Source organism: Fringilla coelebs (genome assembly GCF_963513975.1).
Source record: "Fringilla coelebs genome assembly, chromosome: 2".
Taxonomy (NCBI): Eukaryota; Metazoa; Chordata; class Aves; order Passeriformes; family Fringillidae; genus Fringilla; species Fringilla coelebs.
In genome coordinates this window covers 87,391,613-87,462,960 of record NC_140029.1, presented here as the reverse complement: position 1 = coordinate 87,462,960, position 71,348 = coordinate 87,391,613, and the positions used below count along the sequence as shown (strand labels likewise).

The following is a 71,348-nucleotide window of genomic DNA, read 5'->3' as shown; positions in this document are numbered from 1 at the left end:
GTGTGCAGTACTGTGCAACTAAACAACAGCCTGCAAGGGCTCTTTCAGGAGATGTGCAGCTTTTTCTCTAGCTATTCCTGCAACACTCAGCCGCACAATGATGAAAGGCACAGGATTAGGTGTTAATTAGATTTGAGGGTACTCCCTGTCAGGCTTCTCCTTCATGTGGGCGGATGCTGTTCGCAGGGAAGACCAGGTAGCCTTTAATTGAGGTGGGGTTTTGTTTGTCTAGTTTGTTTGTTTCGTGTTTTACAAAAAAGGGATGTTCCAGCCATCCTACAGATCTGGAATCTCCGAACCCATAAAATCCCAGCTACCTGGAGTAAAACCAACCTTTTCTACACAAAAGAACACAGAGAACCTGCTAATCAATTAGCCAAATAACTACAGGATGGAAAGACCCACAGGTGCCAAGGTGGCTTTCTGTAGTAAAACAGCCCAGCACAGGAGCAGCCTTGCTGCATTATATGCACAGATGCTTTGCATTCCTGAACATTAGGGCTTTTTTCTTCCCTGCAAGTAGCTCCAGGAAGAAAGTGCAGTGCTAATGCACATGCAGCCTGTCATTCTGCAAGTGCAACTGAAACCCAGCAGGGAAATGATGCTCGTAACTGAAGCCTCCAATAACCAGGGTGTCATCGACACAACACGAGGGACAGACGAGCATCAGGGCTGTGCAGTGGGTAGCGCTTCCAGCCAAAGATTTCAGTATCCAAAAATAGGGCACGATTTTCAACAGACTCTGTGTAGAGATGAACAATATGAAAAATATGCTGAGCACTTATAAACCATGTGCTGAGCTCTCCTCGTTGGTCAGGCTGACTATAGACCAGCTAAAAATGCAAACAATGTTGTTTCTTTTGACTCAGCTAAAAATCTCAACCACCAGAGCCCCAGCACTATCAAATGACTGAGACAAAATGACTTTGGTTGAAACTGTGCTGATTTCCACAAGCTGTGAAATGTGGCACCATGAAATGCTGAGGTGGTGATCTCTGCTGAGACTGTGAAGGGTTTGAAAAGACAGCAAAGCAATGTGATCCTCTGTGCCTTCCTCCACCAAGAGCTGCAGCACTAATCAGAGCCTGTGATGACAGCTCCAGGCTGTGCCATACAGTTTGCTTTTGCAAAGCACTGCACTGGACAGTGAAAGGACCATGGAGAGTCATTCTCCAGCTGCAGGGTCGCAGAGCTTTTTTAGAATCACAAAATAGTTTGAGATGGAAGGGACCTTTAAAGGTCATCTGGTCCAAACCCCTGGCCACAGGCAGAGACACCTTCCACTAGATCAGGTTGCTAAAAGCTCCATCCAACTTGACATCGAACACCTGCAGCAATGGGGCATTGATCATTTCTCTGGGCAGCCTGTTCCAGTGCCTTACCATCCTCATTGTTAGAAATTTCCCTCTTATCTTGTCTAAATAAATTCCTTCAGCTTAAAGCCATTTCCCCTTGTGCTATCACTACATCCCTTTGTCCAAAGTCCCTCTCCAGCTCTCTTGTAGCCCCTTTCATTACTGGAAAGGGCTGTAACATCTCCCAAGAACCTTCTCTTCTCCAGACTGAACAACCCCAAATCTCTCCTCTCACCCTGCCATAGAGAGGTGCTCCAGCTCTCTGAGGGTCTTCATGGACCTCTGCGGTCCCTTTGATCCTCTGCTTTGTCACTCCCAATCTCCTAACAATCTCCAAACTCTTTCATATTTCAGCTGAGGACAACACAGGCAGCTCCCCACAGAGGCTGACACCCCCTCTGTGTTTAGCTGTGTTGGGGGTGCATTCTGAGCTCTACTCTATGACTACCTCAGATGTAGCCAGGTGGGCCCTCTGCTTCTTCTCCCAGGCAAACAGCAGCAGGACAAGGGGATGAAGTCTTAAACTGTGCCAGGAAAGGTTCAGGTTGGGTATCAGGAAGAATTTCTTCACAGAAGAGGTAAATAGACATGGGAATGGGCTGCCCAAGGAGGTGGTGGAGTCACCATCCCCAGAGGTGTTTAAAGAAGGACTGGATATGGCACTCAGTGCCATGGTCTATTGACATGGTGGCATTCAGCCACAGGCTGGACTTGATCTCAGAGGTTTGTCCAGCAGAATTGATTTTGTTATTATGTGCAAGAGTGCAAATCTCCAAGGCAATACCATGTCTCAAAAGGTGATAAACTAGGTAACTCAAAAAACTAACCCCATAACACTGCAGACCTCAGGATGTGATTTTAAGCAGAACTCAAGATAGAAGCAAATTTCCTCAAAGCCAAGAGCCTGCTTTGTGCTGCATTCCCTACCTAGGGATGAGGGAAAGCAATGCCTGAACATTTCCTTGCCTCCTCCTGGCCATGCCACAGCTCAGAGGAGAGCTGGGAGCAAATACTTGTGCCTGTGTTTATCCACACAAGCCTGGGGACCACGGGGTAAGACAGAAGAATGCAAATGCTAGAATGGAAGCCCATTAGCGAATCTCTCTGTTGTGGCTTTATGCCTCACATCAGCATCCATCCTTCCCTCTCCCGTGACAGTGCTGTCTTTAGGCATCTTTGTGGTTCTCAACCTTTTCTTTTCATGCTCCAAGTCCCATCTGACAACCAAAGTGGGATTGAGCTGTTCATATACAGACACTGGGTTTGAGCAAGTCAACAAAGATTGGAAGGGTGAAGGATTTGGAGCACAAGTCTGATAAGGAGCAGCCAAGGCAGCTGGGGGTGTTTAGCCTGGAGGACAGGAGGCTCAGGGATGAACTTATCTCTCCCTACAGCTCCCTGAAGGGACATTGTAGCCAGGTAAGAGGTTGGTCACTTCTTCCTAATAACAAGCAAGAGGAAATGGCCTCAAGTTGTACCAGGGGAGGTTTAAATTGAATATTAGGAAAAAAATATTCATTGAAAGGGTCTTCAGTGAAAACCCAGGGCAGTGGTAGAATTACCATCCCTATAAGTGTCCAAAAGGCATGTGGATAGAGCATTTAGGGACATGGCTTAATGGTGGATGTGGCAGTGCTGGATTAATGGTTGGAATTGATCATCTTAGAGATCTTTTCCAACCTGAATGTTTCTAAGATTCTCTAAGATCTCCTCCATGACTATGAGGACCCACTAGTACTTCCAAGGCCCAATTCATTCCATCTGTCAGGATTATTTATCTCCACAGACTACAGAAGAAGTCTGAGGTGACTGGTTTCATTTTTGTGTCCCCTCCTTTCTCCCATCCCTGAGCAGCTGTGAATATGAAAAAAGACCACTTAGCTGACTCTGAGGGTTTGATCCCCAAACCTCTGTTTGGAGGGTTTTGGAAGCAGTGCCATGGAAAGAGACACCTCAACTGCAGGTGTCCCAGCCAAAATCAAAATGCTACATTAAAGCAAGAAAGCACAGAAAACTCCCCCCTCTGGAAAGTCAGAGAATTGATAACGGAGTAGCCTCTGTTCATCTGAGAGTGGTCAGGAAACAGGCATCAATTTTTTAAGCCTTCAGCAGGAAGTTCAATAGATTTGCCCTGCATTCAATCTCCCCGAAAAGTCCAGCAGGTAGAGGAGCTGAACAAAAGACCTGACCTTTTCTCCCTGGCTGTGCTTTCACACAGCCCAGCAGAACAATGGGCCACGGCGGCATCCGATCCCGACTCAGCGCAGAGCACTCAGCACAGCCCCCCGAGGAGGGCAATTCCCTTTTGTGCACCAGCCTCTACCGCCCACTGAGTATTCTTCAACGGCCACAATAATTAATCAAATAAAGTATCCTTTTGCAAGCAGGTCAGGTGTAATTTCAGCATAATCCAGACGCAGCAGGCTGAGCTCATCTGGGGAAAATGCTGCACTCGCAGGCTGGCTGAATGGTGTTTGCAACAGTTTTCATCTCCTCTGTACCTGTACATGAACTCCCAAGTCTTGCCCCTACACACAGGGCCCAGCACATGACAAGAACAAATCAGGAGTAAAGCCTTTGTTTGAAATGGGGGTGATTTGAGACATGAACATGCTCTCAAGATTCTCCTCCTCGGAGTAGCTCAGGGCTGGGCTGTACTGGAAGCCCTCTTGCTTGTCCTGAGCAAATTGAGATGTCTGGACAGCACTGAGCCAAGACCAGAGCTCAGAACCTGCCTCACCATGATTCAGAGAAGCCCAACTAGCCTGGACTGTGCAGACCAGCAAGTGCCAGTGGGGTCACCACGGACCTGCTCCTTCATGGGCTGGTAAATCCCTGCAGTTTATAGAGCAAATGATACACACAGATGTGGGGGTTGACTTCAGCTTGGATTTGGGAGGAGATTTATGCATGGTGCACCCTGTTTTGGGCCAGGTTCAGGAGGCTACAACCTTCTAGGCACCCAGACTGTGTGAGCCCTGCAGTGGAACCACAGACATTAGCCCTGAACTTAGATGCATGTGTAACCCTTTGGCTGTACTGCTCAGGCACCTACAAAGACTTTGCTACCTGAAAACAACTCTGTAAAGGTCATGGAATCCTAGAAAGATTTGGGTTGTCAGGGACCTTAACCATTATCTTTTCCAACCCCTTTGGTATGGGCAGGGAGCATTTCCACTAGATCAGGTTGCTCAAATAGAGCCATCCAACAGGGACAGGGCATCCACAGCTTATCTGGGCAGCCTGTTGCAAAGGCTTGGGAACCAGAAATCTAAGGAAAGGTGCTCCATTTTACAACAGTCTCTAGATGACCCTCCACCACCCAGACAATATATGGCAGAGGTAAATTACTGAACTTAGCTCAGCTCAGTAAATTAATTACTAACCCACTTCTGTTTTTTTACCTATAGAAATGTTCTCTAAAGGGAGTCTTTACTGCAGCCACTGTTTTATCAACAACTCTAGCAAGATATTATCCTGTGTTATTCCTTCTTGAATCCCAGCCTATTTATGGAGGAGGGGCTAATGCTATCCTCATTCCACACAGAGGGAAACTGAGGCATAGAGTTAGGATGTCACTTTCCCCAAGGTCATGCAGTAGAACCAGGACACCCAAGTCTGTGCCTGTGACTCCAGATCCAAATGTCTTTATTAAAGGCAGTCCTCTTCTGTATCCTTAAATTGGCATAATAGGCAGTTGTCTCACCTCTGCTCTTGTAGGTCCCTAATGATCTGGCATTGGCTCTCTCCTTTTGGTGCTACTAATGCTGGCTGGAGCAAGACTTCTGCAAGCTGTTGTAATCCTGTGAGGGCTTTTGTCTCAGCAGGAACCCCTTTGCAGGGATTTTTAGTGAAATCCTCCTTCTGCCTGCCCTAACACTATCCTCTTATTTTTCATGGTCCTGGAGAATTTCAGGGTGGCCCTTCAAGAGACTGGGGTCAGCCTCCAAATGCAAGGGTTGCTAGGATTAAGGGGGTTCAAATCATAAGATACCAACCCTGTTTTTTCTGCTGAGACTCCTGCTGACTCCTGAGATTGTTTTGCTTGAACAGGGACTATAAAATTAAGTGGAGACTCTGCTCTGCCCTTTCAGGATGCCTTTGGTGCAATCACCATCACACCCCTCAGGGCAGTATCAGGCAGTGCTGGGAGACATCAGCCCTGTAATAGTCCGGATGAGCGGGGGACAGACACTCCCTGACTCATTGGCTGCACATGCAAGAAGTCATATTAATTTTTCAGCTGGGGATTCTGAGTCACAGGGGCTGCTTGCTGCTGATCTGCTGCTCTCCTGCTGGGTGTTATTCAGTGCATGGGATGCTCTGCTCTAAAGGGCATCACCTGGCTGAGCTGAAGTCACTCACATAGGTCAGAGTTAGACTAAAGGGCACATAAAAAGGTAGGTTTAGAATTGATATTAGGAGGAAACGTTACTGTGAGGGTGGTAGGACCTGCCACAGGTTGCAAAGAGAAACTGTGGATGCTCCATCCCTGGAAGTGTTCAAGGTCAGGTTGGATGGGGCTTTGAACAACCTGGTTGAATGGAAGGTGTCCCTGCCAATGGCAGGGGGTTGAAATGAGATGATCTAAAAGGTCTCTTTCAACCCAAACCATTCTATGATTTTATATGTTAGGTGTTGCATAAAGTAGAAGTCACTGCATTCTGAAACAGCCTGGATGGACAAAAGGACTGGAGTCTCCAGGAAGTAAAGCAGTTTTGCTCTATGCCAAGTTCCCACCTAGCAAACAGCAGAGCCAGAAACAGATAGAATTTCATCTGTGAGGAGCAATGCTAATAAAAGCCTCATTTACAATGACAAAATTCCAAATAATAATATTTCTAGATGGCCAGTAGGGCATAGCCCCTCCTAAGAAGACTTTCCTGCAGGTGGGGAATCCAAAATAGCTTTGTCACCCCATCTGAGATGGCCAACAGGCAGTGGCATCATGCTGCAGGGCACCAGATTCCTCCCATGCTCACCTGTGTCACTTCAGGAAGTGTCTAGGAACTTTGTTTCCTTGTTACAGCTGAAATTTGAAGTGAACTTGATCATCAAACTACTGCGATTAGGTGACACATCTAAAGGGACAGGCAGAGTGGCCACACAAGCCTTGTTTCCTATGGAAATCAGCCTAGATGAGAAAGCCAGCCTTAATCAGGTCCTTAAATGATTCCAGCATTAACAAACTGGTCTGTTCCTACCCTTCTTTGCAGTTCTTTGAGATGCCCTCACAAAGAAAGGGGTGGCTGTTGATAGTTGTCATTAGCTCCTAGCTGCACTTGAGAAATCGGTGGTTTCTGGAGACAGGTCTCATTTCCCTGGCTGAGGTCAACATCACAGCTCCACCTGAAAAGCTTGAATTTTGTTCCTGTTTACTTAATATCCTCTCTGAGTGCTGAGTTCAGGTCTGGGAGGACAGGACCTGGTTTGCTGCTCTGAAAAGTAGTCTGCCCTGGGAGAAAAACAGATATAACAAGGCACTGGGGGAGATGTAGAGGTTTGGTTTTTTTTTTAAGAGAAATAGGGCTGCCCTAACAGCTTTCACCTTCTGTTACCCACCACCCTAACCTGTATTGGTACAATTAACCTGAATCAACTGCAGTCCTGATTTACTTCATCATTTGGCCAAGATCTCAGAAGCCTTTTCCAGCCATGGAGAACTCATGCAGACTTCCAGTAGACTTGATTTGAGGAAACACAGAAACTACAGATGAAATGACCACTCCTTTGTTTCTCCAGACCAAAACCTTGTGTGGGCTGTATGAGAGACCAGCAGTGTGTGTGGTTTCTGGAGCTCATCTCAGCCCAGGGTAAATCTGCTGGCCTTGATGGCACTGATCCAGCAAAGCTAAGGGATGAGAGGAAGCAGGACAGAAATAGCCGGGGTATCACAACATAACAGCAACCTCCACTGATGCTGGAAAACACCCAGAGGCTCAGTCGTGGGAGGCAGCACTCTGATGTGCTCCAGCTGGGCTTGCAGGGCTCCTTCCACCACCTCACCTCAGCACACAGGAGCTGGACTCCTCTGTCCCAGTGCAGGAGGTCTGCCTGCCCCCCCAGCCTCATCCCCACCTCACCTCTGGTGATGAGAGGTGGTGTGGTTTGTGGGTGCTGCCCCTTCCCTTCCCTTCCAGCCCCACAGTTATTGGGAAGCTGTTTGAGCCCACTGAGCTCAGTGGGAGCTTTGCCTGTGCTGGGAACTCGATGCCACCAAGAGGCAAAGCATTTTCTTCTCCCAGCCTCTCCTGTTGGCATGAATTCAAACTCCTGTACACCAACACACACCAGGCACATGGAAAACTGACTTACAAAGCCAGCCTCACCCCAACAAAGGCATGGATCAGCTCTGGAAATCACAGGAGCCCACACACAAACCCCAGCTTTTCTAGCAGAGATCCAGCTGATCAGTATCTTTGTGGCAATTCCCTAATGGCTTTCAGGAAATCTGATACAGAACCTGCAAGAATCCCATTAAGCTCCTCTCTGTGTCTGCTGGAATAAAAATATTTTCAATGAAAAAAGAAGAGAACAGGTTTTGCTGTATTTCCCTTGGCCCACATGACACATGGGAGTTGTACTAAAATGTTGTCCTGACACTTTATCTTCTCCAAGATAACTAAGGAGTGCAGTGAGGCACTTCTCAGAAGAATTCTTTTAAGAATTCTCAGAAGAATTCTTTGAAGGAGGATCTCTGGGCATGAACAACATTTTAGTGAGTAAATAGCCCACACTGGATCCAGCCTGTAGGCTCCCCATCCACTGTATTTCTCTGACAGAGGACGCCTAAGGAGCAGTATAAAAGCAGATGTAGTGGCATTACTCTGCAATGCTTCCCCAGAAACTAGTCATTTTCAGCTCAAGAACCTCTAGACCCAAAAGGGGTAGTTTTCTTTTTCCTTTCATATACATGCTTTATAGTTTTTAGAGGCTTTTTGTAAATGAAACTTGTTCAAATGTTATTTTAACCCAATACCTTGAGAATCCATGGGGTTCTGCCTTGAGGAACACCATAGATGCCAGATTGTGCAATCTCTTTTCATCTTTGAGCCTGGCCTCTGTAAACTTTATTTGATGCTCCCTAATTTTTGTATTTCTAAGGAAAATCTTTCTTTTGCATTCACCATGCAAACACGATCTTCCAGGATCTTCAACCTACCCTCCTCCCATCTCTTCTCCGCTTGGAGCCTTTGTCTAAACAATCATTCCTCCTGTGAAAGCTGTTCCAGACCTCTGACCATCTTTCCTTTCTCAGTCTTCTCCCCAGTGGAACCCTTTTTGTTTTAGATGACTTGAATTGAGATAAATCACCAGAGGAGTGGAATGTGCTCCCTGGACAACAGCAGATATCAGGAGGAACACAGAAGGCCTTGGTCCCACTATTCAGGTCCTGGTCCCAACCCAGCACAGCCCAGAGCACCTTCTCCCTGTGCCCTGGTGCTTTGGGCAGGTGAGTCTTGCCCAGGTGGAAGGTGTTTCCCAGCTGCAAGCTGCAAGCCTTATGAGCCTAAATCTCAGTGATCAAGGCCAGGTTGGATGGGACTTGGAGCAACCTGGTCTAGTAGAAGGTATCCCTGAAAAGGTCTTTACATGGAGACATTGACAGCTACCATGATCCCAGATTTATCTTCCATTTCCAAAGTCAGGAGCAGCTGAAGAAAGTGTCTTTGTCTGATGGGCAAAGCCCCATCCAAGCTCTCACTGTACAAGCCAGTGTCAGATGGAGAGAGAGCACAAAACCAGGATTCACAGAGTGTTCTCCCAACACTCCATGCACGGCCTTTTGCAAATTTTCCTTCCTCCACACTCATAAAGGTGGACAGCAGGCTAGTTGTGCAGCAACAACAGCAGTGCAAACCTCCCCCCCAGGCACCTGTCAGTCTACAGCCAACCTCTCAGTGCAAGTTTTAACCCCTTTCATGCATGTGAAACTGTGTTCAGGTCATCTGCACCCCGGGTAAATGTGTCATTACACCAGGTTAAATGCAGGAATGGGCATGGCAGCAGCTGAACCAACATCCTGGGACAGGCATTTGCTGGGCCTGCAGTGTAAGAAGGGCTCAATGATTTCCTGGGACTGCTCTGAGGCTGACAGTGGGACCAAGCACTCAGTTTTTAGATTCCAGCTGGGCTGAGGAAGAAGCTGCGACCTAGCTGCTCAGGTCTGGGGGGGGACTCATCTAACAATGCCAAGATATGAAGGGGTCCCCAGAGATTTATGGCTATGGGTTTCTAACTTTTCTATTGTCATTTGTACTCAATCTACTTCAAGTGCCTGTTTTTCATTGGATCTTCACATTTTGCACTCCCACTGTGCAGCTGGGCACAACTGCACTCTGCTCTCCACATGTGTCTGACTACAAGAGGTTTGTATTGGATACTAGGACAAACTTCTTTGCAGAAAGGGTGGCCAAGCACTGGAACAGGCTGCCCAGGGAAGTACTGCAGTCATCATCCCTAGAGGTATTTAAAAGGCGTGTCGATGTGGCACTTGGGGACACAGTTTAGTGCTGGATTTGGCAGTGCTGGGTTGAGGGGTGGACTTTATGATCTTAGAGGGCTTTTCCAACCATTGTGCTTCTACAGTTCAGGGCTGGGGCTCTGTGCACAGCTTCAGGCACAGCCGGGGTTGGGAGGGCTTACCTGGGGTTGGTACAGCATAACCATGGACACTGCTGGGGCAGTGCTGTCCTGATAGGCTTTCTGGCTCTACCTAGCACAGGACTGGGGGAGCAGAGTCACAAACACACAGGTTCATCCCATAACACATATGTCCTCCTCTAGCAGAGGAGGAGGGTTTCACAGTGCAAAGCTCTCACAGTCTTACGTGCTGTCTCCACATCCTGCCAAACCCTTGGTACAGTGACACTTGTCCCGCTCTGCTTTGGGAGAAAAAAAAAAAACACTGGCTCTGCTCCAAAAGAACAATTATCCCCCCTGTTTTTCCTCTCACCCTCAAAGGGACTGGCAGAGCCGATGTGACTGTGATTGGAGCCAGCATGGTCTTGATGCGGACAACCAAAAATGTGCCCAGGACTGAGTGCCTGCAGCCACCTATCCTGTCAGCCCCTTTCTGCCAGGCTTGGAAGCTGCTCTCTGCAGCTCCAGGAAAGGCTTTGAAAAAAAACTATTAGCTGACAATGCCTTCATTAATCACAGCATAATCCTTTCCATGGCAACCCAAGGATTGCGAAGTCACAAGTTAGCAAGTGCGAGACAGAAACGCTGCACAGCGGCACTTGGCCCGGGGAAACTCCACAGCTAGCGAGAGGAATCGGCTGCTCTGGGGAGGGGAATGATACAGAAATAATATTGCCTTGAAAAGAGGGTCATCCCTGGCCAGGATTCAGATCCCACAAATGCCACTGTCCGTGGGGAGATCCTGTAGCTCCGTGAAGTTACTCCAGTCTCACCCCAAAAAGCCCAAGAAGAGACTTTGGCCCTGCATCTTAGTTTTACAGAAGCTCAACAGCATTCAAACAGGTCGGGGGGAGAAGAAGGACTGTTTGTCACCAGGCCATCACCACAAAGTTAAACACAATTTACACATATTTGGAAATTGTAAGGGCTCAAAGGTTGCAAAGCCACAGGTGAAAACAATTTCGACCACCAATGAACAGGAGAGAAGTGCTGTCCTGGATTTTATTTTTTTTTTTGCCCTTTTTTGTCCCTCTTTGGTTTTCCTTGGGACAGTTTAGGCACAGGGTAGGGAGGAGACTTCACAGGTCTCACAGGTTTTGACTGAAGCTTTGGCAAAGCTCAGTCAAAGCTGCAAATCCATTCCATACCTTCACACTACCAGTGTTGGGAACTTGCATTCCCTCACCTCATGGGAAGAGCAGGACCCACAGCATCACACAGTGGAGGACGGGCGAGGAGTCAGCTTGCAACAACCACATCCTTTATGCCATCTTTATGTAATGCATAGGTTGACCCCATAGGGTTGGTTCTTGGACATTCTTTTGCCCAGACTATGGAGAGAAGCACTCACACCAACACCACAGCCTAGGGCTGTGAGAAAACCATCTCTAGCTTCTGCCACCTCCTTCTGCAGGGGAGACTTAACAGCAAGGGGAAACTAGGCAATCTTAGACCCACTGGTATGCTGCCTTTGAAACTCCCCCTTCATTTTGCTACATGGCAGGTCCTCTACCATATACCCCAGTCTTCCCAGAGATACCAAGATATGCCAATTCCACTGTTCCACTTTCCTTAGGACAATGTAATTGAAAATACCCCAGGAAATCCTGGGATTTTTCTTTGGTATTGTGCTCAGCTGGTCCAGCACAGCCCATGTACAAAACATCGTACTCCCAAACCAGGCAGCAAAATGCAAACTGCTTCGTGGGAATTGTCTGTCCCACATTAAACCTCAGTCCCTTTCCAGGGAGACTCCTCATAATGCAAATAGCCTGCAAGGTCCTGGGTGCCCCTTACCCGCACCGGTGTGACCCAGGAGACATCCTCCAAAACCAGCCTGGGCAGAAGCTGTGCCGTGCTGCAGCCAGGGAAACTTGTGCTGCTCCCTGAAGAGCAGCACCTGCCTGAGCACCGCTCGTGCTTTATCCACCTGAATGGGGCGTCTGGAGCTGCGTGAAGGCAAGGAGGGGGTGAAGTGGACTGAAAGGACACCGGGGGTCTTGTGGCACTGCCAGTGGATCCATGTAGCAGGGACACCCCCCAAAGCCCCTCCCCACGTTTAAGCACATCCAGAGGTATCCCTGGATGTGAAAGGGCTGAGGAGCAAAGGGGTGGAGGGCTGCACGCCGCAGCACACGAGGGCAATGCCCTCCACCCTTCACCCCAGCTCCCTGCTAGGTGACCCCGGCCAAATTAAGCAGCAGCTAGAAATTACCGAGCCGCTAATCCATGCTGCAGGAGCCGAGCTGGCTCGGGGCTGCTGGGCATTGCTGGCAGGTCTCGTCGTGTCTCTCCCCCTCCCATCGAGCCCGGCCTCTTGCCCAGGTTCGATCCGCCTCGCTGCCCGCAGCCCCGCCGGGGGCACCCCCGCCCATCGCGCCCACCGCACCGCACCGCGCCCACCGCATCCCGCGGCACCCCCACGGCTGCACCCCGCCCGCCCGGAGCATCCCCAGCCCCGCCGGCTCCCCCGGGTGCCGCCGGTCCCCGCTCCGCCTTACCTCAGCGGGGCATGGCCAGGGACGGCGGCGGGGACGGGGCGCTGCTGCCCGGCCCGGAGCCTCCAGCACCGAGCGAGGGCAGCGCCTGCCCGGGCTGAGCCTCTTAGCGGGGGAGGAGCCGGGCTACAGCCAGCCCCTGGAGCGGCTGTGGGTGTGGTGTGGGGTGCGGTGTGGGTGGGGGTGAGTGTGGTACCTCCATCCCGGGAGCCGCCAGCGCCGCGCTCCCGCAGCATCCCCGCTCTCCAAAGACGCGTCCTCCTGCAGCCCTGGGGTCTGCCCTGATTCATGGTATCACAAAATCATAGAATGGCCTGGGCTGGAAGGGACCTGAAAGATCACCTAGGTTCAAGCCCCCTGCCATGGGTCATTTTCCACTAGACCAGGTTGCTCTGAACCCTATCCAGCCTGGCCTTGAACGCTTCCAGGGACGGGCATCCGCAGCTTCCCTGGGCAAACGACCTGTTCCAGTGCCTCACCAGACTCACAGTAAAAAATTTATTCCTAATATCTAATCTAAATCTCTCTTCTTTAAGTTTAAAATCATACCCCCTTTTCCTATCACTACCTGCTCATGTAAAATGTTTTCATGGCACCCATGCTACGAGTTCAGCTGCAGTTTCAAGTCTTTTTGTGCAGAGTCCTGAGGGATCCCTAGGGAAAAGTGTGGCTGGAAAGGTCCTCCTGCCCTGTGCAAAGAGGTCTCTGGGCTGTGCAAGGGACAGTACTGAGGTCCTGTGGGGTGAGGCCGGGAGCTGACAGGCATCCTTGTTTGAATACACCAGCCTTGTGTACTTCTAAACGTGAAAACTGGGACAGGAAAACACTTGAGGATCAGGAAACTCAGAGCTGAGGTTTTGCCTGGAAGCTTAACTCTGTCCTGGTGACTCCCTGCCCAAATCTGGGCTAGTGTCTTTTTTCCTTCCCGCTGAGAAAGATAGGGTTGGATTTTAATTGTGCTATGAAACACTACTGAAGTTTCTTACTTAGGTGTAAAGCTTGTCATTTTAGCTAGTGGAAGGTGCAAAATACACCCTTTTATTTGCAGGGCAATCATAAAAGTTGTTTCTAAGCTCCACTTTGGAATGAGGGTGTTGGAAATCCTCCTGGGGACCTGATTAAATGTGGTTTTTTGCTGATATTGCAGAAGTAGGGAGCAATAAAAGGGAGCCTCCTTACTTCAAAGCTAACTGGGAACTCTGCTCAAAATGTAGAAGCCACAGCACAGTCAGCTGGTCCCTTCCCCAGACCTTAGAAATGCCCTGCTGATGCCCAGCCCTCAGCTGTGAACAGACTCAGCTGACTTTAAGCTCAGGACAGATGATTTGTGACCACCTGGGGCCATGCCCATGTCACTCAAGCCCTCCTCACTGTGTCAGTAGAGCTGGTGTGGGTGTGAGGGCAGGTTCTGGCTGCGTCTGGGCTTTGCTCTGGACTGCATCTGATGTGCTTGGAGTGGCTTGGCCAGCCTTGCCTTGTGCCCAGCAGGACCCATGCATGTGTGGAAAGGCAGCGAGGGAGGGCCCTGCCAGGAGCACAGGGCTGGACTTGCTTCCTGACTGCACCACTGGGTTTGGAGGTGGGATTTGGAGAGTGCAGGGAGCCTCTGGACAACTGCACAGAACAGGCTCCAGTCCCTGGGTATTAACCTGGGCTATTGGCCAAGGATGTGGCAGCACCTGAGCAGTTCTGAGGCACAGGCAATGAGCCCATCCCATTGCTGAAGGCCCTTCCATCTCTGCAGCTCTTCCTGCTGGAAATCCCTCATCCATTTGAGTGGCAGGAGGCTCATATGGCAGGGAATCCATATAGGCTTAAGGTGGGAAGATCACAGCTATAGGGGATGCAGGTGCAAGAAGAAATACTTCAGCACCAACTTCCAAGCATAGGATGGATGTCTGTTCCTCCATGAAGATGCTCTTTCAGGTCAAAGGCAGACCCTGAACTTCCAATTTAGCATAGAATCATAGAATTGTAGATCCATAGAACCATAGAATCACAGAGTCACAGAATGATTTAGGTTGGAAGGGACCTTAAAGACCATGTAGTTCCAGCCCCCAGCCATGGGCAGGGACACCTTCCACTAGACCAGGCTGATCAGAGCCCAATCCAACCTCTCCTTGAATACTTCCAGCATTACATCACATTCACAGCTTCTCTGGGCAATCTGTGCCAGTGCCTCACCAAGCTCACAGTAAAGAATTTCTTCCAGGTATCTCATCTAACCTCACCCTCTTTCACTTTAAAGCCATTCTCCATTTGCTCTATCAAAACATGCCCTTACAAAAAGCCCTTTGAAAAGTCCCCTATGAAAACTAACATGGAACTCTATGAAATAATGTTGTGATCAGAAATCCCTGGCAAATGACCATGCTGGAGGGATGAGGAGATGCTGCAGGACCCTTGGTGAGCCTGGGCTGGATTGTGCTTGGAGCTGTGCACTCCTCTATTGCTTGCTGCTGTTTCCCAAACATGCACAGTCTCTGCACCTCTCCCCACTGAGGTGCTGAGGTCCCACAGCAATTCCAGAAGCCCTATCTCCATGCTGCTGTGCACCACCAGCAGACACAGGCAGGGCTGCAAAGCAGCCTACACTTTCAATCCTACTGCCCCAGTACCAACAAAATTGAGGTGTGGATGTTGGTGGGAAAGCACAGCCTCCATGCCTACATGATGGCCTGTGGCTTACCCAGGCTTGAACAGACTTTTTTTTTTTAGAATGTGCACAAAGCCAGACTCAGTAAAGGCACCTGGTCTACACCACAGCTCCTGTGCTATGTCCACCATCAAGCATCACAGTCCCAAAGGTGCCCAGCCAGGTTTCTGCTCAGGACATCCTCCAGGAGAGTATCAGGATGTTTGGGGGACTGAGGTGTTTGTAAGGCTTTCCCCCTAAGAAAGGTCCTTGAAGGATGTTTCAGTGGTGGAGGCAGAGGAGTAGGATGCTCGTTCTCTGTGTTTTATTTGGTGACACATTTTGTCCCAGAGGATGATCCCAGAAGCTGAAGAGCCTGGGAAGATTCCTCCAGGCCACAACAGAAGGTTTGTTCCAGATGTCTGCTCCAGGCTCTAAGGGGTGGGCTGCAGAAGCACACAGCTCCTTCATGCTGCAAAGACTTTGAGCACAGGCAGCTGCTGGAGGGAAGCTGAGATGGAAGCAAGATCCCAGTGCTAAAGCTTTGGGTCTGTGTGTTACAGCAGCAAGACTGGAGACTCCCATGGGCAGGGCCAGGCTTTTCAAATGCTCCCCATGTGCATTGTGCAGGTTTGTTTTCCAAGGGAAGGCCATCCAAAATCCTTCTACTTTGCCCACAAACTCTCTCCCCCCATTTTTATTTTTTCAGCAATCTACAGAGCTCTTTTCCAAGTCAGGTGAGGCTCAAAAAAAACCAAGTTCCCTGTGCTGTCTGGGGCATAGGGTGCAAAGGTTTATAGTTAGAGGAAGTTACCCATTCCCATCATGGATTTTCTCAGCAAATGTGAGTGTAACCTTGTGTGAAAGACTCATGCAGGTCACCTTGTCTCAGTCTCAAAGTCTACTGAGAAAATAATTTGAATGGAGTTTGGTGAATCGAGCAAATTCAAAAGGCTCTGCAGAGCCACCTTGTGCCCATCAAAAGCATTCTGTAAGAACACAGCAGTTCAAAAGCAAGGGGTCTGAATAAAATATACACAATTTATTTATTTATAGGAGGTTTACAGCTGTACAATGTTGGCTTTCTGTTTGGACCACTCTGATCTTGTGCAGCACGATACATCAGTGCCTTTGGAGATGAAGACAAGTCACAGACTGTTTTAACAGGCAGATGCCAAAAAGAAATGGATTCCACAGAGTGTAATGCCAGGCTGCTTGCAACCATTGAAATGATTAACAAAAGAAATGTGAAATAAATCAGACATGTGTCCTACCCCACTAATGAGGGACTGGAAAGTGCTTTCCAGATCTGCCCTCCTCTCAAAAAAAAAAAAAAAAAAAAAAAAAAAAAAAAAAAAAAAAAATCAACCCCAAAACTCCCTGAATATTTCTGTTTACTTCATTCAAAGAGAAAAGGCATCAACAATAGGAATGGCATTTCAATATTTCCCCGCCTTCATCTGCTCTACAAATAAGAGAAAAATAAGAGAAATGTAATTTTTGTTCCTCCATTGGAAATGTAGGGGAAGAAGGCTTCTGCTCTAACTTTTCCAAAATTTTTTTCTTTAAAAAGAAAAGGACAAATATTACTGATATTAAGACAATTTGGTCCCGATATAGCGTGATTTTTTAAGAAGCTATTAAAAAGCTGCCTTTTCTCTCTTTATGGCTTGATTCTCTGTAGGGAAGAAGGAGGTTGCCCATGGGTACCAGGGCACCACAACTCCTTGGTGAGCTTTGGCACTGCTCCTTGGGGATCACGGTGCCATTTGGCACTTGGCAGGGCACTCCTGGACAAATGGCTCTCCTTGGCTGAAGCTATCCATAGCCTGATTTCCTGAGAAAACAAGGATAATGCAGGCAGGCTGGACACCTCCATCTGCTGCTGATGATGCAAAGCTCCTGTCTTATTCCTGCAATACCAAATAGCTCATCCCCCTGCCAGGTGAGGTATCTTTGGGTGTCCCTCTCACATATCACTCTGAACATAAGCCTGTGAGATCTTCTCCTAAGACCCAAATCACACCTTCTAGCCCCACAATCCTGCTTCCCTTTATTTTCAGTGATGAGTCTCATAAACAAAACCAAGATAAAATCAAAACATCTCTGAACTGGTCTTCCCAAATTCAAGGATTTGCTGTGGGATCAAAAAGTTGCTTTACCTAACTAGGAGTACTTAAGTATAAGTCTGCAAGACACTGAACCAAACTTGGTCCCAGTGGTGGCACCTGGAGTTGGAGGGTGCTCAGTGCAAGCCAGGAGTAACTGAGATCTGGAAAGAGCATCATGGGTACTGCTGCTTGCCTTTAAGTCCTGAAAAACAAGACCTAAAGAACATAAGCAAATTTGGTGAAAAAGCAAACTCTTAACTGCAGGACTGTGAAGATGAGAAGAAGGGGAAAATAGCCTGCAAAAATCAGTGCAGTTGCACCATCTGCTTCTGGTTGCATCAAGAACTGAGCTAGCAGGTACTTTGGAGAACACTTCACCATGTTTCAGACTTAGCAAACCTTTAGGGACTTCAAAAAAACTCAGACTTGCAGGACAAACACGAGTATTTAGTAGGACAAGCAGAAACCCTTTGCTATAGCAAAAGATGGCTTTCCTGTTCACTTTTTCTGCAGGAAAAGGACTCTGCCCAGGTCAAAATTAAGGAAGACTCAAAGATTTTATCATATGTATTAATTTCCACTTGCATGCAGGTGACTGCAAAATATTTGCTTAGAAAATCTGACTGAAAAATCCTTTAACTCGCACCACTTTAAAGGCACATGAATAAAACCCCCAAACAACAGGAGAAAAAAAAGGTTTGAAACTTGTCCTAGTCAGCTGCTGGAAGGTCAGACAACGAGTTGTTGTTTGGTTTATCTGGGATGGTTTATAAGAAGCCAGATTCTGCCACCCAGTGGAACAAGGAAGATTAACCCAGTTTTCATGGAAATTAGGAGCAGACTGTAGCCCCAGACACATCCCCGAGGATGCATTTGGGCTGTGCTCATGAGACTGGCTCTAGGACTGCACAACTCATCCTCCACTACAGGAGACTGAAAATTAAAGGTGAGATATGGACACTGGTATGAATTAGATATTCCCAGCATTTCAGGCTGCACTGGGAGCAGTGCTCCTCTAGTACAAGCTAAAATCCCACTATTTTTAAAAAGAATTTGAGGAAGCGAGGCACTGAGAAATGATGCACTGTTGGCAGCAGTACAGACTGGGCTCATGGAGCAAAGCTCCCCATCCTTGAACTTGATACTTTGGCCTTCGGAAGAAAGAATCTTCTCTTGCCTAAACATTGAACTGCCCCAGCAGACAACCCACCCCAGCTCCTGGGGTGAGCTCTTGGGATGGGGATGGCATGGAGACACGGAGACAGCAGGCACCATGGGAGCTCAGGAGGCACTCACAGGAGCTGGGTCCAGACTGATCCAAGTTCAGCAACTTGACCCAGAGGACAGGTATCCCACCACAGCTGTTGACATCTTTCTATGCTTCAGAGTTGCGTGGGGCCGAACAAGACTTGGGTGGAGACAGCTTGTCCCCAGAATGATGGAGCCTTTGGTCTCGCTGCCCCTGTGGATTTGGGCTGCCTTGATGCGTTTTCCTTGCAGCTGCCATACGCAAACCCACACCCCAAAATCACCCAACAGGCCCCGGTCTGTTTGCCCACGTCTCCTTTGCTGTGGTGCCTCCGCAGATAAGCGATTACATGGCAATTTCAAGGGAGACAGCTCCATGCACACTACTCCTAACCCAAGCAGACACACTGAAGATGCGCTGAAGCAGCTGGTGGGACCGTGGTGGCCACAGGTGTGCGCGGTGGCACGTGTGTGTGCCAGCCTGTGTAAACAAACAGCCCCAGGGCATCGTGCTCTGGCTGTCAGGACACACAGCGTGCTCACAGCGGTCCCACTGCCCACGTGGCAGCCAGGGGGGCTGCAGAGGACGCCAGCAGAAGGATCATTGTGGTTCCCCAAAAAAAGGCACCATTTTTTTGACATTGAAAACACAAGATTGGCTCCTTGGAGTGGAATGCATGCATGGTTCATATACACTTTGCAGATGGTAGGTAGGCTCTGTGTGTTCTCTATATATATGTATATGTACGTGTGCATGTTTATATTCACATATGTGGCACCAGAAGAGTCACCCTTGAGCACTCAGACATTAGTGAGGACGTTACTGCTGAGCAGCATCACAGCAATGGTTCCAGGGAGATCGTTGGACCTCCTGTTCCCCCTGTCCTGGAGGTGCAGCGTGTGCACCGACTGCCGGTCGCTGGGATCCCCCGTGAGCACCACCTGGCCCAAGAACTCGTCGCTTATCAAGTTGTGGTTCCAGATCTGCGGAAACAAAACAGGGATGAGGGCAGCTCCTTCAGGGATGCAGCCAACCTTCATGAACTGGAGAGAAGGGGTTACTGGGGACCCGCCCTGAGCTGAAGCCAGGGCAGTGGTGAGGTGTGGGGGCGTCACTCTGGTGCTAGTGAGAGGGGTGAAGGACATGCCTTTCCCAGATGTCACCGTGGCGGTGAGAGGTTGAGCTGCATTAACTAGTGGTGCTCAGCCTGGGGAGCAGACCTGCTGTGGACAGCGTGAGGAGAGGGCAGGAGGTCCAGGTGAGAGGTCTCCACCCCTCAGCCCACTGCTTGCCTGCCAGGTACCTGAACAATGATGGGTTGTCCTGGCTTCTTGCGGTAGAAGAGCCCTTTCACATCGAATTCTGGTGATACCGTGTTCTTCTTCACTGGAGAGCGAACCTTCTGCCCTTCACACTTGATGATCACATAAGGATCAGCTCCTGAGGGGAGAAAAGAGAATTTTTTCTTTGTTGTAGCTTCTGTAATTCCTTAGAGTCCCTTTTGCAGGGTGTCATGCAGTACTTTGCCTCCATATCCCACCAGAAGAGATGGATATCTGCCAAAGGGTTTGTCACTCCCCAGATGATGTCCATGGAGCTCAGCTGTTCGACTCAATTTAATTCTATTAGGTGACATTGTTTCTAGGCAGCAGGTGCTGATGGACTGCTATGAAGCTGGGGAAGGGTCTGGATGGAGCACAAGTCTGATAAGGAGCAGCTGAAGGAGCTGGGGGGGCTCAGCCTGGAGAAAAGGAAGCTTAGGGGGACCTTATAGCTCTCTACAACTGCCTGAGAGGATAATATAATGAGGGGGGTTGGTCTCTTCTCCCAGGAAACAAGCAACAGGATGAGAAGGAAGGGCTTTAAATTGCACCGTGGGAGGTTTAGACTGGATATTAGGAAACCCTAATTCATCAAAAGGGTTACAAGCACTGGAACAGGCTGCCCAGAGCAGTGGTACAGTCACCATCCCTGGAGGAAATTAAAAGAGGTGTGGACATGGCACTTGGGAACATGATTTAGTGCAGGAGGACTTGCAGGGCTGAGATAAAGTTGGACTCCATGATCTTAGAAGGCTTTTCCAACTGAAACAATTCTATGATTCTATAAAAGAGCTGCCTCTCTTGTCTCCATATTCTACAGGAACACTCCTTCATCACCCCAAACTCTTCTGACCACTGCAGTAAATGTTCCATGGAGGACATCATCCTACTCAAACCTCCTTTCAGCATTTGCTCTCCTAGAGGCAGGCAGAAATAAAACCATGGAGAAGAGAAAGAGGCTCACATAGGGAAATACCAGATGGAGGATAAAGTTAGAGGACCACGTTCACATACAACCAGCCCACAGCTGAGCTTCCAGGAGAAGAAAAGAGTCTCTCATTAGTGAATACTTTCACCTTGCCAAACAAGTGCTTGTTTTGGGAATTTCAGTAGAGAGAAGGAGCTATTGCAATGGAAGTTTAACTGCCAGAATGCATTTTCTTACCACGAACTTTAGTGGCTATGATGGAAACACAGACCAGTTGGATGAGTTTTCTTGTCCAGGGGAAATGTGGAAATGAGGAGGAACAAACGAGCCCCTTCTGAGGGCCAGGGGTTTTGATTGCCAGACCACCTCTTCGCTAGCTGTCTGTTTGCAAGGACCTGGCTCCCCTGGTGAGACACAGCTGCTGGATTTCACAGCTGTTTTTCCAAACTGCCTTGTCTTTTGGGATGTCCCATTAAATACTCAGATTCCATCAGCCAGAGCCAAATTCCTATCTGCAAATCACTATTTCCAAAGTAGTGTATAAGGCCTGGCCTGGGATGTGTGAGAGATGCAACTGCACTGGAAAACACCAAACACACTGTTGGTGGTGGGAGCTGAACAGCTGGAAAACAGCTGGAAGAAAGCAATTCACAAGAGGTTTTTGTGGAAAAGATGTTTCATGACTCCAGAATCCACAAGAAGGAAAGATAAACCTCCTTGTTTCTGTGACACTACAGAGACCTTTGGCTACAGATTTCCCTGTATTGCTACAGGTGCACTGACCTGTTGTAAATAACACAAGAAAAAAACACCTGGCTAGGGTTAAATTCTCTCCCCAAACACCAGATAGGGTATAAGGAGTCCCTTTGTGGAGTGTGATAAATAACCACACTTGACTAGTCCTTACTTAGAAAAGATCCTACTTGTTACTTTCAGGGATATAGTGATAGGCAGCTCTGATAATAATTATTAGGTGAAAAAAAGGTCTAATTTTAATTGGGTTTTATTTAGAGTTTTTAATTTTTCAATTCTTATATTTTAAATTCAGCTTGAAAGTGTTTGGCTGAATCTTGTCACAATTACCACATATCCTTGACTCAGGAAATGGGGTAGAAAGGCTAGGATCTGGTCTATTTCCATGGTGGAGAGGTATTTGCTTCTCTAATGGTAGCCTCTAGATCTTTTATCCCCTAGCAATCTCCTAGTACAAGCCATCACTACCACTGGGTTTCCTGGTCCAGAGGCAGACAGAACATGGGGCTCTTGCCATGAGCCTCTGTGTGGCTTCAGGGCATGGGGAGGTATGGTCATGCTGCCATCTTCCATGCAGGAAAAGTGATGGATGTCAGAATTGATCTAGATCCACACCATCCCAACGTGAGCTAAATCTGGCATACCCTCTGCTGATGAGACATTTATCCAGCCCCCAGTGATGAATACCACACATCAGGCTCGTTCTCTGTCCTCCTTACTAAGAAGCCTTTAAATACAATTCCTGACTTTTACAGCTGCTCATACCTGGGAGGAAAGCTTGGGTTGTTACAGGACCTCTGCTAAGGGCTTTGGGGAAGTTTTGGGAGGGTCCCAGGTAACAGCCTAAATATAACAGCTCCCAGATCATGTCCACTGCAAGAAGTGAGTTTAGCTCTCCATGGACTTTCTTCTCCTCTGGTGTATGAATCAAGCATGTTCACAGAAAAAAAAAAATAAATCTGAGGATATAAATTCCAGCAATTTCCCACTTCATTAACCACTTCCCAACTCCTCCAGGGCCAGACAACAGGCAGGGAAAGACCAGTACCTCCTTGGGAGTCCTGATTCTTGAGCCCAGCTGCAGCAAGGACATGGATCTGGGATACTACTTGTGGGTAGCCACACATCCCACTCCAACAGGTGTGAGGTGGCTCATCCAGTGTCAGCTCTCTGCAAGGAAAAACATGTGGCCTTTGAGAGGTGCCCAGTGTTATCCCAAAGAATTTGCTCTGGCACAATAAAGGACTGTACCGGCCATTCATTTAAGTGCTGGATTCAATGATCTTTGGCTGATCCTTTTGGGTCTCTTCCAACTCAGAATATTCTGTGATTCTGTGATTTTGTGACTATGCCACAAAGTCTGTCCACTGTCAGACTCTGTTCCCCACTCCAATCTCCTCAACCTGGGCTTGGGATGCTCTCCCATATCATGCTTAGAAGCAGAGTGGGAGCTTCTCTGCATGTCTGTGGAGATATCTGTAAAGATGTCTTGTTTCTCGACCAACCTTAACAAAAAGCCAAAGTGCAGCTGCAGGCAAGGCTATGACCATTCAGGAAAACCCCAAACCAAAAGCACAGGGCTGTCTCCAAAGAGCCAATTCCTCCCCATCCCTGCTCGTGCTCCTTACCGGCAATCTGAAGGCACGTCTGTGAAAATCCTGAGAAGGAACTCGCCTTCGTGACCAGGGTCAAAAGTGGTGGGGATGATGACGTAGCGGCCTTCCTTCAGGTCTGTCCTCAGGAAGACGCTGCGGGAGTTGATGTAGATGGAGCTGGCCACCTTCTGCTGCAGCGTGTGCATCCGGTAGTTCCTGTTCAGCTCCACCTGGGCAGAGACCACAGTGGATTGTCACTGGCTGAAAAGGTACTGGCATCCACCATGGGGGGAAAAATTGCGAGGACTGAGTCCACAGTGCCAGGAGAGCTGTATTTGGGAGAACCAGGAAAACGGTCCCAACTGTGCTGGGTGGAAAAGAAGTGTGGATATGGCTTTCTGAATTCTTTTGACTCAGGGACTCATCTCCTTCATCCCAGCTTAACACTGCAGGCCCAGCAAACAACACATACAGATTAGTCTAACAGATTTCAACATCTGGAGAGAAAAGACTAATTGTTGCTTTTAGCAAGAACTGCACAGAATCACAAAATGGTTCCAGTTGGAAGGGACCTGCAAGATCATCTGATTTCAATCCCCTGTCATGGGCAGGGACACCTCCCACTAGAACAGGTTACTCAAAGCCACATCCAGCCTGGCCTTTAAAAATTTCCAAGGATGGGGCATCCACAGCCTTTCTGGGCAACCTGTTGTCCATGCTGTTCCCTTTGATATCCCTCTTCCTCTCTAGAGAAGGGCAGGCTGTGCTGATGGCACCCCACAAACACCCTGATAATGCTTAAATGAACGATCTGGTCATGCAGGGGGCTGCTGTACCACTCCACAACCAGCAAATTTACAGTGGCATTCAGGCCAACATGCAGGAACCCCAGCCTACCTTATGGATATCAAAGCCTATGGCCAAGTTTTCTCCTTTGCCCTCTTTGCGACTGGTCCTTTTGGGCTTCTGCTGGATGGAGATCAGCACTTCATCTTCTGCCTTCTTCACATCAAACACATACTAGAAACAAAGAGAGGAAAGTAAGGGAAATACTTACTAATACAGGATCCCTGGGCATGGGTGGGGGTGCATTTAATAGATCAGATTGGGAGCTTTTCCCAATCCACCTCCATGCAGGGACATGCATGGCTTCCAAAGGCTACAGAGCTGGAAGCTGGAAACAACCCTCGCACATCCTTGATGAGAACTCCTGGAACAGAACTGACCATCCCTCAACTGCTTGTTAGATGAAGGATTCAAAAGGACCTGGCTCGTGATTGTGAGAATCCCAGTTCAGAGAGGACAAGACAGTAGCAGAATCATTTATGCTGGAAAAGACCTCTAAGATCACCCAGTCTAACCCTTAACCTAGCACTGCCAAGTCCACCACTAAACCATGTCCCCAAGTGCCACATCCACATGCCTTTTGAATGCTTCCAGGAATGGTGAATGTACCACTGCTCTTGGCAGCCTCTCCTACTATCTTCACCCTTCCCTAAGAAAGAAGTTTTCCCTAATATTTTCTAATACCTCCCCTGGCACAACTTGAGGCTGTTTTCTTTTGTCCTACCACTTCTTACCACTTTCAGAAAGTTGTAGAGAGCCATAAGGCCCCCTTGAGCCTCCTTTTCTCCAGAAAAGTTTGTTCCAGGACATGAACTTCAAGCTAGAAGGAAATGGCTCTATGGGCAACACCTGTCCTGGTAAATTTAACAGGGTAAAAGTTTGGGCACAAAAACTGGAATCTGGTCATTCAGATGTCCAGATTGTTGGAGGTGACTCCTGGCCCTGTTAGACTGGGGCCAGCCAACACTGCTACCCTGTGGCACAGTTGGTTTTTCCCTTGTGCCAAGATGCTCTACACTAAGCACTTGGATGCAGTCTCCTTGATAAGAGGGATAATGTTAATAGAGTTGGCCTCAATGCTGGTCATGTTCTGCCAGAGAATTGCCATAAGCACAAATAATATATTACAGGTCTGGCAGCATTTTGGCCTTCTAGGTCCCTGTAGGAGAGTTAAACGCTGGGAAGCACATGTGAAGGTTCCAGAAGGCCCCATTACTCACTTGGGGGTTCTGCAGAAAAGTGTCCTTGTGGTTGATGCAGCCTCCGGAGCGGTTTTTCAAGGGGTCGCTGCTTCTGGTCCATGCCCCGTGTAGCACTGCCTCCTCCCAGGTCTTGTGGATGCTCAGGTAGGAGGTGTTGATCAGACGGCACTTGATGATGTCCGTGAAGTATTTGCAGAAATCTTCAAAGGTCATCCTGAGTCAGGAAAGGGCAGAACTGGGTTATGCTGCTTCATTCCCTGGAAATGTACACTGCAGGGATTTTCTTCATCACCTATTAGTGTTGTCTCTGATGGGCGATGAGTATCAAAAGTTATTCATCAGATATTTCCAAAAGAGATGGAGATACCTTTCTCTATGTCTGCAGTAAATACTTCTTGAGTTCAAACAACACATCTCTGTGTTTTGGAGTGGGAGAAGTAGCACAGTGGCCCTTTTGCCACAGAAGAGTAAATGTGCTGAAATATTCCTGGTGAGGCTGTGAAGTTCAGCTCATTTATGACAGGTTCTCATTACCCTGGTGAAATGGTTTGGCCCCTGAGTGGTGCCCTAGAAGAGCACTTCGCAATTCCAGGGCCATGGCCATCAAAAGCTAACACCCATGGGCTCAAGGAGGGAGCTTCACTAGAGATCCTGTGGCTTGGAAGCCTGTTTTCTCTGGCTAGCTGTATGCATGGAAAAGATGTACATGCTCCATGAGGTGGGAGGATGCTGTGGGCATGGCCTGTAGTGACAAACCCAGGAGGGGGACTCACCAGAACTCTCCATCATCTTCCACTGTCATTCCCATCTTCTCTCTCTCACTTTTACTCACTTTCTGCCACTCCTCAGAGCTGTGGGAAGAGACCAGGATCATTACTCAGAGGTAAGGGACACACAAGAATTTGAGGCACAAGGACTGTACAAAGGCAGTCCCCACGCTGCTCTGGTTAGGTCAGCCGCCAAACACAGGGGAAGTGCAGCATGGCTTGGAACTTCAGCTTCCTTCCTGACCAGTGGAGTTGAATCCAGTCTGGCAAGGTTTTATTTGGCCAGTACAATCACAGCCCTATCCATAAGGATAACAAAATTGACTGTGGCCAAAGGCTCTGGTTGCACCAGCCCTTGGTTCCTCATCTCATCCCCAGCCATCACAGCAGTTGGTGGTGGCAGAGGCTGATGCTGTTGGGTGCTCGTTTTGCTGGAATACGACTGGGAGCACAAAGGTGACCTATGAACATCCTTCACTAGTATGAACGAACGTGGAATCATAGAATCACAGAATGGTTTGTGCTGGAAAGGACCTTAAACATGATCTCATTCTAACCCCCCTGCTGTGAGTAGGGGAACCTAACACTAGATCAGGTCTCTCAAAGCCCCATCCAACCTTCACCTTGAACACTTCCAGGGATGGAGCATCCACAGCTTCTCTGAGGAACTGTACCAGTTCCTCACCACCCTCACAGGGGAGAATTTCCCACTGAAACCAGCTGTCCGTCCCAACTCACGTGTCGCTCCAAGGGCCGTTCCACTCCCGCTCGCCCCATGGGTTGCGCATGCGGATCATGTCCAGCTTCTCCGACTTGAAGAAGGACAGAAGGCCATGGCCCAGACGGACCTTCCGCACGTCCGTCACCGCGTACGCGTGGCCCTTCACCAGTCCGCAGGCCAGGCGAGCCTCCATGTCAGCTGCTGACGTGGCCTGGCAGGGAACACAGACAGTGCTCAGACCAGGGGGACATGACCACCCCTGCGGGGGCTGGGAAAGAAAGCAGCTCAGATTTCCCTGCGGGTGTCATTAAGCCAAAAAGAAGAGCACCAATAATCAGGGAGAAATCCAGTTGGCAAGTCTCAGATGCCATTTTATGTGCTGGATCCCCCCTTTTCTTCATTTGCTTCATGAGGTCTCTGAGCTACCATACTGGTGACTGATAAAGCTTATACACTGATAATACTGTGAGGTCTGGAAACCAGCATTTGTAGAGATGCCCAGATGCAGACACCAAAATGCCTTTCTCTGGAGTGGATCCCCTCCTAGCCTTCAAAGACTGCTGGGATGAACGTGGGCTCTTGGACATAGCAATGAAGAATAAATAGGGTTGACATTCAGGATTCGCTCCTTTTGCCAGCACCCAGAACTGGGAACCCACAGTTTATCTGACCTAATTTAGAAGTTTATGACTGTGTAAGACAACTGCATCCTAAACCACCTCTTCCCATGGCACTGTGACCATACTGGTGATGTTGCTTACTTTGATGGAGCAGCTGATGAGGCCTCCCCTGTTGTGCACCTTCAGCACGCGCTCAAAGAGGAGGTTTCGCTTGGCTTCATCAGCGATGTAGTCCCCTTCGGTCAGGTCGATAGGTTCAGAGACCCCACCAGTGAAATCCACCAGGGCATCAGCTGTGTTGCCTCCATCCAGGGCTTCGTAACAGCCTGACAACCTGAAAGAGGGTGGCAGGGATGGCACAACACTGGCCTGACATTTTAAGGGGTCGGGGATGATTCCTGGGGCAACCTCAAGAATGGAGATTTGCAGTTGAACTTCAAGTGGGAGAGGACAGCAAACTAGTGTGAAAAAATAGGACCCACATTCCTTGCCGCACTCTTGCTGTCATAGGACCATGGTGAAAGGAACTTGAAATCTCTAGAATAGGTGTTACTTAAAGAAACATTGAGGGGTGTTTTGCTTTGAGGATAAATTAGGGCTAGAGAAAGGGTTTTTTCCTCAGTGTTTGTCTGTTTGAGTTATGTACTACTTCTCCACAGGAAATTGTTGTTTCCACTGCTGCAAACTGGCTGGTGAATGAACAGAGAGGAAAATCAGAGTGCCCAGATCCCACTGTATCCTACAACTGCCTGGGTACCTACTTGGCATAAGCTTTCTCCACCAAGGCACACCAGAACTCGTTCCTGGAGTTGGAGTGGCAGTAGATGAGCTGATTGTGGAGCGTGGGCAGGCGGTCGTCGATCACCACATCCAGCCACTGACCGAAACGCCAGAACTGGAAATGGAAGATCCCCACGTAGCTCTCGGGTTTCTCAGGGTTCCACTCCTGCTCCTTCCAGTCTGGGATGACCTGCAAAAGAAGAGGCACATATACCCAAATTATTCCTTTTTTTTTGCTGGGATTGACTCTTATCCTGGAAATAATGCAGACAATATCAAAGACAAGGAAGAATATGAGGGGGATGGACTTGCTTACAGTCTGCTGGGGCCAGCTTTTGGACCTGGCTCTGCCAATGCAGACTAGATTAACATGTACTGGAATAGCTTAGACTTCACTGTCCCTTGGAAGGTAGAGTTAAAGACCTCTGTCCTCTTTCTTATAACCCTACCCTGGAATCTGCTGCCATCTATTTCTGTAGACAGGCTATTGGAGCAGATGAGTTCTTTGCCTAACCAGGGATGGTTATTTTTATGACCATGTATTTTGGTTTTTTTGGTGTCAGTAGGCTACCACTAACAAAGAGCACCATCTTTGGTTCCCCTACTTGATTCTGCTGTGACTGGACTGGCCTAAGAACAAGTGTGGTATTCATCTGCCTGGTGCCAAAGAAGATACAGGCAGTGGATATGCTGCATGAACCTGCTCTGTTAAGTAAAAGTGGGAAAAACAGAACCCCCATTCCCTCAAGGTCTCCATTCTTCCCTGTCAAGGGCTACCATGCTCACCCAGGCAAGCACAGGGAGTTGATTTGATGAAAGATGGAAAAGAAGGCCTGAGTTGAAAGAAGCCCTAGAGCAGCTGAGGGGTCAGAGGAAGCACAGGTTGGTGTCACTGCCAGCAGGACAGGCACAAGCAAAGGGGAACTGCCCAAGTCCATAGCCCGTCGTGGCTGCAGGCACCCCCAGCTCTGCTTTGGATGAACAATTCACCCAACAGCCGGGACAGAAATGAGCACAGGCAGGCACAGAGGGTACACGCAGCGGGATCTGCGTCTTGTTTGGAACCAGGACACAGAGGCACACGGCAAGGAACTACCCTACCACAGTTTGGCTTTTGCTGAGGCTGGAGGCCATGTGGTTTTACTGCATGGCCAGGGCAGGCTGTGAGGACACCTGTGGTTACTGCAGCTGATGGCTGACAAGGACTGACTTACACAGCAGCAGCAAACTGACTGACTGTCCACACCCCTGCTACTCCACTCGCCTGCTCCCAAAGGATCCTGAGCTCAGTGATAAAAAAACCCAAGTTGTCCATGCAAGCAGGCATTATGTTATGATGTTCCAATACACCAAATAATCACTTTCCTGTGGAGAGCCGAGCATGTTGGGATGGGATAGGAGAGGACACAACTATATTGCATGGAAAGAGCCTCTTCCAGAAGTCACAGGACATGGTGAAACCACCTTTACTGTCTACCCTTGTCCAGCTGACAGAACTGCTTTTTGTTGTTGTTGTTTGTTGGGGGGGGTTGGGTTTTTTTTGTAGTTTATTTTTGTTTTTTGTCTGCTGTCACAAAGCAGGAATTGTGCAGAGAGAATTCCCTCTGAAGAGCCCCCCGACTCCTTAGCTACCAGCAATGATCCAGCCCAGGGCTCTTATTGCTCCTACACTGAAATATTAATGATGCCATCAGCCCTGCAAGCTCACAGGCACTCTTGAGTCGACTGGATCAATAGAAGCAGAGCAGACAGAGCCATGAAAAAGAGACACTTGGAGGGTTTGGTGCTAACAACTGAGGTCCCAGAGTCCTCTCTGGAGACTGCCAGGAGAGGTCAGCCAGCCCTCCATCAGTGCCCATGGATTCCCTCCTGACTGGAGCTCATCCTAATGAATTGTCACAGGGGGCCGTTGTGATAATCAACTCGCTATTAATGTGGGCTTAGAAATGATCCCAGCATTGATTAGAGGCAGCTCGTGTGCCAGAGCTGGTAGTGACAGCTTCCAGCTGGCTGGGCTGAGACTTGCTCCGACTGTCACTGGTGGCAGGACACACAGGTCTCCACCATCATCCTCATTTCTTCCCTTGGGGGCAGCTCTGGGAGCGCCCTCCACCACTGAAGGCAGCAAAAATGGTCAGCTTTCATCCAGGGCAGGCTCCAGGAGCAGGGACTGGTCGTATTTCTACACTGAGCCAGGAGGAAATGAGAGGAGTCTGATCTCCACAGATGTTCCCTGCTGGAGAATACCATGGACCACCCATGCCAGGATCCCAACAAGTCCTGCACTCAGCTTGGTTGTGCGACACTGGGGCAGTGGAAACCACATTCTTCTCCTTCACCCAGCTGTGCTGCTTTTTCCTTGGGGGCTCACAAAATCTGAAGCTGCAACACCATTTAGTGTGACAAATTTACAGTGAAAGGGTTGAGAGACAGGTAAATTGGGAGCTCAGAAATGCCAGGGTCACCTCCCTAAGCTGATTTAGGGCTTTTTTTCAATTTTTTTAAGAGAGGGAAAAGGTACCAGTGACCCTGGGAAAAAACCTCCCTGATTAGAAGGAGAAATTGGTACATTCCAAGTTCTCCAAGCCTTCTGCTGGGCACTTGCCAGTTCAGAATAAGGAGAGAGGCACCTAGCTGTTCCAGTCTGCTGGGCTGTGGTACAGACTGGGATGAAATTCCCCTGGAAGTTGGAACAGGGTGATGTATCTGAAAGTCTTTATGGGATGCTGAAACTGGGTAGGGATAGTTTCAGTGACTGGTAAAAAGAGGCTCATCCCTGCAGCAGAGAGAGATCACACTGGTCCCTTCACCTCCCTCCCCAGTTCTGAAGGAAACAAGGATCCACCTGAAAATCATTTTGCCCAGCTTCAACCCCCTCTTGGCCACAAAAAACCTGCTCAATACTCCATGAAGCCTTTCAGAGAAGAAATGTTCATCTTAAATGTTACAGGAAGTTAAAAGGGGCTCAAGGATACCAATATTGAGCTGAAATTTGGTGCTTTATTGCGTGCAGAGTTAGGGCAGCTTCCAAAGGGAGCATGAAGAAGACACAAACAGCCTCAGTGCTTAAGGGGAACCCATTGTCTAGGCTTTTATTTACTGTGGTACACCAACAGCCAGGGGGATATCTGCAGCAAGAACTCTACCCTAGCAATGTAGCAATGGCATATTGTGAGACTCAGCATGCAATAACCCCTTTGGATGTTGCAGTGGCTCCTGCTGTTTGGTCTAAAGTGGTTTGTAGTCAGGAACTCTGCCCTGGGATGAACAAGGAAGGGTTTTCTATGGCAAAGTCTGCGAGGACCCTAGAGGGTGTTTGGCCAAGCAGGGATGCATCCACTTTTCTCTCTACTCACTGAGTCCAGCATTTCTTGGGGTCTAAACAAAGACATCAACTTGTCTGGCAGTGGCCATGGCATGGCTGTAGGATTTGGTGGTTACTGGGCCTTGGTTTTGGGCAAGACTTGGAGCTCCCACCATCTCTCCAGCCAGCAGCTGATCTGCTTTCTTTTCCCTCTCTGCCTGGCATAATTTCTGCATGTCATTTTATACACTATTGTTGGGCTGGGGAAGGCATAGGGTCTGCATCTCTGGAGGTTTGGAGAAGAGGTTGGACTCTTTTTGGGGCTGGTCTGCATAAGTCTGCAGATACACAGGTACAAAGCCAACTTGCCCTGGCTTTCCCATCACTGCTCTCTCCTGACTCATCTTGTGAAGATGTCAGGCCACCCATGTACTCACGCATGCTTGAGTGCAATCTAAGCAGAGGACCAACTGCAATAATACTTAGCTCTTTTAAGGGACTTTTCAATCTGTGTGTCTCAAGAAGCTTCACTGAAATACTCTCCACTTTTTGGTGGAGGAAAAGGAAACATCCAGACTTAATAGTTTACTTGCAGTCATCCGGCAAACTAAGCAAAAACACTCTCCTATTCCAATAGTTATAGATGTATCAATTCCTTCTGCTCCCCTGGTCACCCAGACACCTTTCCTTGTTTTAGAGGGCAGGAGAAACTGCTTTTCAGGGACAGAAGCAGCAGGTTCCTGCTCTGTGCCTTGCAAAGTGCTCTGCAGCCTCATGGCTCTCTATAGACACTTCAGAGTAAATATTTTCATGGGTGCTTTAAGGACAGAACAAGGCACAAATTAGCTCTACTGCAGAGGACTCATTGCTGGCCTAGGCTGCTCTGAGCTGCTGGCTCTGCCCACACACACACACACATCTCCTCCAACCCATCTTGGACCAACAAATTCCACCCTCCCCCCAGCAAGAAATGGTGGCAGTGGTCAGAAAAGGCTGGTCCAACGTCCCCATTAGTCCAGGGGGTTTACAGTCTGCAGGGCACAGTGAGTCCGAGTGTATGTACTTCAGCTTCACAGCAAGGTGGATTCTCCGTGGGACTGGTCTTCAGAGACTCCAAGCAGCCACAGCAGCAGCACAAGTCACCAGAGCCTGCAAGCACTCAGCACCTTGCAAGGAGAGGAGCTCCATCACAAACAACGGCTAGGATGGAAACTGGAAAGCAGGGCTCTCTCCAGGGGTCCCTGCTGGTTTCTGGCATGGCAATTATTCATTTTTCCAGTGGGTTTTTGGTGTGCAGTTGCTACAGTGAGAGGACTGAGGGCAGCCTCGTATTTCCAAGCCAGTAAGACCCTGCGTGAATCCCTGATGAATTTACATGCACACAGTCTTATTCTCCAGGCAAATGCAGCAGCAAGGCCATGGCCCCCTTGTCCCCATCATTTGGACAGTGGGCAGCACATTTGGGGAATATTTCACAGAGCTGAGGGGCTCCTGAAGCACTGAGCTGTTCTCTGCTTTACCATGGTGCTGTCTTCTCATTAAAAAGAAAAAAAGAAAAAAAGCCCAGATGTAAAAATGGAACAAAGAACTGGACTGAAAGAAGCATAGCTGGAAGGAGAAAAGCCAAGCAAGAGGGGGGATCAGGCTTTAAAAACAATGGAGCCTTTCAGCTGAGCTGGTTCGAGGCCACCGGTGAAAGAGAGGAGAAAATACATCACCTTGCGGATCTGGGCTAACTCTGCTATCCGCTCCCCAAATTCCTGGGCATCTGCCTCATTGCACTCCACCTCCTCAGCCCCTGGCTTCTTCCAGAAGATGCCCACCGGCTCCAGCAGCTGCCGGGTCATCAGGTGGGTGAGGTCAGGAGTCCAGTGCTGGGAGGTGCCCGTCAGCGTCACCTTCCCGGGTCTCTCCAGCCGCACGTTCCAGCGGAGGAAGCGCAGTTGGTGCTGCTGGGTGAAATCCACTCGGTAGATGTGCTCGTTGGGGCGCAGCAGCTTCTCCCCATCCTGGGGCCTCATGTTCCTTTGCTGCAGGCTCTGGAACCGCAGCCGCATGCGCCAGGTGAGCTGCTCGTCGCAGGTGAAGGGCAGCTCGAGCACCCCTGCCCCAGCTGCCATCACCCCGGCTGCTCCTCTGCTCCGTCCTCAGCAGCGTGTGGCTCTCAAACGGGACACGCGGGGGGAAAGATCAGACAGGCCCCTGGAGCTGGTGTCCCTCCTCCACAGTCGCAGCAGTGCTAGGCAACCCGCCCAGTGACGCAGAACACCTCTGGGGCTGCCCCTGGGCGCCCTCCCGACTCTTCTGCAGGTTCAGAGCTGTTGGTGCTGCTGTGCACGATAATCCATAGGGAAGGGATGTCTCATGTCAGCCTCCCCGGCAACCTCCCTGACAACCACGGCTCATTATCCCAAAACAAAGCCAGGGATGCCACCCTGGGAGGGATGAGTGGCACTGGCTTTCTCTCAGTGTAGGTTCATGGCGAATTCAGGCTGGAATGAGACTCTGGAGGAGTCTGGTCCAAGCTACTGCTCAAAGCAGGACTTAGTTCAGAGTTAAATCAGTCATGTTTCTCTGGGCTTCATGCAGTCCATCTCTGGGTATCTCCATGGACAGAGGTCCCACAGCCTCTCTGGGCTCTGCTCCAGGGTCTGACTGAGTTCGTGCAGAAGATAAGCTGCAGCTTGTGCTGCTGTCCTTTGTCCTCTGACTGTGCATCCCCACAAGAGCCTGGCTCCATCTTGGCCACACTCCCCTATCCAGGCTGGATGGGGCTCTGAGGAACAAGGTCCAGTGGCAGGTGTTTCTGCCCATGGCAGGAGGGATGGAGCTAGATAACCTTTAAAGGTTCCTTCCAAGCCAAACTATTCTGTGATTCTACAGTTATGTAGCTGCCCACAGCAATAGGCTCCCCTTTTACCTTCTCTCCTCCTGCATGTACAAACCCACTTTCCTCCTGACCATTTTGGTGGCCTCCATCAGGCTGTGCCATCCAGAAAAAGACACGAGGGACCCAAGGGACAAATTGACTATAAGTCAATGAATAGCAAACTAACATGACCATCACGCCCTTTTCAGCATGGCACAGCTGGCAGGAACCAGACACCACACTGCTCCTGCAGTAGCAAATCAGCCCCAGCACCCTTGCATGGTTTTGACCCCCATTTAATGGGGTCTCAGTTTCTTTTCATAAAAGCTAGACACGTCTGAAGGATCATAGAAAGTGTGCTATGGAGCCAGATCACACCTAGAGCCATGTAGGGTCATCCAAGACTCAGGAATTTAGAAAATAGCTCTCAACTAAATTCCAGTACCCCATTCCCACTCAGTGATTCATGCCACACAGGCTTAATGGGAAGCAGGGACATGGAGAAAGCAAGGTGGAGGAAAATGTTTGAATAAAATAACCTCCTAGGATCCACAGGGAAGTGTTCCCTGCCTTATTTTCTAGAAGGTATTCCCCCCCACACACACACTTAAGAGAGACAGTTTCTCTGTGTGAAGTGGAGCAAGGGACATGCAGAGCCTATGTCACATTCTGGTGTACACCAGGAACACGTTTTCTAGTAGCCATGGGTGATCTGGGCCAAGATTCCTAGGCTGATATTTCAGAGATACTTAAGCCTGCATCAGTACCTCTCAGCTTTTGCCAGACCCCAAACAGAGACATTTTGGTGTGCAGCAATGTTATCACAACATGTGATAACACTGCACGTGTAATCACACTTAGGACCAAGGGGCCCATTATTTCTGTCTGTGAGATCTTCAGCAAATAAGAAATTCTTTACTGTGAGCATGGTGAGACACTGACACAAAGGGCTCAGAGAATTTGTGGATGCCCCATCCCTGGAAGTGTTCGAGGACAGGTTGGATGGGGCTTTGAGCAACCTGATCCAGTGAAAAATGTCCCTGCCTGTGACGGGGGAGCTGGAACCAAATGGTCATTGGGGTCCCTTCCAACCTATATAATTCTATAAATCAAACCTTTCTGAAAGAAAAGAGAGGGCAGGTAAAAAAAAGCCTCTGAGAGTTAAAGCAATGGAAAATGAGAAGTTGCAAACACCCACAGCCAAATTGCCAAGGGAGGAAGAGCAATGCCCGGCAAACTGAAATAATGACGTGTCCAAAGGGACCCAGCCTCTGTTTGGTTGGCATTTCCCAGGGCAGAGCTGGAAGTGAATGGGGAGGAAGGATGACAACTTGCTTACTCACCCTTGGGGGATGTTGATGGTGAGGAACAAGCTAAACAACCCTGTGCACCACCCTGGTGATGAGAGCCACAGCAGTCACCACAGCCACCATGGCAGGAAGTCATATTGCTTATCTAGAGGGCAACAACAGCTATCCTGCTCCCATATGAAGAAAAACCTCGATTTTAACAAAAAATGGGGATGCTGCAAGAAATCCCTGAGCCTGGTGTTAATGCTCAGCACAGGAAGCAGAGACTGGAAGAACCACAGCACACAGAGCAGAGGTAAAGTTGTGGGGTGGAGGAAACTGTCCCAGGGCCATGTAGGAGGCTGTGGCTGAAGGAGGTGGTGCAGCCTGCACACACTGGCTGCCTTTTACAGTAAAATCTGGGAAAAGCTGCTCACAACTTGCTGGTCTCTTGCCCTGTGATGATGCACACCTGCACCAGAAGCTGAAGTTCCCCAGCCTTGGCTTTCACAGGGCTGACATCTTGCACAGCTGAGGCCATGGTGGAGATGGGCACAGACTGTCCAAGGATGTGGCACTGAGCACCTCCCTCCCCCTGTACCTCTCTGCTTGCTCCCCAGCCCCTCGCTCTGGTGCAGCTCCCTGGTGGCTTTCTGGCACAGAGTACATTCCCCTTGGACCCCACACTCGACGGAACACTGCCCCATGGTGCCATCCAGCCTTGGACACACCAGGGATGGGTGCTTTGGGCAAGCAGTGCCTTGGGAGAGATGCTAACAGCCTGAAATCAACCTTCCTGCCCCAGCATGAGGTGTGTCACTGCCAAGGTGGAACAACCAAACAGCCAAAGAGAGGGGACACCATGGGAACGAGGGAAACAGGGCCTAATGCTGCAGCTGAGCATCCATAACTTTGTTCTTCTTGTTAGTTTTTGGATTATTTTGGTATTCAAAGGGTCAAATTTGGGATCTGAAAAACAGGATGGGATTTGATCCACTTGCTTAAGGAGAAACTGGCCAAGGGTTTGGCTGGAGTGTGGTGACTGCAGTCATGGTGACCAACGCCCTTTGCAAGTCAGTCTTTTAAGGGAGATTTTTTTGCACATTATCAGCTTTCCAGGACATGAGGCATCTCTGAGAGCCAGTTTTTGACCTGGACAAACACAATGCAAAGCCAAGGTGTTGACAGGCTCTCCCTGGCATGGGGAATCACTTACCTTCTGCCACAGAGACTCCCGGGATGCCAGGGAGGAGCAGGCAGCCACGAACCAGCAGTTCCCAACCTGGCCCTGGTGCAAGTCATGGGAGCTGATCCCATCCACAAAGAGACGTGGATCATTGCAGATTTCCTGTGGGACAGGAGAAAAACAGACACACTGGCTCAGTGAGCAGACACGGACATACAGGGAATTCAGAAGCAGAGCTTCTTGGCAAAGGAAAGTCACTTCCTCTCTTGCTCAGACTCCGTGTAAACCTGACCTGCAGCTTTCTGCTGCCCTTGCTCATCAGGCTGGTGGCAGAAGGGCCCTGTCCTGCCTGCTGCTCTCACCAGGACATGGGCAGCATCACAAGACCAACTCCCTATTCCGTCCCAGCACCAGTGCAGCTTTGTCGTAATTATCCCTGTTGATAATGTATAGTTCACACCATTACTGCCCTTCTAAGTCTGCTCTTTCAGATGCCTCTACTCCATGACTGTTTTACAAAGAGTGAGGGATCTACTCTTCCATATCCTAGTACAGCAGATAAAAAAATTTGGTGAGCCAAAAGATCTGTAGCTGAGCCAGAAGGATTAAATACTCATTCTGCCACCCAAACCAGGATGGTGGATTGTGCATAGGCACAATTAATAGAGAAGCTTGGGTGGGAGGCAGCTGGGAGGTAAGATCATCCTTCCAACCGTGCATGAAGACCATTGGCTTTTCTCTGCCTGGCTCCTGCCAGGCTGTCCCCCCTGCTTCCCACTCCCACTTAGAGCCAAGAAAGAACTTAATAACAGAGGGTGTTGAGCAAGCTTCAGGTGACACACTGCTTTTTAAAAAATGTTTTTTCTCCTGCTCAATCCCATTTGTAAGTTTGCATCCAGCTGGAAGCTGGGAGCAGATGGGACAGACAAAGAGCTGAAAGATCCTTTTACCCTTTGTTATTACATTTAATCTGAAGAGGAAAAAGGAAAAGCAGATTATTATTCTTCCCCCACACCTCCCAGTTTTTCAGGCTGGTTGTACCCAGAATAATATGCCCCACCCGACTCTGCATATGAGGACTTGTATTACCTCTACCCATAGATTCATGGAAGGGTTTGGGTTGGAAGGGACTCTAAAGATCATCTAGTTCCAAACCCTGCACTCCAGGCAGAGACCCCACCACTAGATTAGGTTGCCTAAGGCCCCACCACAGGGAGGGAAAGGGACCATAAGCGCCTCCTGCTATTCCCACCTAGCGCAGCCAGCACCAAATACCTCCACATTAACCTGACACAAAGCGGCCAGGATGAGACGCGAGGAGAAGGAGCAATCCCCTAACGCTGGCGGCGCAGGATGCTGGGATGAGCGCTAGAGGGAGGCAGGCTGACAGCGGCAAGGGCAGGAGCCGCCGCCGGCGCCTCTCGGCATCGCCGAGCGCATTCAGGGAGGGAGAGGAGCGGGCTCAGCTCTGCTCCACGGCACCGCAGTGGGGATGTGTCTGCTGCCGGGGGGTCTGCAGGATCAGCTCTTTGTGATCCTGCCTTCTTTATCCCATCTGGGGGCCACAGCTGCCCCTTCTGTCCTTGGGGGATATGCAGATTACAATAAAGGACCTGCTTGGTATTACACGGACAGGTGAGAACACAAAATCACGAGAAACACAGAGACAAAAAATGGTTTGGGTTGGAAGGAATCTTTTAAAGGCCATCTAGTCCAATAAGTGGGGACATCATCAATGGGATCAGGCTGCTCAGAGCCCTGTTCAACCTGACCTAGAATGTTTCCTGGGGCTGGGACATCGATCACCTCTCTGGGCAAGCTGTGCCAGTGTCTGACCACCCTCTTTGTAAAAAACTTCTTCCTTATAGGAAGTCTAAATCAACTGTCCTTCAGTTTAAAAACACTACTCCTTGTCCTATCTCAACAGGGAGAAAAGTTTGTCCCCATTTTCCTTATAAGCCCCTTTCAAGTACTGAGAAGCTGCAGTAAGGTCTGCCCTGAAGTGCAGAGCCGGGCTACCACGCTTCCCTGCAGAAGACCCACCACAGACCACGCTCAAGCCCTGGGACTGAGCCCAGTCCCAGTGGACTCCCAGTGATCCTAAGCACAGAATCCCCAAATCAACGTGGTTATAAGGAATTTCTGGATATCATCCACTCCACAACCCCTAATCAAAGCAGGGTCAGCTACAACAGGTTGCTCAGGGCTGTGTTCAGTCAGGTTTTTAGTATCTCCAGGAATGGAGACTTTGCAACCTCTCTGGGAAGCCTGTGCCAGTTTTTGGACCACCCTCACAGTATCAAGTCTTTTCTCATGCTTAAATGGAATTTCCTGTTTCAGTTTGCACACACTGTCTCTTGTACTGCCACTGGGCACCACTGAGAAGTCTGGCTCTGTCTCCTTCATTCCCAGCTATCTGGTGTTTATGGACATTGTTAAGATTTCCCTGAGCCTTCTCATCTCCGGAGTGAAAAATCACAGAACCATTAATAAGACCTCAAAGATCATGGAATCCAGCCATTAACCCAGCACTGCCAAATCCACCACTAAACCATGTCTCTCTATACTCTTCTTGAATATTTCTAGAGATGGTGATTCCACTGCTTCCCTGTTCCAATGCTTGAACACCCTTTCAGTGATGAAATGTTTTCTAATATCCAATCCTTGTAAAGGGGAAGGCAGCATTGCCTCCTTGTTCTAATGCCATGGAACTGATTCTGTCAGGATAAGTTTCATCCATGGGTCAGTCTCCCCAGCAAAACCCCCTGGGAAGGTTTGCCATATTCCTTAGACTGGAGCTTACCAATATTAAATTACTTGGATTATTCAGTCCCTATGGAAGATGCTGAGTTTCCACTCATAATTTTGTACCTGGTCTAGACTGTGTGGCCTCAATCCACTGGGATAACATTCCTTGTATTCTGGCTGTAGTGAGTGGGAACCAAGGACCAAGGCACTGCTTCAGCCAGGCTGGAATGCCCCAGGACTGCATGGAGCACAGTGGGGCCCTGGTGTGTGATGCAGAGCACACTTAGAGCCCACGTAGAGAGGTGGTTGATGGACAAGATACCAGTGGGAACTAGGTCAAAAAGCCAAGAAAAGCTTTGGAACATTCAGTGCTCCTTTTCCTGTGAAAAGTGCTGGAGGTGATAAGGAGCTTGTTCTGCAGCCAGATGGAATTACAGGGCCTGGAATTTGCATGTGCAAAAGGAGGAGAGAAGCGGAGATTCCCAGACCAGAGGAGGTCATGACCTTGGTTTCCTCCCCTCCCTACCGCACAACAGACAGAATCCAGGTGAGCAATAACCTTTATCCAGGCAGCAAACACCACGTCACCCTGCCAGCACCATGACCCTGAGAGAGGAGGGCAGCACACCAACATCTACACCCACACACACCCTGGGGCCTTCTGGGTTCAGGCTTCAGCCACAGCAGAACCAGCTCAAACTGCCCCTTGCCACTTGAGGCTTCGGCAGACAGGAACTCCATCCTGTCCTTCATTTTTTACCGCCTGATCCTGGTTGCTCCTAGTCTGGACACAAATGGAGAGCAGGAAGGAATAGGGAGGGGAAGCCAAAAGCCATGGCTGCAGGGAAGCAATGGTTTTAATGTGTGGGTCTTAACTCTGCCTTGACCAAGGGAGTCATCCATGTCTCTTTACCCCTAAGGAGAATCTGTCTTGGAGGATCCCAAGAATCACCGAACCATTGAGGCTGGAAAAGCCCTTAAGATCACCAAATCCAACCATTAATCCAACATTTCCATGTTCACCACTGGATCATGTTGCCAAGTGCCACACCCACATGTTCTTTGAAGACTTCTGGAAATGGTTATTAAAAGGATCCTAAGCACCATCAGAGATGATCTGCCCTCCCTAAAACTGTCTGCTGAAATGCCTGCTGAGCTCCAGGCAACAAAACACAATTTAGAGAAAGCCTGTATGGATGGTTCTATGGAAGGATTCAGATTGATAACACAGAGAGGGCCAAAATAGTGATTCAAAGTTCTGGTGATTCATATCCTCCCTCCTCCAATGGATGTGGGACAGAGGTGGAAATCAGAGCCAGAGCAGGTTCCTGTTGGTGAGGGGCTGATTGCAGAGGTCCGGCTTAGGAGAGCCCAGATTGGGACAGTTTGCTCCTTCTGGTTTTGGAATTCTGAAGTTCATTAAGGAAAAAAAAAAACCTCAATCAGAGCAATTGTCTTGTACTTTTTTGCTTCCCACCCAAAAGCACATGGTCTTTCCCTCTGCTCTCCCTTTTGGGATACTTTCCCAAAATGCACACAATTTTCTTCCAAATACATTTAAAGCAGAAAATATCTTCTCCAGCCAGTCCAGTTCCACACAGGGTTGTAAGGAGAAACTCACTTTCTAATTTGCTTTGCAACTGATGACTGTTTTACCAAAACATTTTCCCAGTGCAGGTTTCTAAGATTCAGATTCACTGGGGATCTGGATCATGTCCAGCCAGCTGTGGGGAGGGAAAAAGCTATGTCAGGAGGAGGAATAACCATGGGAGATACAACATCTGCTGCATGCCAGGATCACTTTTTGCTAACAAGATTTTGTAAGGAACAGACTAGTCTAATTTCATTGCAGAGCCTGGCTGTTTCAGAACAATGCCTTCACTCAGACTTGCAAAATCAGCAAAATAATCTATCAGCATGGCTGCATTCCCTCCTCCCTTCTGAGCAACTGGGAGCCAAAAGGATCCTGTCTTAAATGTCACTCACACAGGCAAGAGAGCAAGAGGCCCCCAGGCATGGCAAGCAACAGTGACACAGCAGACACAAAGGTCCCTGTGTTGCCCTGCTGCAGCTATCTGCAACTGGGATGGGATTTTGCAAAAAGGGGAATTAATAAAATTTGCACCAGGGTGACACAGGGGAGGGAAATGGGGTGAATTTAGAATACCAGGTGTCTATGCTTTCAGATGGATTAATATAGGATTATGGAATCATGGAGTGGTTTGGGTTGGAAGGGACCTTAAAGATCATTTCTCTCCAATCCCCTGCCATGGGCAGGGACACCTTCCACTAGACCAGGCTGCTCAAAACTCATCCAGCCTGTCCTTGAGTACTTTCAGGGATGTGGCAGCCACAGCTTCTCTGGGCTGGACCTGTGCCAGTGTCTCACCGCCCTCACTATAAAAAAATTGTGTTGTTATATCTACTTTTAATCCATCCTTTTTCAGTTTAAAGCCATTGTCCCTTTGTCCTGTCACTACAGGCTCTACTAAAAAATACATACTTGGCAGATCAGCTTCACACACATGGAAGGAGGGTAGGCTTGGCTGGGAATATCTACACCCTACAGAACTGTTTGTGGGGGTTTGTACTGCCTCAGTCAGGCATCCCTAATGCTAATCCACTCACAGGATCCCTGTGTGTACACATTTGTATTGTTATCAGCTCCCACACCATGCAGAGGGCACTGGACACTCCTCCCACAGCAAACAGGACTTGCTTGTGAAGGGAGGCATCCAAAAACACACAGTCCCCACAAACTCCTTGACTCAGTTTGTGTGCCACAGCATCATGCAATGGCATTTGTCCTGGCACCAGGAAGAGTGGGGGCAGCGGCTTCTTTAGCACCAGGAAGAGCGGGGACAGAGGGAAACAAGATCTAAAGGTCAGTTTGCAGGACCTTATCAGGTCCCTCTGCAGTTTTATCTTCCGGGTTTCCAAAGTACAAAGGCCACCAAAAAAGGATAAAGCAATGAGAGGTGGAGAGACACAAAAGGCTGTGAGAGGACTGCACTTCCTCAGGAGCAGATGGAGAGGGATTGGAAGGAGACTGGCACAAGTACAGAGACCCCAGACCTGTCATTCCTCCCACATGCCCTTTCCAGGGATGCACTCTTGGGAAGTCTCACCATTACTCCACCCAGGACTTCTTCAGTCTCTACCCAGCCAAGACTGATGCAGAGGCTGGCACAGCCTGGCTTTTAGCATCACCACACATCCAGACACAGCTCTCTCCAGGCCATCTCTCCCACAGCAAGTGCTTTTATCTGGTGGCAAAGCCACAAAGAAAAAAAACCCAAAAACTCCCTGGATACCAAGAGCCCCGAGGGCTGCAGAAGTCACTGCCAAAGCAGGAAAATCTTCACATGGCTCACTGACAAACTGGGGGATGGGGTGCTCAGAGCAGTGAGATGTCATGTGAGGAAGAGGAGAAAAATAAGCTCCCAAGGCTGTTTAACCCCTCTGCCAGATACACCTCTGACTCAGCACAGTGCTGCTGGCCACCTCCACCCAAGTTCCCCCATCCTCCATCACATCCCAGTCTTGAGCTCTCCTACAGATCTCCTTTGACCACCTTCCCCTGGGAAGGACTTGCACCTTCCCCTTGGAAGGGGTGAACCAGCCCTGGTTAGGCAGTATTGTGAGTTTAAAATACAGCCACACTCCAAAGCCTGTCCTCCCACGTGGCACACCATTCTCTCAAGCCCCCCAGCACTTTTAATTGTGAGGTTTAACCTCCAGCAGAGGAACTGCTTGGCTTGAAGCTATGAGCATGAAGCCCCAGACCTGGAGGATCACGGTCATGCAGGTACCAGTGAGGGACCACACACCACAGGCAGGAGCCCCGAGGATGCTCCACGTCTTGCACCACTCTTGAGCCATCACTCCCCACCCTGGAGGCTGCAGAGAGGGGGCCATGCTGGAGGAAAAGGAGGAGCCTATCCAAGTAAGTCCTGCTGTGAAACACTACAGAATTTCAGGAGGAATGGTCCAAACCCAGCCAGGGAAATCCTGGAGCAAGCTGATGTGGCCGCGAGCTCAGCTGCACTGTTTCTGCCTCCAAGCAACATAATTCAGCAGCTGCTCTGCCTGAATCCCAAATCCTGTGTCCCACTGAAAGCCAATCCTCTAAAACAGGATTTAGAAATCTAAATGGTGCAGGAGTCTTCTGTTGGTTTTGTTTGTTTGTTTTTAATTAACCTAAGAGTAAAGTTATTGATAGGAAAAGAAGAACTGGAAGCTGCAAAGGAAAACTACCTCCACACTCCATTGTGTGTATCTCAGATCAAAATCTCCAAAATGCTTTTCTGTGAGGACACCTCCCACACCCCCCTGAGCCATACTGTCTCCATTTCCTTCTCCCAGGGCAAGGAAACACCCTTTGTTTTGTGACTGTGTCCCATTCATAGCCCCTCCATTCATAAACAGGACTTGACCTCACCACAATCTAAATTAATCCCTGACTATGCAAAGATGATGAATAATGAGGTTATCATGAGTTTAAGCCATTTAAAGAAACTACTTCCAGCCCACGCCTATTCTGGTTATTCATACACTGGGTGTAGCTTTACAATCCTGTTTTATGAGAAAACCCCCTCTAGAGATGTGGAGTCATGAGCTTCTGCTAACTGGGAGAAGGGACATTAATTCTTATGTAACTCTGTCAGTGGCATTTGCATCAGACCACAGTCAAAATTTACCCATCCACGACCACTGTCCATTAAGATGGCTTGTTCATCCTTTTCCTTCTTGAGTGGGGACTGGGAGGAACGCATCACTGAGCAGTGGTTTCTTCACAAAGATCCAGAAATATCAAAGAAGCATGGCTTTATATTTCCACTCACACACTCTCACTCACAAACTCATACAGTTGCACGCTCACACACACACACTCTCTTTGTATTTTATTTTCCTCCTGCAAGAGGCAGCATCATGCCTGATCAAGGCTGTTCAAGGGCTTCAGTGAAAGACACTTGCTCCAGCAGGAACACCTGCCCTGAACACAGGCATACCACTCCAAAATCCCATCCTCTCTGAGGGCTCAAAGATTAGAGCTCACAGGCAGTGCAGAAACTCCCAGCTTGCACCAAGATTAAAAGCCTTGGTTGATTCAGAGCGTGCATCCAGCTCTGGGAATTCCCCCGTGAGGAGGACATGGACCTTGCTTGCTGGAGCAAGTCCAGAGGAGACCACAAAGATGCTCGGAGGGCTGAAGCAGCTCTGCTATGAAAATGGGCTGAGAGAGTTGGGGTTGTGCAGTCTGTAGACAAGAGGGATCCAAGGAGACCTTGGAGCTCCTACCAGTGCCTAAAGAAGCTCCAAGAGAGCTGGAGAGGGACTTTTGGTAAGTGCATGAGGTCACAGGACAAGGAGGAATGGCTCGAACGGCTTGAAACTGAATAAAATCAGGTATAAGTTAGATAATAGAAAGAAATTCTATCCTGTGAGGATGGTGAGGCACTGGCACAGGTTTCCCAGACAAGCTGTGGATGCGCCATCCCCAGGACAGGTTTGATAGGGCTTTGAGTGCTGAGGAACACATTCAGTGCAGGTATCTTGGTGAGCAGTTGCAGTCTGAGCTCTGGGGGGAGGGAGCCCAAGCCTGAGACAAGAGCTGTGATCTGCTGACCAAAGAACAAAGGGCACCTGTGTCCCATCCATGTGACCTAGGGGACACTAGGAGACTCTCCAGGCGTTCCCATGCTCGGACTGCAAGAGGATAAAAACAAAAGGCTTCCTTTGTTTGGGCTCTCTCCTCAGAGGCATCAGCTCGGGCCATTTTTCTATCACTGCACCAAGATGAAATAATTTCAATGATCCAGATCTCTGAGACTCTGTTCTGGGAAAACTGGGGTCACAGTAAGGAAACCTGCTCTGACTGTGAGTGTAGGGAGCCAAATGAGGCACCCACTGTCTCCCTGGAGCTGCCCCCTACAAAGGGGGCTTGGTCCCAGCTCAGGTGGTGGGAGTGTGACTGCCAGAGCATCTCCTGGATGGCTGGACAGGGAAGTTTCCTTAACACTGAGCAACCAGCTCTAGTGGAAGATATCTCTCCCATGGCAGGGAGGTTGGAATTAGGTGATCTTGAAAGCAAACCACTCTGTGGTTCTGTGATAAGCAGCTCTGCAGTTGCTCCAGAGGTCAAGTGTGCCTCTCCAGCATCCCAGAGCCCAGTTTGGGAGGATTTGGGAGGGAGGATTTGCACATTCCCTGCCGTGCAGCTCAGAGACAGTGGGTGCCCAGCACTCCTTTCTGTGACACCCTCTGCTATTGTTCTGCTCTTCCTCATTACCAATACAATAATTTCCTGTCACCAACACGCAGCCGCACTGAGAGGCACTAAGAAGCACGCCATGAATCTAATCCAGGGATTTTACTGTCACTTTTGCTTTTAAGGCCGTGTCCTTCTGATGCTGAGGACAGAGCAGACTGGCTGGGAATTTCTTATCAAAGGCTGCACTAGTGCCAAGCATCTCATCAACTCCAGTCCCCGCTGGGGCTAAGGGGGAGAGTGGGCTCACCTGGCACCATGAGGCCGTAGCCTGGGAGGACCTGGTGAGACCTGCTGGAATGCAGCCAGGGTCAGCATCGCATCTAATGGGAGCAGAGACCTTTTACAAGAAGTGCAAATAATAACAATGAATCTCTTGTTCATCCTTGAGGGATGGAGTAGCCTATGAATGGCTTAAAAATGTAAAAACAAGGTCAATTCAGAGATTGCATTAAATGATGACCAAATCCTTTCCTGGCAAGGAACAGCCAAACTGGCAATCAGCTCCAGTTTTACTGAAAACAGCAGATAAATTAACAGGCAAGTGGCTCATAAATTCCTAAGAGGAGAAATGCAAAGGTCTGGAAGGATTTTAACCCCTGTGATGGACCTCAGGGAGTCTGTTGACTCTGTTCAGAGGAGATGATCCCTCAGTCAGTCCAGCAGCACAGAGGAGCCCCAGTGCCAACACTAACCCCAAGCATTCTTTGGGAGAGACCAAAAGTGAGAGAGACAGGCCAAGACACTGCAAAAATCTCAGTAAAGACACCTCTGGAGCACAGAATTTAGTATTTCAGTCTTTCCAGAAGAAACACCTCCAAGTGGGACACCAGAACATTTTTGCACCCAGTTGCCATTGCCAGTGTAAGTGCCTCCCTGCTAAACTCTTGGTGAACTTCGGAGAGCAAAGACCTGCAAGAACCTAACCTCTGTCCTCCCCATTATCTTCACTCTTGTGTGTTTGCCAGCTTCCCAGCCTGCACTACACACTGGGGAAACGACCTTTTAATGCAGAAATTTGTGGGCAGGGAAGTGCTGGTCCTGCTTTTAGTGAATTAGTTCATTGACTCCTTTCCCCTTCCAGGAAACCCCCAAGGGGATTGACTGTATAATCCTCATACTGCAAGAGAAAAGAGCTAAGTGCTTAATAATGTAAAGAAGAGTGGAGCTAAGAGATGCTCTCCCATCCTGCAGCACCTCCTCCAAAGACAACAGCATCCAGTCCAGGAGACAATGGACATAATGTACCCTGCATGACAGGACAAGGGAGAATGGCTTTACGGTGAAATAGGGCAGACAGATTAGGTATTAGGAAGAAATTCTTCCCTGTTAGGGTGGTGGGACACTGGACCAGGTTGTCCTGAGAAGCTGTGGATGCCCCATCTCTGCAAGTGCTGAAGGCCAGGATGGGGCTCGGAGCACCCTGGTCTAGTGGAAGGTGTCCCTGCCCAAAGAACTAGAGGATCTTTAGGATCCCTTCCAACCCAAACCATTTATGAGTCTGTGAATGGACAAAACCCCTATACACCAGTCACAGTAGGTATATACCAGGAAGGCAGGGAATGGCTATTGAAAAATCCTATTTTCTTGGTTTCTAAAATAAGATTTCTCTTCTCTGTCTGGAAAAAAATCTCAGGGCTGCAACTGAGAGCATCTCTCCCCAGTGCCATAGTAGGGCTGAAAATGCCATGGTCCTAGTGGCATTTTCAGATCTGCTTCCATAATTTTTCCAAAACACCTGGCCTGTCTCTCTTCCCTACAACTACTCTCTCAGGCTTTCCCCTCCAAATGACATTGCCCTCATCCAGGCAAAATAATATTACCATTTTGCAAGAGTCTACCTTTATGCTCTTTAATCAGTGCCAATCTCCCCTTACAATTAATTCCTGCAGAGATAATTCAGCTGCCTGCAAGTAAATACTGGAGAGAGATAAAAATACTGAGAAACAGGTATGGAGGGAAAAGCTCTTCCCATGAAGACTGGGAGGGTGTGGAGACTTCATCCAAGAGAGTTTCTCTGGTGGTTGCAACCATCCAGGCTTGAACCCACAGCGCAGGGATGCAGCTCAGGTTCAGCAGGAGCCACAGGTCACCTTGAGCCACACGGTCACTGTGACACTGCTGTGGACAGGAATACACTCAGCACACAGCAGCCCACCTGCCTCCCAGAACAGGGAGGAAAACACCATCTTCATGCTCAGCCTTGCTCCCTGGGAAGAGCTGAAGGACCAGAGCATGCAGCTCACGCAGTTCAACATCACACCTGTGCATGATGTAAGCTAAGAGATGCTCTCCCATCCTGCAGCACCTCCTCCAAAGACAACAGCATCCAGTCCAGGAGACAATGGATGTAATGTACCCTGCATGACAGGACAAGGGGAATGGCTTTAAAATGAAATAGGGTAGATTTAGATTAGGTATTAGGAAGAAATTCTTCCCTGTGAGAGTGGTGAGATGCTGGACCAGGTTGTTCTGAGAAGCTGTGGATGCCACATCCACCAGGTTTCATTTCCTTCCCACAGCTGCAGGGATGCCCAAATTTGTCCTGGCTGGTGACCCATCCCAGCAGGCTGAACCTGAACAAGTGGTTCTCTTGCTGCAGAGAGAAAACAAGCCCTGGGTAAGGCCCAGAGGTGTTAAAGACAGACCCTAGCCAAATCCTGTAGCATTCCCATGGCATCACTAGAAGCACTCTGTACCCAAGAAGAGAGCTTGGGACAGTGATGATTAGAAGAAATTAACTCTTTCCCCACAGGGTAGATGAATCTCTTCTACCTTACACCATCATCATTTTTTCCACAGGGTATCAACAGACACAGCAGATGCCCCAAATCTCCCCTTATTTTTGCCAGCCATTCTGCACCTCATCCATCCCCTTCTACTCATCTTTGTGGCACCCCTTCTTATTTACCCACCTCCCAGTCATGCAGACCAGCTCACCCAAAGCACAGACCAAACCTCTCACTTCCGAGGTGTGCTGCCAGCACTCCTGTCCCAAAAGGGGAGGGCAGAACTCAGCTTGAGGACCAGGCTGACAGTTCCACTGGGAGTGGTACTGCCTGCTGGATACAGATTTCGCTCTCCTTTGCACAGCAGCATACAGAGCACAAGGGAAAGAAGTTTCAAGCGAGGTGTTGGAATTTGAGCTAAGCTCGAAAGTTCTGTTTAATTTCTAATGCAGCAGCCGAGTGCTGCTGCCAAAAGGAGCCACTGATGCTGCCTGAGTGATCTCCAAAATCTGCTTTGGCAAGGCAACGAGCAGCCAGCTTTGTTTTTAAGTGGATTCACTAAACAGGGCTCTCCAGGACCCCCTTCCCTGCTCAGGCTGATGCTGTGGTTTCCCTCCCTCCGAAGCACTCCAGTAATTGGCTTTCTGTCTTTGCCGGCCTGCATCACCAAGGCGTCCAGCAAACAAGCACCGGAGCCAAAACACGATTAGAGGGCTCAAACAGCTGCTCCCTCTGCAAAGATCTGGCATCCAGAGCAGGGCTGGAGGCCAAGGAAAGCAGGGAGGGAGGGAGGACACCCTGCTGGAAATAATAAGGCTGAGCCCATTCCAGGAAAGGCTGCAGTGCCGGATGCAGGAGGAAGTTGAAGCAAACCAGCCTGACCAGGGAAGGGACCAGAGCTGTTCCTCATCCTCTCCCTTTCCCCTCTGCCCAGAAAAACTTCAAACAAAAGGGAAAGCACTGTAGAGATTGGGGGTTTTGTTGTTTTGCTGGGTTTTTTTGCCAAAGCAGCTGCAAGCTTTTGGAGTGCATGGAGGAACAGAGAGGATGCTGGAAGAATAGTTGGGGAGGTAGAGATGCACACACGGAGGACGGACTGTTTAGATCCGTTCTAGCACCATGGAAGCATGAGGAAATAAGATCCTGCCTCTGCCAAAGCCCATTCCCAGCGCCCCAGTGAGTTCACTGCGGTTGCTTTTCACATGCAACTGCTTTATCTGAAAAATCACAGAATGGTTTTCATTTAGAAGGACCTTCAAGATCACCTAGTTCCGATTGCCTGCTGTGGCCAGGAACACCTTCCATTAGATCACATTGCTCAGAGCCCATCCAGCCTGGCCTTGAACACTTCCAGGGATAGGGCAGCTACAGCTTCTCAGGGCACAATTTATCTCCTACGTCTGATTTCTTTCCGTAGATCACAGATGACAACTTTTCTGAGAAAGCAAGTGGTTGTTTTTAATAGTGGACAGCTTTTATTTCCATTCTCCACCCACTCTGTTCTCACAGCAAAGCCAGAGACACAATGAGCTCTTATGTTTCATCACAGTTGTAGCTCAAACACTCCATAACAACCCATGGCCATGGCCCTGAGAGATAAAAGTGTGTGCACACCATCCTTTCCCTGTAAACAGTATCCCCGGGACTGGGGACTCCATTTCTTGGTAAGGAAATCCCCAAATCAACATCTGCCAAAAGCTGGGAGTATCACTACTTGCTTTTTTTCTGAAAGAGATTCAACTGTGATTGCCTAAGATTTGCTGGTTGTAATAGAAACAAGATGTTTCTGTGGTTTAATAACTGCACCATGCCATTCAATAGCACACAAGCAGAACAGTTGATTTAAGCTTCATGGACATTTTGGACTCTGCTGAATCCTGCATTAACTTGGAAAAGCTGATAGTGATTGCTTTCTTGCAGAAGATGCTGGGATTTTTCCTGGACTCCCTCCCTTAGAAAGCCAGTATGATTTCAGGCAGAATCAGGTCCAGCAACGAAAAATGTCATTTTGCATTTTCTGCTGGCACAAAGCAATTCTCCCTGTGAAATTGAGTTACTTTTGCTGAAATGAACAATTGAGAGAAAGAACATAGAGAAATGCTTTTGAGAAAGAGGTTTCTCTAAACTTCAGCAGCAAACAGGGCAGGTGTGAGCTCATATTCTTTTTTGAATGGTGATTCTGTGGTCAAGGCAGCTGAGTAGGCTGGATCAAACAATCCTACCAGACAGGGGCATCATGAGTCTGCCACTGCTCAGCATGCATTCCTTCTGGCACCCAAACTGCTGGCAAAATTCCCTTTATCTGGTGCAGAGGCAGCAAAACAAGGACCACCTCTGTGTCTTGTTAAGCCACAGGACCTTGCTGGCACATGAGACCCACTTCCAGCCTCCTTTCTCACTGACAGCCCACGCCAGAAAGAGCCCTGATTCAACATTCTATGCTAATTGCTTCAATGGTCCCCTCCTACCCAAATGATCCCCTTCTATGATCCTACGAAATTGCAGAGCTGGGGGGCTGGAAAAAGTCAGAATTCACTCTGTGCTTCAGCAGGGATGGTTTGGACCAGGTGAGCATGACACCTTGCAGATGAGGTTCAGAAAGCTTTCTTACAAAGACCTCATGCTCTACAGAGCAAGGCAGCAAGGGGATAACACCTGCCTGAACACCAAGGGCTGTGAGTGGGATGAAAGGCAGAAAAGCAGATGGAGAAAAGCTCTGAGATGTTCAGCAGAACACAAGCAATCTTTGTCCCTCTGCAAAGGGATCCCACCCTCTGTCTTTAGACATGGGGCTGAAATAATGTGTGTGACCTGACTGCAAATCAGCAAGGGGGTCTCAAATACGTCCCCACCTTTTAGTGCCAGAGAAAGTTGTTTATAAAGACTCAGCTGTATAAATGCTGTATAAATGGGATGTGCACGGTGTGTGCATGTTGTCCCCCACAGTGAGACCAAACCATGGTCAGCCCTGTCTTCAGAAGGCAGCTGTGCACAAAGCCTCTTTTCCTTCCAGCAGACAAAGGGAACAAACCAAAACACACACAGGGCTTTGCACGAACCCAGTGTCCAGGAAGAGCTGGAGTGGAAGACACAGAGGCAGAGCAGGGGGAAATAAGGTCTCCTCCCACAAGGAGCCCAGTAGGATGCTGTGGGGCTCAGCCCCTCTGGCCACACAAGAGTCAGTTCAGCTCCATCTCTCCCTTCACACAAAGCCTTTTGTGCACCCCCTCCAGACTGCCCTCACCCAGACAGACACAGCACTGTCTTGTGGAAGGCCAGCTGGTTTTCTGGGCTGTCAGCAGGGGTGAAGACGATGACGGCAGCTCAGGCAACCCCACAACACTCAAATGCCACCAAGTCACGTGTGGAAAAGCACAGGCAGAGCAGAGAGAGCTGCTGCTGCCCACAGGGAAGGAAGGAAACCCAGGTGTGTGAGATGCTGGGATACTGCCACTTCCCAACCACAATTATCACTGCTACCTGGGACTCCTTGTGCTTCATGGCAGTCAGAGCACTGCTCTCACGGGCAACTCCAAGTGGACAGCCATAACAAGACATACAAATTCCCCACAGTGCCCTCAGGTCCTGATGTGTATCCTTTGGGCTGGCACTGAGGACTGAAGAAGAGGAACTGGCAATGCTGGGGACAGGCAATGTCATCCCCAGCCCCCTGCAACCTGCCTTCATGACAGACATAGCAGCAGGGAGGAGAGGCAGAGGACATGGTTTTTGTACAGAAGAGGAAGGATGGGTATAGCCACCCTCTGCCCCAAAGATCCCAAAACTGTCTCACCTACCCAAAGCTTATCTTCTTTCCCCTTTCCAAATGGACCACCAAGAGTATTCTAGCGGAAGGTGTCCCTGCCCTTGGCAGGAGGGTTGGAACTAGTTCTTTAAGGTCCCTTCCAACTCAAACCATTCTGTGATTCAGAGATAACATTCTGCCTTGCTGGACCCACCAGCCTTACAGGAGTACACAACACCAACCCAGCTGCAAACCATCTCCCTGGTTTATGCATGGGGAAACTGAGTCACAGAAAAGCCTCCTTTGCTCTTGGACCTCACTGGATGCAGACAAACTTGGACCTGAGTGCAGCAGGTCTCCCTGGCACCCTAGAGGCTCACAATATCAGGACAGGGTAAATAAATAAGTGCTGTTGGGGAGAGGAGATGTCGACTGGGCTTGACAGCCTTGGTGAAGGGCGCGCTGTGCATTTTTAGGGACACCTGAGAGCAGGGATGGTAGGAAGCAGCGTTGCAAGGGGATGGGTGCACTTACTTTGGGTCGCTTCCACTGGATGCCCTGAATCCTTGACTTGTAGAAGAGCGAGTCGTCGTTGGCGGGGAAGAGCGGGTCCTCGAAGAGCTGCTTCCGCCGCTGGCACTCCTTCTTCAGAGAGGCGTAGCGCTGGTTCTCGTAGGGCTTCACTGAGGAAAACATCCTTCCCCACCGGCTCTGGAGGACAGGCAGAGCAGCAATGAGACGGGGCACGGTCTGCCCAGGGACACCCAGTCCTCCTCTGCCCTTCCTGAGTGGCAGCACCAAGACATCGTGGCTGAAGACAACCACCTCTGAGCCCAAGTGTCCCTTGTTGATCCGTCAGGGTTGGGACTCCCATTTACCCCCCAAGCCGGCCAAATGACACCAAACCAGGCATAGCAGCCAATAATAACTGATGCCCTGCTTCTCAACAAATTTGTAACTCATTTGGGAAAAACACAGCCCTCAGAGGCAAAGGAGGAAAAGACACCCCCTGCAAGACGGGTGTGCGCGGCTGTGGGGGCTGAGCCCTATCCAGAACACCCGCACCACGGAGCCTCAACTCACAAAACTGTGCCTGTCATGATTCTGTCAGAGACACCAATTTCTCAGCAGACTTTATCAGATCAGGTTTTAATTAAAAAAAAGGTCTCCTGGCAGAGCACCGCCTGTTTCTGGATTAATTATTCTTTCCTGACAAGCGTCTTGCTTCCAGGGCAGAGATGCACAGTCCAGACAACAGCAGGAAACCATTGCTCAAATGCCCCCCAGAGAGAAATCAGCACCTCTCCGTCAGTGCTCCATCACCCCTGCCTTTTGGTCACTGGGTACCAACCCCTTTGCTCAGGCACAAGGAAAAGGGGTGCTCTGCACAATTCCCCACTACCTAATCACAGACTTCTTCCAGAACTCCTTCCGTAAGGTTTCTCTGTATTTATTTATAACAGCCATGTACAACCCTTATCTCTCCCCAAAATGGGATGTCCTTTTTCAAAAGCTGGACATTAGTGACCTCAGTCTGGAAATATCTAGTGTGGTTTCCTAAAGAAATGGGAATGTGTGTGCTACGTAACCATGGAAGCATGGAATCACTCAGGTCAGAAAGGACCTCTAAGGTCACCTATGCCAACAGTTAACCCAGCAGTGCCAAGCCCAGCACTAAAGCACGCTCCTAAGTGACACAATCCCAGCTTTAGTCTCCAACATGATAAAACTAAGGGTGCCCCATCCAGTGGGGGGATGCATCCAGCAAGCTGACCTCTCATCCCTCCTAGTGAGACATACAGAAACCACGTGCTTGCTGTGGTATCACAGCACGTGGGGGGATAATGAACTTGTGATAATGGCTAATTGGAAACAGCTAATTTCTAAACACCCAAAATCCCAAGGATTATTTGATCACTGATGGTTGGCACCAATTTAAGCAGCAGTTAATGAACCACTAGGATTAGCAGAAGGAAAGTAGGTGTCTGAGAGCTAAACTAATGCCCATTCTGATGCTCCAGGAGCACTGCCCACCCAGCCAGCCTTCTCTCCTCTGGGAGAGACAAAAACACTTCACTTATGGAAAGCTGAAGAGCAAAGCACAGGTTTTAATTGACAACATTTATCAGCTTGATTAGCAGCACAAGTGCTCATCACTCAGAGCTTAAGTGAACCCAAAATAATCCCCTTGCTGGCTGCTCCACAGGTCTGTGCTACTGAGGAGGAATTGCAAAAGCAGCTCGTGGGGATTTTCTCCCTCCCTTCAGTACCAGATGCTTTGTAGCATCCCAGATGATACAGAGGCCCAAGTGCATCACCTGCCCTTAAAATAAATGGCCTGATATAAACCCCCAAATAATACACCAAATTTACTCCTTGTGGAAAGGCTGACAGCCTCATTGAGCAGGCAGGGAATGCACCCAGTAGTCCAACCCACCCTGCTAGGAGAGCCAGGGAAGGCACTGGCCTTCAGATCTCCAGCAGAGGAAGGGGTGAAAAAAGGGATTTACCCAGGGAGGTCTTGGGGACATGTGGCACTGAAGAAGCTGCTTTTGAGTGACAGTGAGGCCGAGACCTTCACAGTGACAGCACTCAATGCTAAAGAGAGACACGGGGAAAGCAGCAGTGCTGGGAAAGGATGGTTGGCAACCACCTTCTGCAGGAATACAAGAGAGAGGAGAGGAGGAAGGTGCTGTTAGCTGACATGCAAGATGAATTGCTTGGACTGATGCATGAACTGGGCTGAGAGACACGAGAGGGTATTTCCATGGGAGTTTGTGCAGAAAGAGCCAGCGAGATTAGGAAGGGAGCCCGGAAGGGAGGGGAGGAGGGAGGTCTGGTGCCTTTCTAAAAGCCATGCTCAAGTTAAAGGCAGGAGTTTTGGGTTTGATGTAGGAGATGCTGGATGCTTCTCTGCAGCCTGTACCGTGGCCAAGGGCTGGCACTTGGCTGCTCATTCATAAAATTACTGCTACACCCTGCAGCTTGGAGCTGTGCTTTCCAGTGATCCCTGCAACACTGACTTTCACAAGACACCCTGTGCAACGTCCATCCCTATGAGAACAGGATGGCAGTCATCTCAGCCAAGGAGTTCCAGCCTTTCTGATGCCCAGATCTGCCTGGAAGTTGCCCTGCTATCCCACCCTACAGTGACTGTCACCTTGCCAGCCATCTGTCCTCGCTGCAGGGCTACTCTCACATGACAGCCTGTAGATGGATTTGAGTTGCAAAGGAAATGCCAAGCAGAAGGGGAAGGGACACTGTTCAGGATCATTTAGAAAAACAAACAAATAATAAATAAAACACCTTGCAAAATAATTAAAAGGAAGGGGCAGAGGGAATGTTCTTAGGGCAGTGTTAAAATTCATTACTCTCTCTAATTTGCAGCATTTCATGCTTACCAGGCTGAACTTCACCTCTGCCACATTAAAATGCCCAAAGGCTGTCTAATTACATTTTGCCTTCTTGGAGCAAGTTCAGATGCTCCAGGAGCGCAGGAACTGGGTGTTTTCATGCCTGATTTGAATTAACAACTCTACACTTGCATATGCATGTGTTTGCCTGTGAGCAGGGAGGGGGATCTGCACTCACCACTCTTAGCATGAATTTTTATAAACAGTGCTCTGATCCCAACCTCAGTCCTGCCATGAAGGAGTTAAACAAAAAGCACTTTGTTGGAAGACCGAGCCAGACTTATGACTCAGGGGTGTTGTGGACTCCCCTTTTCACCTCCAGCATCATCCAGGTGCTCTAGCTCCTGCCAGCTGGGAACAGTCATGGCTCTAAGAACTGCAACAGGGAGAAGGATTGAAAGTGTTTGCACTGGCCAGGACCAAACACCTGCTGAAAGGCTCTTCCCTCCTCCCCTCCAAACATCTTCCTCTCCTTGCCTTCCAGCTCAGAGGCTGTCGGGTTGCTGGCATGGGCTCACCAAGCTTGTGCCACGCAAGGCTGCAGCCTGGCCAGGAGCAAAGCCTCCTTGCCTGTACATCCTACAGCTGCCTGCCTCCAGGTCAGACAAAACACTTTGTTCCAAAGGACAGGACCTGCTGCCCTTCAGCTCCATTCCCCCTCAACAGGAGAGGGCTTTGATATCACATTGCAAAAGCACCGGATCAGCCAAGGAGAAGATGAAGCAGGAACCAGGCATGTGGTTGCACAGCCCTCAACCAGGTGCAATGCTATGGGGCTCAGCAGTGGCATGTTCAGAGCAGCAGGCAGGCTTTTTATAAATATGTTATTTAAATAATTTTTTACAGCCTCCTTGGGTGTTTCTATTGACAGACATGTGGCAACACCAGGGTTATCCTCTCACCTACCAACACAAAAGTCCAGCTCAGCAGAGGAAACCCTGCTGATCCAAGGAGAGCTTTACACACCATTTCTCCAGGGCCCAGAGAAGAAGAAGAAGCAGCTGAATTACCACTCACTGTTTGCAGTGAACATAAGATAAGCACTCCACACCTCTTGGCCAATAACTCCATGCCAACCATGAACAAAAAAGCCTCAAGTCATCTTAGAATCATAGAATGGTTTGGGTTGGAAGGGACCTTCAAGATGCTCTAGTTCCAACCCTCCTCACACAGCTCCTCTGGGCAACCTGTGCCATTCCCAAAGGCCTTTCCCACTGCCAGCTGTGCATGCACCTGGTTTTGCTTTGGACCCCAAATGGCACGGCCCAGAGCCAGCAGCACAGTGCAGCATCCTGCATTAGCAGTGCCCACAGGGAGGGGAAGCTGAAACCGCACCGATGGAAATTAGAAAACAAGACATCATTTCTTCTCAAATTGACTGTGGTTAACCAGGGAAGCTAATTCCCATGGGAAGTTACAGGTAGCTCGTGTCCAGATGTTTTTGAGCGCAGTTGGACATCTTTACAGAGCAGCTGCTTTAGCCAAAATGCGAATTACTGAACATTTACCGTGGTTACTTGCTGAAACAAAACTGTTGAAGAACAGAGCACCGAATATCCCCTTCTGGCCTTTATCTCTTTTCTTCATCAGGTTCTCATTTAAGAGCTAATGGTGAAATAATAATTTTCACTCTTAATTATGTTTATATCAAGCTCTGATTTTAATCAGTGATTTGCTACAGCACAGATGGCATCCAAATCAGGACACCTTAACACGGCACCTTTCAGCCTGAGGGTTACTTTTGCATGAGCAACCACAGGGAATAGCTGCTCCCCCTCAGAAACTCAGAGTGGTGGATTTAGCCCCAAAAAACATCCTGATAGGGCTAAGGGCTGTTTGTTCTAAGTGAGTAAACCCTCTGGCTTTTTGCAAGCATATAAGTAGAGCAAATGCTCCCTGATGAATCCTCCTCCTCCATGAAGCAGGAAAAAGCATCACTCTGCAGAGATCCTGGTCCCTTCTGCAAAGCACTCCAAGTCCTGCAAAGGAAGTTGCTGTCTAACAGCTGGCTATTACTGAAAATAAACTAAAAAAAAAAATGTCCTTTTGACAAGGGCATGTAGTGATAGGACAATCTGGAATGGCTTAAACTGAAAGGGAGTAGGTTTAGATTTGATATCAGGAAGAAATTCTTCAATGTGAGGGTGCTGAGACCCTGGCACAGGTTGTCTGGCGAAGCTGTGGATGCCCCATCCCTGGAAGTGTTCCAGGCCAGGCTGGATGGGGCTCTGAGCACCCTGGTCTAGTGGAGGGTGTCCCTGCCCATGGCAGGGGGTTGGAACTGGATGATCTTTAAGGTACTTCCAACCCAAACCGTTCTGCAGTTGTATGAATCAAGAGCAATAAGAGCAATCTTTCATTAAAAAGTGCATTTGCACCCGGGCCAGGGAAAGGGCAGGGTCACACATCCTGGCAGAAAGCTGCTGCAAGTGACTCCATATCACCAAAGCATGCCTGGCTGTCAGCATCTGCACAAAATCAACTGGAGATAAGATGTCACATTTGGAGGCTGTTTCCGGCAATGCACAGTGATCTTTATCACACTTGCTCTATTTCCTCTGGATCTCTTTCCACCAGAACATCACTCCTTTACTGCTTAACAGCAAGATGACAGCACAGGGAGAGACACAGCCAGTCAGCAGGTCTGCATGCATGGATTGGGATATTTTGTTCCTGGGAAGGCCAGGGTTAACAGGGGGGATCCTTGAACACCCATCTCCTTTAGGAGCCAGCGGGGTGTGCTGACCAGGAGCTCCCTTTCTGCTTGGATGACTCACACTGGGACAGAGGCCTTTGACTGGGGAGTTCCTCATTCCTTGCAGCTATGAGTCACCATTTGCAAAGACAGTCAGATGTTGGAGCTGCAGGAGAACAGGCAGCCCCACACTGGGAACACCCTCATGACCCTGTGCTGGCTCCAGCTCTGCCTGGCCACAGCTCTGCACACAAATGGAGCTTGTGGCACCAGCCAGACCAGCCCTTCCCTGAGCACAGGCTCTAAGATCAGATGGGACCAGGATGCGTGTCTGAAAGCATCCTGACACAGGAAGGAGTAACAAGCTCAAAGCAAAGCTGGTGGAAGCTTCTCCCACTGGATCAGAAAATGCAGGAGGCTGGAGGGATGCAGGAATAGCAGGGAAAAGAATGAAACAACAGCAAAAGGTGGTGACAAAGAGATAGACCCAAGAGGAGTGGAAAGAGCAAGGCAGTAACATGCCAGGATGCAGCCTGAGGGAAAGCAGAGATGTGCTGAATATATTCACCACTCAGGCTCCAGCTCAGCCCAATCTCCTTGTGCTTTGGGGAGAATGCAGAAGCTAAGTTTTGGCTTCCTTCCTCATGCTGTTTGGTCCCTCACCCAGCATTACTGCTTGTGTCATCTTAGGCTTGTTTCCCAGGCCACAGCAGGGTTAAAAACCCTTGGAGATCACCAGGAGTTGCAGGACAAGTAACAAAAGGTGAATTAATAGGCTCTGCCAATGCCAAGTCCCTCATGCCTCAGCACACCCTGACCCTGGTTAATAATTGTAAGGGGCAGCCCTGGGCCAGCAACACCAAAGCACTCCCAAGCTCACTCAGCAGCCAGTGCAGCTTCCAAAAAAACACCTTTGTGCGGGAGAAGGAGGAACCTTCTCCAGCACATGACAGTGCTCATGCAGAGCCGGTTTTCAGGCACTGGAAAAATACAGCCTAGGAAGAGCAGACTCACACACACAGAACTGAGCCACCTGCACCCATGGTCATCCAGACACACGGCTCCTGCCTAGCCCAGGAGGGCTGTCGCCCCACGTGAGGATCATGTTGAACACAAACCACACACCCCATGAGGTTACAGAGATGTTTTGCCCTTCTCAGCATCCATTCTGATCGCCAGAAGAGGAGGGGAGAGGATGCTGTCTTAGCAGGTTTGGACTGAGAACGTGTTTTTATTATTTATTCAGCATTTCTAATTGAACAGCTAGAGCTGCTCCTTTTAAATCCAGTCACACTGACTCCACCAGGAACCTTGCAACACATCAATACACTCACACTGGTTTTCTTGCCAGCTGGGCAAAAAAATTATGGTCTAAAGGCAGGCCTGTACCTTTATGAGGTGGAAAGAGGGAAGGACTAGGACGGAAGAGTAACAGGGCATTGCTTGATGTAGCCATGTGAGCCTTTTTCTTGGGCATTATGGGTGACAGAGGTGTTTATTTAAGAGGTTGAGGAGCAGGAAAATCCATTCAGAAAACTCATCATTAGTGCAGATAAAATGCAGCACGTCTCCATGCAAATGCTCTGCCTTCAATAGCTCCTGCAGCCTCTGGGATGATTAAAGCAATTGAACTTCAAATGAGGAATTCGGGAGGAGCAGCAGAGATAACGGGGCTGCAGCTACTCTGTAGGAGGGTGAGGAGAGGCAGCTGGATCCTCCAGATCATCCCTCCCAGGCTAGCTGTGATGTTTGTCCTTCTGGCTGACCCAGAGCATCCTTCCTGCAGCTTCAGCCCTGACCACTCCAGAGCATGCCCTATCTCCCTCTGGGAGTGCTCAAGGAGAGGATGGATGGGCTGTGTGGGACATGTCCTTGCTCAGGGCAGAGCACTGGAATGAGATGGTCTTCAAGTACCCTTCCAATCCAAACCATTCTGTCATTCTATAGCGACACCATCCCCAAGGTAATGCGTTTCTTCTCTCTCCATCATTCCTTGCTGCAGGCAGAGCCCAAAACTCCATCCCTACAGAGGCCCAGAGGTACAACCAAGTCCTTCAGGTCTCCTCTTGAGAGCTCCTGGCCGTTCCCAGAAATGTATCCCTTGACTTGATAGGAACATCTCCTGCAATTCCAGATGATGTGGGTATCCCAAATGATTCTGACAATAGTCTCCACACCACAGGTTTCACCCCAGTCCTACAGCTGCTGGCCTCAAGTCAGGTCTCAAACCTCTGCCAAGACTCCCAGCTTTTGCTAACAAACCATTTTAGGATTTTCTCTTTGCCTGACCCAAACCTGAATAAAAGCACCAAGGCACTCTGTGAAAAAGTCCAAGAAGGCACAAAGCCCACCTCAGACTTGGGTCCTCCCTGCTCAGTTTTCTCTTTGATAGACCCTGAACCCACTTGCCAGTCACTTCCCAAAACCCACATCCTATAAATTCCAAAGTCACAACAACAAATATCAGACCACACCTGGGTACTGACTGATAAGAACATTCTCCTTGACTGTAAAATTTTCAGGATCGACCAACAAAATCTGCTGGTTTTAAATTTAATTTTACCTCATTTTCTCTCTCCATCTTAACTGAATTTTTCTTACTGTGACTATTCTAAAGCATCACAAGCACAAAAGTAATATTTGAAGGCTTGCAGCAATTGATAGTGCTACTACTTTTGAGCAGGTCTCAGGCAGATTGGACCTCCTCAAATCTGTGAGATTAATTAGAAATCCTTGTTACTGGATCCACTCAGTTCTTACAAGCTGAAAGGTCTGAATGTAAGTTCCCACTGTCTGAATTTGAGCTCTTCAAACTGTTTCTGCCTTGGATGCTTCAACTCCCAGCTTTTCCCCCTAGTATTCCTTCATTTCAGCAGCGCTGCCCTTCTCTAAACACAGAGGTGAGAGTTTGCCATACAATCCCTGGAGCAGAAAGGCTGATGCTTTCTCCTGGCAGGGACTGGACATAAGCTTTCCCCCTCCTTCAGAGAGATGGATACAGGTCACAATGCTGGGCACTGCATCCACTCTGTGTTCCACATCTTAGAGTAATGGAATGGTTTGGTGGGAAGGGATCTTAAAAGTCATGAAGTCCAACACCTTCCGCCATGGACAGGTACACCTCCCACTTTTCAGATGAGGATTCCTCCTCTAACGAAGACCTATGGCTTTGTTGCAGCCCAGCAAGGCTGGTGCTTGCTCCTGCTGCCATGCCTGGCAGCCAGATCCATCGCCCTGCTCTCACCCAAACAAAAATGCCCACCACTGCTCCGAGGTCTGTCTGGATCCTCTGCATGGCCTGGCCTGTCTTCAGGAGGAAGCTCAGAGCATGTTGCTAACCCATGCTGGGCAGCAAGCAGGAGAGTGTGGGCTGAGCAGACCGCTCTGGGATCAGGACTAAGCCCCCTCCTCCTCTCTCAGACCCACCCTGCCACAAGTCCTTGCTCTGCATCTCTTCAGCCACTCTGATGCTGCAGCAGCTCCGAGCTGGAGCAGCGAGTCTCGGAGCGTGTATGAGGTGCACACTGTGACACAGGCAGGAGTTTCACTCCCCTGCACGGGACAGGACCCTGGCACAGCCCTGTGTTAGGTGCAATAAATCACCACTCTCCTGCTCCTGCATGAAGACCTGCCAGGATCCAAAGGCGACACTGGCTGGGCGGGCAGCCAGTGGCTGCCATCCCCATCCTGCGCTCATGCAGCAGTGGCAGTCTGGCTCTGAAAAAGTAGAGTTTGCAGCTTTAGCTTTTATCAAATCAAGGCTTCCCTTTGCTCTGCAGAGAAATCACCTCCCTTAATCACCCCGAAGCAATTCTCACAGTATTTACACATGCTCAGACAACTGGTAGGACCCGCTCTTCAAGGATTTGGGAGCAACAAGCCTGCAAACATTTCATAGGAAGCTTTTGATTACCAGGGTGTGCCTCAGAAAACATAAAACAAATTAACCCCAAACCCAGAGAGACAAACAGACATGCATCCTTCGTCTCTATACAGGACAGGAGGAAATGGTGGAACAGCCCAGGAGGGGCTGTGAAGGGATGAAGTAAACCAAAGCCACCTGCATCCTGCACCATGGAGTCAGGGAAGCTCAAACCAGTGGAAATGTGATGAAAGCTGGGATGGAGGGTGCTTGCTGCAAGGGAGGGATGCCTTTTGTCACCCAGAGAAATCATTGGATGGATTATTTGGAGATGTAACAAAACCAACACCAGCAACAAGCACAAAAACACGGTACATCATGATTTAAGGGAAGGTAATGCAGGAGCAGAGCTGGAGCTTGGCCCTTTCCACCAGGAGCTCAGAGAGAGCTGCTGCTGCCTGTCATGCTGTAGCTGCATGGGAAGCAATATTCTGGGTACCTTTCCTGATGGCAAAAGCATGGCTCTGCCCTGGTCTGCCACAGCCCTGTTTGATAGCCATGTCTAGGTCACAGGATAAACCTTGAAGGAATCAACCAGGGCTGCAGTCTCCCTCACGTAAGGATGAGCTGCAGCCAGGCTAGGAGAAAAGTTTATATAATCATGGAACCACAGAATGGTTTGGGTTGGAAAAGACCTTACAGATGATCCAGTTCCAACCCCTCTGCCATGAGACATCTTTCACTAGACCAGGTTGCTCAAAGCCCCATCAAACCTGGCCTTGAACACTGCTGAGGATGGGGCATCCACAGCTTTATTGGGTGACCTGTGCCAGTGCCTCAACATCCTCACCGGAAAGAATTTCTTCCTGCCATCTAATCTAAACCTGCCCTCTCTCAGTTTGAAGCCATTCCCCCTTGTCCTATCTCTCCATGCCCTTGTAAAAAGTCTCAGCTCTCTTGTAGCCCCTTTATGTTCTGGAATGTGCTCTAAGTTCTCCTTGAAACCCTTCTCTTCTCCAGGCTGAATAATTCCAACTCCCTCAGCCTGTTTTCATAGTGGAGGTGCTCCAGCCCTCTGACTGTCCTCATGGCCTCTCCAGGTGTCTTTCCAACGTGTCTGTCTTCTGCTGGGGGCTGTGAACAGCTGGGAAAGTCCCTGCACGGTATGGAGAAGGAGCCCTCTCCCACAAATCATTTCAGAGCTTCATATTAAGGTTTCCAGCCTCCCAGCATGGGGCAGACTTTAGGTGGTTGGGATGCTTTACAGTCCCCTCTCCCTTTAACCTTGGTTCCCAATGGATGGAAGTCACAGGACAGGAGGGAACAGAGCTGATGCTCAGATGGATGGTGGAGTGACTAAAACTGGTCATTTCTGCACAAGGGCAAACCAAGGGGCAGGGAGAGCTTTTCTCTGCCAGAAGAGTATTTTAAGGCAAAATGCATCAAAGTGTTATTGAACTGGGACACAAAAGCTGCAGGCAGGGGCTTAGGAGCTCAGTCCAGCCCCTCTGAAGGGCTGGACCAGGCCCAAAGGAGCCAGGCTCTGACCTAGATGCTGCAAACCCCGCGGGCTCCCAGCACGGCTTTGCAGGGGTATCATCTGTCACATCTCCAGTCCAGGAAGATCCCCAAAGCATGAGGATCTGCAATATTGGCTGAAAAACCAATGCATCACACAGAAAAGCAAAAACTGTGAAGTCTCCTTGGCCACAGAGTAGAGCAGAAAGGGTTTTTTCCCAGAGACGATGAAAAACTCAATGGCAACCATTCCTATTTCCCTCCACCTCAGGAAGTCACCCCTATGTCAAAGGGGTGCCTCCTACCCTGCAAGCGAATTTAGTAGGAATAAGCTATGGATGAAAATTCTCCGTGGTGAGAAAGGGAGAGCTCAGAGCAGGTAAAGGGTTAACGCAGCCAGACAGATGCTCGACTGGTGAAAAACGTAGCTTCCATGAAGCCACTGGGTCTGTGTCCATTTTCTGCAGTGCCCAGAGCCTGGCCCTTTCTCCCTGGGTAATCAGCTGGAAGTGAGCGGAGCGGAGTGATCACCGCCCCCACTCCCCACCCGTGACAGTGCCCGCGGGGCCGGCAGATGCAGGAGCACCGTCTGGCCCCAGCAGGTCAGCACAAGCCCACTGCCCAGGCTCTGTGCCCCACAGCCCCTCAGAAGAGCAGTGAAGGAGAAGGCATGAAGACATAAGTAAGTGAAGGGTGCCCAAGCGTGCCCTGCACCGCCACGGCGCGAGCAGAGGACAACAAACACCTCTGGGTGGGCTGAGGAGGCTTCTCTGTGGAAGGGGTTTCACCTCTGGACATCTGCAGAGAAAGGACTTGACAACTCTGGAGAGGAGGAAGAGAGAGAGCGCCTGATCCCAGCCTTCAAGGCACAGCTGCATCCTTCTCCTTCTCTCTGTATTAACCTGATGCTGCCCTGCTTGGAGAAGGCATTACGAGAAGAATCTTGGCATCTCTGGACAGCCAAAAATATCCAATAATTAATGCACAAGCGTGAGCAGATTTAGAGGATGCACCCGTTCTTCATATCACCACACCCCAGCACGAATACTGTCTAAATTCCTCTTGGGATCAGAGCCAAAGCCTTTTTTAAAGCATGGATGCTTTGTTATTAATCTGTGCAGCAACCAGGAAAGGGAGAGATGGATTCATTTTTCTGAGGCATAATCAAAGACAAAAAATTATCTCAGCTGGGCATCATCTGCTTCATGGCTGGTCTGGTCCCACATCAGGAAGATGGTGAGACCTGCTTGGCTAACACAGCCCTTCCCAAAGGAGACACCAGGACAGGGTGTCTGGACCACAGAGTCCTGGCCTCCTACACTGACAAATGCTAAGACCTCCTTATATCACAACCAAGCACCTTGCAAGAGAGGTGATGTGCTCTAATTCACACTCTCCTACTCTCCTCTGATGTGACACAGTTGCAGAGCCTCTAGACAAGCCTCCTAAGCCGAAGGGAATGAATTCACACCCCAGCACCAGCACTGCCCGCAGTTTAAATCGCTCTTCTGCCTGCCTGGAGCTCACCCCTTGGATATATTTGGAGTCAGCAAGCACATCCTCTCTCTGCCTTTGTTTCGCTGGGCTTGGCTTTTATAGCGTCGTATAATAGCTCTCCATCCCTCTGAGCAGCTTCAGAGCCCTTTTCCCTGCACCTGCTCCAGGCTGAGTTAATCCCTCTCAAGCTCCAGATCGAAGAGCCTGGTCCTTCCACGTTAACTCTTCCGTACCCATGTCCCACAAACACACTCTGCCTGTCTCCTTTTGCTTGTATGCAACACTCCCGGGGGCATCCAGGACCAAAACAGCCCTGAACCCCCAGTCTCAGCTATCCCAATACAATTCAATCTCTAAGCATAGCACAAAGTCCAGACACAGCGTGCCCCACTGTACAGGCTGGTGTACAACTTAGGGGCCAGCCCCATAGCCTGAGCTCAGCTGTTGCCCTCTGGCTGAGCATCTCATCCACCTCTCAGCTTGGTTTCGCAGGCGGATCTCAGCATGAAAAATGAGAATGAGCTCAGATCCTCCTTTAAAGGCTTTAAGCAGATTTAAGCTCTGTGCTGCGTGGGCTTAATCTGTCCAGCAGTGCCCTTTGTCACCTCCCCCAGCCCCCCCTGGTAGAAATCTTCTCCACTGACATACTCCCACATGCACCGTCTAAACTGCCAGCACATCCAGGTAAAGGAGACCTGGAGCATCTCCTTTCCCCAGAAATGAGAGCACAGCTACAGGTCAGTCCCCTTCTGTAATAGTTCTGGGTTTCCATCTTCCCCCACCCCAGAGACTTGAGAACACCCGTGGTAGTTGTCCATCACCAGCTGAAAGCTCCCTTGAACAGAAAATGCCACGGTGGACACAGCAGCTGGGCAGGGATTTTCCCGGGCTTGTGGCCATGTCAAAGCCACACCTAAGTCATTTCATACGGGGACTGGGGTGCTGATGACAGGAAGCAGGCTGGACTTGAGTCTGCCACAAACCTTAGTGCCTTGGTCACATCACTTTTCCCCTATTTCATGTGTCACTCCTTTGCAGATGGCATTATTCCTCCTGCGTGTCATCATGGTGTCCTTACAACATCACAAAGGGACTTGATTTCTACTCTGAGCAGGGCCTGCTAGAGCAAGCCCTGCTGGCTCCCTCAAAACCTGCTTTTCCTTTCGCTCATGACTTGATCCTTAATTCTGGTGCCAACAAGAAAGTTTTTCCCAACCAGTTCTGGCACATGGCTGCTGGCAAGCACCAGCCACCGAGTGAGCCAGCCCCCACGCACACAGCAGCACCTGTACACACTGCAGGAGAGGTTCAGACCTCACATCCCACTCCTAAGGGTACAAAAAGGGTTTCTGAAAGAGCATCTCTCACTCCCTCTTGGGTTTTACAACCCCACTGCCTGGGTCATGGGCTGGAGCTGAGCCCCAGGTGATTCACATGAAAGAATTGCTTAAATAAGCAGGAGGCAGCTGATGTTCCCAGGAAGAGCAGGGGGAAATAGAACCCACCAGGACAGATGTACCTGTAGCAATATGTTGCGCCAAGCAGGAGTAAGTGGTGAGCACTTTTATCAGGCTCTGCACTTCATCCATGCCTGACCCTGCTGCTTTTTCCCTGCCCTAGTCCCTGCTGCCCCAAGGATTCTGCCAACAGGTGATACCTGCTCTCACCTGCATGCCAAAATTTGTCCCTCCTCAATTCCTTGCTATCCTGAGCAGCAGGGCCAGCCAGGATCCCTGCACCTTGGGCTACCCACTCTCCATGTGCAGAGCAAGGGGTGAGAGATGCAGCTCCAGGGACCCTGTGTTGCCTTCCCTCCAGCGTAACAGCGGTTCAGCACGCTTGGAACCCAGGCTGACCCAGGCAGGAGGATCCCTCAAAGATAAGAGATGGGATGGAGATAAAAGGTGCCCTGGGGAAAGCCTGGAGCATGGTCCTTGCTGGATGCAGAAGACAAGCAGCTGAGGATTGAAGAACATTCTCCACCACACACTGAGCTCCCTGCTCTGCTTCCAGCTCCATTTGCCGTGGCTGCACTGCCCACCAAGCTCAGAGCTAGCACAGCATCCAGGCAGAAATGGTAACTGGGGATAAATAACTGGTAATATAGCCAAGCACGACACAGGCTGGATCTGCAGAGCCAGGAGTGCAGCCCACACTCACCTGCAGCTACCAGAGTGGGAGGCGAGGGATGGAAGACCAGAGCCACATCCAGTGGGACACCCTCTGCTAGGAAGCACCAAGCTGGTGTCTCAAGCTCAAAATAACATTATTCAGGAAGGGAGGAAAGACTGGGATTTGGGAAATCCAGATTAATTTCTCTGTTTGGAAACCCCAAAGCCATCATTCTCCTGCACCCCAGCAGCGAGTTAGCATTTCTTGAGAGCAGGAGCTCTCTCTCGCATTAACTTTCCAGGAGACTTTCTAAAAGCCCCTGCATTTGTCCCAAAAAAATGGAACAAAGAAAAATACTGAAACCTCAGGATTTTTTCTCTGCACAGAAATCCTGCCGCTCTCCAGCCAGCACCCAGGCCTCGGTGCTCAAAGTTTCTGTCCAGCCTGGCTCCACAAGCTGAACTGGGGGGCAGTTGTGGGGTTTTAATCATCCGAGATGCAACTTTCCTTTACACCACGCCGAGTACCCCGACTTCAGCACCCCCAAACACCAGCGCTCACACCAGCGCTTGTTGAAGGCAAACGCAGCAGCGTGCTCCGCGCAGGGGAGGAGCAGGGTGCCTGCTTCGGGCTTTTTTCCTCCAAAAACCCTTTACGCACGCACACGCTCACTTACAAACACGCACTGCCCCCATCCCGGACTGCAGCTGCTACGCGGTTCCCAAAGCCACAGGTGCCCCCGAGCATCCCCCGAGGACGCGGCGGGACCCCCGGGCGGGGCGCGGAGCCGTCCCCCCGCGGAGGGAGCAGCGGCGGCGCTGCAGGGACGAGCCACCCCCTCCCGGGGCCGGGGGTCGCCTTACCTGCCCGGGGCTGGGGCGGGTGCCCGGTGCCGGTGCCGCCGCTCCGGGCGCGCCGCTGCCCGCAGCGCTTCGCCTCCCGCAAGCACCGCCCCGACGGGCGGGCAGGGACCGCGCCTGCGCCCGGCACCGCGCTCCGAGCGCGAAGGGAACCGGCACCGGCACCGGGACGCGCCACGGAACCGGCACCGACACTGCCAATGGCACCGGCGATGAGGACCGGCACCGGCGATGGGAACCGGCACTGGGATCGGGGATGGGAACCGGGAACGGGATCGGGAACTGGACAGCGAACCGGCACCGGGAACTCTCGCTGGGAAAGGGAACCGGCACCGGAAACCGGCACTCCCCACTGCTGGGACCTGTGGTCACTACTGGGAGTGGGGATTGGCACCACCCGGTAGTGGGAAACGGGAACGGCGCCAGCTGGCTCTGGTCCAGGATTTGGGGACCAGTCTGGTGAATGGGGATTCAGGTCCAACATTACCGGGACACTAGGACCTGGGATCCCATCACTGGGAACAGGAGCTGGCACCAGTTTGGGCAGGGAATAGGAGTGGGGAACTGGGGCTACTCTGACACCAGCAGCACCAGCTGGGAACTGGAACTGGGACCAGCACCTGCATACCTGGACACTGGCTCTACCACTGGGACCCTCCAGGCACTAGCACTTGGCCCAGCATTGCCCTGGCACTGGGAACTGGACAAGCTGGAGCACCATGCACCACCACCAGCTGGGCCACCGAGACACCAGGGAGCGGGGAGGCATTAGGACATAACCCATGGAGGGTGCAGGGGAGAGTCATCAGAGGCTGCAGGATTTGGGGGCAAAGGGCGCATCCCCCGTAAGGGATAGCATGGGGCATGGTCACAGAGGTTGAGGAGATGTGTTTTCCTGCCCAAGACCAAAGTTAGTCCCCTTTTCTCATTTGTAAGAGGGAAGCTGAGGCGCTGGGAGGGGGAGGATCAAAGGCTGGGCATGCACTTGGCCCACCTGCACATCCATGGAGGTCAATGTGCAACAGGCATGGTGGGGCTGGTGATGGGGCAACGTGTCCAGATTGGTGGAAAGCTTTCCCAGCTCACAGAAAGACATTCAAGAGGGGAAAACCAAACAAGAGCCACACAAAAGTGCATCCCCCTTGGTGGGAAGGAGCCTGTGAGGTTTTACAGACCCTCTGTCAGGGGCAGCTCTGATCTGCTGTGCTGACTTGACACACAAACCTTATTGGTAGTGTTCATGGTTGATCGTAATTTGAGCCAAAAATAGATGGCAAGGAAAGAACAACTAAAGAAAACATTTGGAAGTGACAAGAATAAACTTCTCACATTTAAAATCGTGGGTGGCCAGACTCTTCTAATCAACAAAAAAAAAAAGGCTAAAAAACCAGGGTTAGCTGCTGCCTGCCAGTGACAGCGTGAATGCTTGAGGACATCTGCTTGCCACATTAGCGGTAATGCAGTGAAATTTTGGTGATAAAATTAGAAAGGAGGCCGTGCCCAGAGCAGCATTGGCCTGGCACAGGCTTCTGTTCCCATCGAGGTGTCACCTGCAGCTGTACGTGGTCCCCACGAATCACATGAGTGATTCACCTCCTCTAGGACCAGCCACTTCCTCCAGTTTCTCATTATCTGAAGCCCTCGTGAACTTTTCATATTAAGGTATTTTCCTGTTAGTTTTGTAGTTTCATTACTTATTCAATTCATGCAATACTTGTGCTACAATTATTTCAATTCATTTATTAGTTAAATGAATAGGAAAGCCAAAACTCTGTGCTTCCACAAAGGCTTTGTTTGGCAGCAAAAGCTGTTTTCTAACATTTTCCTTCTCTTTGCTTGTTTTCCCATCTCCCCCACAGATCTCAGGGCTGCTGAAAACCAGGTGTTTCATACCCCTCTGTTCTATCCCCTCATTGAAACTGCCCCAGAAAATAGCCCCAACCCCTGCTGTATTTAGGTCTCAAGCCTGTCCATGTGCAGTGCTGAACCATCATCCCTCCATGGTGGGAAATTCCAGTAGCAAAAGGCAAAGACCAAAATAAAAGACAAACCCTCAATCTGTGAAGATTTTTAAGGGGGAAGGGTAGACCCTGAACAGGTCTCCAACCTCAGAATCCCCTCAATAGCCTTAAAGCCAGCTGCCAGGCAGACTAGGGCAGGGATGGAAGGTGCTGCTGCTGCCCCCTGGGAGGGCAAGGAGAGAATAGAGCCTCTTTTGATTTGTGATGTGTTTTAATTGAGAGACGCTCCATCAGTGTAAATTAATTAATGTGGTCGTCCTTCCTTCCTCTCACCAGCACAGGTACCTCTTGCCCAGTCAGCCACTGTGGGCTGGCTTTAGTAGAAAGTAATTTCCAACTGAGCTGTTTCACCAATTTGACCCCAAAGCTGCTGAAGGGGAGGATCTCACTGATGGGGACAGAAGGCACAGGGTGGAGTTTGTCACACACAGGGGTGATGAGTGATGCTGTGCAGAGTTGGATGAAAGGGTTAAAAAGAGGAAAAATGAAAAAAGGAAAAGAACTCACCCTTGAGACAAATCAACAGCAGGAGCCTGGCTTTTATTTTGTTATCAGGCTGGAAAAGCACTAGGGAAAAGCTGGAAAACATTAGGGAGAAGCTCTTCCACTGCATTTAAGCAGCAAGTGAGTCTCCAGAGATTCCTCTTGCCCCACAGGGAAGTGGAGCCCCAGTCTGCACTCGTGGCAGGCCCAGATCTTCCTGATTAACTTAGTTGCATTTTCGATTTCAGCCTTAGCGGGGGAAGGAAAATTATGTAAATACGATTTATAACAACACTTCACGTGTCCTCAGTGCCATGCAAATGAAGCCACAGTGACAGGGCTGACATGGAGGCTTGCAGGGGAAAGGAAGAAATAATGATTCTTTAAAACCAGACCCCAAAAATAAGTAGGAATAAGGTAAAAGGCAAAGTGGATGAGGAAAGCTGCAGCCGGTGATTCCTCCAACAAATAGAATATCATGATTCCCTCTGGGATTTCAAAGCAGATAACTTAGTGAGGTTTTCCTTCCTCCCAGGAATATTTGTTGTTCTTTCTCATTCCAGGGGCCCCCAAGGTGAGATTTAATCCCAGGATGGTTCAAAGTGAGTGTCTGCCTGCCCAAAGCAGTGGGAGTTGAAGAGCTGCTCAATCCCGCCATCCCTGCTCCTGCAAGGCCAGCTTTTCCCTCCCGAGGGCACATGTTTGGGTGAGAAAGGTGAGA

The 71,348-nt window shown here is 49.6% G+C and overlaps 2 protein-coding genes across 2 annotated transcripts; both read right to left on the bottom strand.

The window, feature by feature from the left end:
• Window positions 1–19,291: 19,291 nt before the first annotated feature.
• On the bottom strand, window positions 19,292–68,262 carry CAPN5 (calpain 5; the record flags this gene model as incomplete). The annotated part of the gene is made up of 13 exons (XM_084200901.1): window positions 68,127–68,262; window positions 52,701–52,877; window positions 36,704–36,835; window positions 28,007–28,215; window positions 27,387–27,579; window positions 26,643–26,836; window positions 25,911–25,988; window positions 25,156–25,351; window positions 23,987–24,109; window positions 23,123–23,319; window positions 22,543–22,664; window positions 19,795–19,931; window positions 19,292–19,474 (listed from the first exon to the last, which is right to left on the bottom strand). Exons 2-13 carry the CDS (start codon window positions 52,860–52,862, stop codon window positions 19,292–19,294), a joined length of 1,926 nt encoding a protein of 641 aa, XP_084057027.1. The 5' UTR covers window positions 52,863–52,877; window positions 68,127–68,262.
• On the bottom strand, window positions 32,970–33,449 carry OMP (olfactory marker protein; the record flags this gene model as incomplete). The annotated part of the gene is made up of 1 exon (XM_084226751.1): window positions 32,970–33,449. The coding sequence occupies one exon, from the start codon at window positions 33,447–33,449 to the stop codon at window positions 32,970–32,972; it is 480 nt and encodes a 159-aa protein (XP_084082877.1).
• Window positions 68,263–71,348: the final 3,086 nt, after the last annotated feature.